Source organism: Phragmites australis, chromosome 1 (genome assembly GCF_958298935.1).
Source record: "Phragmites australis chromosome 1, lpPhrAust1.1, whole genome shotgun sequence".
Classification (NCBI taxonomy): Eukaryota; Viridiplantae; Streptophyta; class Magnoliopsida; order Poales; family Poaceae; genus Phragmites; species Phragmites australis.
The window spans coordinates 33,058,671-33,130,759 of record NC_084921.1 but is presented as its reverse complement, the minus strand read 5'-3'; the positions used below and the strand labels follow the sequence as shown (position 1 = coordinate 33,130,759).

The window sequence follows — 72,089 nt, the reverse complement described above, 5'->3', positions numbered from 1 at the left end:
CTTGTGACTAATGTAAGAGGACCCAAACAAATTTGGGTACATAAAGCAAAAGCATAATTTATTTTGTAGGCATACTCCTTCGATGGATCAAGTTGGGTGCTTGATAGCAGATGCACCAATCATATGACTGGAGAGAAGAGTATGTTTTCATCGTTTGAAGAAAATGAAGGATCACATGAGAACATTGTATTTGGAGATGATGGAAAAAAAGAGGTAACTGATCTAGGTAAAATTGCTATCTCCAATGATCATTCTATCTCAAACGTCTTGTTGGTTAAATTCTTAGCTATAATTTATTGTCTGTATCACAACTTTGTAAAATAGGCTACAATTGTCTTTTTACTAATGTAGGTGTGACCATCTCTAGAAGGGAAGACTCCTCAATAGCTTTCACCGATCATTTGAAGGGTAAACTTTATTTTATTGATTTTTTAACGGATGAAGTGAGGCCTAAAACTTGTTTGGTTGCTAAGACTAGCATGGGTTGACTATGGCATCGCAGATTAGCCCATGTTGGTATGAGGAATTTGTCTAAACTTCTATAGGGGGACACATCATAGGACTAATAAATGTTTATTTTGAGAAAGATAAAATTTGTAGTGTATGTCAAGCAAGAAAACAAGCTGGAGCTCCTCACCCCGCCAAGAATGTGATAATGACCATAAGGCCATCGGAACTTCTTCATATGGATTTATTTGAACCAATCGCCTACATAAGCATTGACGGTAACAAGTATGACTTAGTTATTGTTGACGATTTTTCTTGTTTCACTTGGGTGTTCTTTTTGCATGATAAGAGTAAAACATAAGCTATATTCAAGAAATTTGTGAGAAGATCCCAAAATAAATTTGATGTGAAGTGACAGCGGAAGTAAATTTAAGAATACACAAGTTGAAGAGTTTTTGATAAAGAAGGAACCAAGCATGAATTCTTGACATACTACTTCTCTCAACAAAATAGGGTTGTCAAGAGGAAGAATAAGACTCTCATAGAGTCGGCAAGAACCATACTTGAGGAGTACAAGATATCGGATCAATTTTGGGCGGAGGCCATCAACACCGTTTGTCATCCCGTCAACTTGTTATATCTCTACAAGATCTTGAAAAAAGACTTCCTATGAGCTTCTAACTGGTAACAAACCAAATTTATCTTACTTTAGAGTTTTTGGTAGTAAGTGCTTTATTATAAATAAGAAATCCGAAAATTCTAAATTTTCACCAAAGGTTGAAGAAGGCTTATTACTTGGATATGGATCAAATGCCTATTCATACAATGTTTTCAACAAAACCACTGGTTGTATTGATCACACGTGATGTGACATTTGTTGAAACTAATGGATCTCAAGTGGAGCAAGTTGATCTAAATGTTATAGGTAACGAAGAACCTCCTTGTGAAGCAATCAAAAAGCTAGCCATTGGTGAAGTAGGGCCCAAGGAAGATGAATATCGAAAAGAGGCTGAAGAAAATTGTGAAATATCCTCAGCTGTGGCAAAGTGCGGAGGTTCCACAAGAATATGTGGAGGCTTTGAACAAAGCTGCGGAGAATCCGCTAAAATGTACGGAGAGTCTGTACATTACCAAAAGGGTGGGAAGACAAATGTAAATATACAAGATCGATGTCAAGATCATGTTCATGATGACTCCAACAACTTCTTTGATGATGAAGAGAGAGACGTTCAAGCTCAATCTCAAGTGCCACATCTAAGAGTTCACTAAAGTATCCAAAGAGATCACCCTGTTGACAATATTCTTGGTGATATAAAGAAGGGGATAACTACTCGTTCAAGAATTGCAAATTTTTGTGAATTACTCATTTATTTCTTTTTTGGAACCTTTGAAGGTACAAGATGCAATTGAAGATCTGGATTGGGTGATGGCCATGCACGAATAATTAAACAACTTCAAAAGAAATGAACTATGGACCCTAGTGGAAAGACCTAAGCAAAATATTATAGGAACCAAGTAGGTCTTTCGCAATAAGCAAGATCAGAACGAGATCATGACAAGGAACAAGGTATGGTTGGTTGCTCAAGGCTTCACATAAATAGAAGGTTTGAATTTTGGTGAGACTTATGCTCCCGTAGTTAGGCTTGAGTCAATTTGTATATTACCTGTCTATGTTACTCACCATGATTTCAAGCTATACCGAATGGATGTGAAGAGCACTTTTCTAAATGGGCCAACCTCCGAATTGATTTATATGGAGTAACCACCCAGATTTAAAGATCCCAAGTATCCTAACCATGTATACAAACACTATAAGATGCTCTATAGACTTAAACAAGCACCTAAAGCATGGTATGAATATCTTAGGGATTTTTTTCATCAAAAGGGCTTTGAAATAGGCAAAACCGATTCCACTCTCTTCACTAAGAATGTTGATAATAATTCATTTGTTTGCCAAATATATGTCGATACCATTATATTTTATTCTACTAATAAAAAGTTCTGAAAAGAATTTAGTAGGATTATGACAAAGAGGTTTGAGATGTTAATGATGGGGGGATTGAAGTTCTTCCTAGGATTTCAAATCAAACAACTCAAGGAAGGAGCATTCATATGTCAAACCAAGTACATCAAGAATATGCTCAAGAAATTTGACATGGAGAATGCCAAGCTAATCAAGACTCCCATGCAAATACATGGACATCTCAATCTCAATGAAGAAGGCAAGGCTGTGGATCAAAAGTTACATCGCTCTATGATTGGATATTTACTTTACCTTTGTGCATCTAGGCCCGATATAATTCTTAGTGTGCATGTGTGAAAGATTTCAAGCCACTCCAAAAGAATGTCATTGAATGGCCATTAAGAGAATTCTTAGATATTTGGTTCATACCCCTTACCTTGGCTTATGGTATCCTAAAAGTTCAATCTTTCACCTTATCAGCTATTTGGATTCCGATTATGCCAGTTGCAAAGTGGATACGAAGAGTACCTCAGGGACTTGCCAATTCTTAGGTAGGCTCTTGGTCTCTTGGTCCTCAAAGAAACAAATTTCTATAGCCCTATCCACTGCCGATGCTGAGTATATTGTAGCGGGTGCTTGTTGTGCTCAACTACTTTGGATGAAGCAAACCTTGAGAGACTATGGCTATAACATGACCACTTTTGTGTGACAATGAGAGTGCCATAAAAATAGCTAACAATCCCGTGAAACACTCTAAAACCAAACATATAGATATATGACACCATTTCTTGAGAGACCACTCAACCAAAGGGGATATCGATATTCGCCATGTGAGAACAAAAAATAACTAGCCGATATCCTCACAAAGCCACTAGACGAGGTTTTGTGAATTGAGAAGTGAACTAAATATCCTAGATTCTCACAACATGACTTGACTTATTGCATACAATTGATTGTTGTAGATTTCTAACTTTTTAGATAGGAGTTTTCTAAAAGATGGGCTTATAGTTGTGTGTTTTTAATAAAAAGTTGGATCTTTGATATTTGATCACGTCATGTCACTTGTGGTTATAGTTTTGATTGGTTGATTGCTGGCTAATCACAAGTGATATGATCTCTCATGTGGTTATAGTTCATTTTCTCCTCGTACTCTATCTCGAATCTATCTTTTCCCTCCTGTTGGACGAAGTGCGGAGAATCCGCAAAATTTTGTGAAGAGTTCGCATATTGGCGGAGACTCTGCATAATTCTATGGAGATTTCACAGTTTGATAGTTTTTCACTCCTTTTAACCTACCCGTTGGGTTATAACTTCTCTCTAACATTCATTCAGTCTTTTACACCGGGACCCCTCTCTCTCTTGAGCCCTCACCATCTCCCAAGTTCTTTCACTCAAATCTCAATCTCCAGTGATTTAGAGGCCCAATCTTTGGAGTGCAGATTCTCTATGAAGTTCAACGAATCAACATCAAGTTCACCTCTCTTCTCTCTCTCTCAAGGTACAAAACAAGTTTTTGCCCGATCTCTTCATTAAATGCCCTAGAACGATATCCCTTTGGTAAATATCCTCCTTATGTGTCTTTGATTCCATATCTCTAGTGGCATTTACATCCCTTGGCAAAATCTTTTGAAATCACGATTTAGGTTTGGTCTGTGATCTGCGGAGACATATTTGCGGAGACTCCGCACATTTGCAGATGGTCCACAAATTTTTGCGGAGACTCCGCAATCTGCAGAACAAAGTCTAAACCATGATATAATTTTTTAATCTTGTTCCAACCTCTTCCATAGCTAATGCGGCCTCTTTATCTTTCAATGGTGATGAAGCATCTAGATCCAAGGAATCCAACAACACAAGCACGCACCAAGCACCGCCATGATCCTCGAGCTCAACATTATGGACATCCTCTCTTCGATGAGTCGTATGAATACGTTGTCACTTTTGGGGAAGGAGAATAGTTAGGTGAAGGCGGTAGCTGTCGCACAACAAGGGGTTGTGTCAAAATTGCTGCCAGAAAGCAGGTGGTGAAGCGAGGTGGAAGAAGTAGCAGTCAAGGTATTCACATTGAAGAGCCTCATGATGGTGGTGATGTTGTTGTTGCTGCTACTAGAAAAGCCAGGGGTCATAAAACACAAGCTGAAAGGGATGAAGATCGGTTAGGCAAGCGGATTGATCCAAGGAAGTGTCCTCACACTCCTTCACATATTGATCTCAACTTTGGAAGAGGTCAAATGACTTACAATAAATTTTCTAAGATGCATTCTTCTCAAGTCAATCAACCCTATGATCCTCGCCTACCAAAGAGCTACAAGAATCAAGGATTAGTGGTCAAGAAAGAGAGGAAAAATGATCCCTACTTGTGGCCTAGAGACAAGTCTTTGGATGGACGGTTTTGGTGTCAATTTCATTTTGATTTCTGTCTATCCATCATTCACCGAAGCAAGATCAAGTCCATTATCCCTATGCAATACATAGATTGGAAATACATGGAAGACGCCAATGATCAAAATTTTGATGAAGTCATCAATGCTTGCACTGAGAAAGGAATGAAAGATGTCATGGGGTTCAAGTATAATTGGAACGAAGAAATCAATGCTCAATTCCATGCCTCATTCTTTTTCAACGCCCGCAAGAACGAGGTTCATTGGACAACACTTGAAATTCACTATTGCATACTACATGAATTTTTTGCGTCTTATTGCTCTTGGATCACAAGATCATGAATATGGTACAATTTTTGTTGAGAAGAAGATTAAGGAATATTAATTGGATGAAATTTATGAGGATCCAAGAATGGCCGATAGCTCCACTCATGGTTTGAAGCCGTATTATCACTATCTAAATCTTCTGTTTCACCAGACCATAAATCCAAAGAAGGAAGATGAGATTAAGCTCCATGGCATGTTGAGAAACATTCTTCTTATAGCGGCACCAGGTGGAAGACCCTTCACTGTTGGTGATTTCATTTGGGTCAAACTTTGTGACGCCATGGATGATGCTAGAAAGAGCTTTCCATATACTCTGTATATCATGTATGTCATTAAGAAGGTTACAACTATTTCATTTCCAAAGGGTTGCATTCACGAGTCCTACAGTGTGAAAAATAAGGCATCCTCTAGGTTATCTCGTGGTGGAAGCTCATCCTGTGTAGCCCTACCTCTATCTCGTGCACCCTCCTCTTCACAGTCTCGTGGTGGTGGCTCTCGTGATCGTGGCAAGTACATCAAAAATATGCTTCGCTCATTCTTCACTATGTGCAAGTACAATGTCACGGAAGTAAATGAGCTAAGAAGAGAAGTAAAAGAAATCAAAGGGCATTTAATGCTTCCCACTTCCCCTCATCAAGAAGTGCCTGATTTTGGAGATCCGTTTGCCTAGTGGGAGGCAGCAGATCGAGAAGAAGAAGAGGATGAGGTTCCTCCTCTAGCTCCCCGCTTTCGCTGTACTCGCTCTGCTTATGGTGAGATAGAAGAAGAGAAAGCGAACAAGAGGGTGAGTATCAAGAAGATGACGATGATGATGCTGACGACAGGATGAGGACGAGTAGATGTTGATCTTCATAATCTTTCCTTTTCTCCCTTTTTAGTGCTTGATGCCAAAGGGGGAGTGAAAGCTTATCTTTCATGTACTCATTTTGTAATAACTCTTTCTATCTTTTGTATGTGGTGGTGGACATGAACTTGTATGATTGTGATGTGCTTAAACTACTAATTCTTGTTGGTACTAAGTTTTATTATGCTAGTGTGAGATCATGTGTTCTTGTGTTGTAATGTATTTTTTAGTTTATAATCTGTCAGGTGCAGAGAGTCTACAAAAATGTCCAGAGAAACCACATTTTTACGGAGTGTCCGTACATTTTTCCGGAGGGTCCGCACTTGGACAGAAATCTAGGTTATTATTGTGCTTATCATGTCATACGCATCATGTTCATTCATGATCTTACACACCTGCTATTTTTATACTTCACGGATGCTATGATATAGGGGGAGTCTCCACACTATCCTAAAATTGTGCAATTGGCATTTAAGGTCAAAAAATTTGCAGTTCATTCAAATGCACATTTTTAGGGGGAGCTCTGTATATCATAAGGATTTAAAAGTTTTAATTTTATACATCTTTTGTAAGCTTTAATTGAGTTGTCATCAATCACCAAAAAGGGGAAGATTGAAAGTGTATCTAGGTCCGTAAGTGGGTTTTGTTGATAATGACAAAACAATAAAGAACTAATGAGTTTATGAAGTATGGACATGTGTAATTCGATCAAGTGAGAACTTGACGCATGGTGATCCCCCCAAAAAGGAAAAATGAAAAAGGAAAGCGATACATGTATCTTATAGTTTTAAATTTATTTATCTTTTGAAATTGAGTTTAGTATACCGTACTATTAAAGGGGATACATAATTTACTTGTTTGTGTAGAAACAATGCTCAAAAGATCTAACAAACCTATGAGAGACACATCGATCAGAACACTTGCACCTAGGTTAGCCCTAATCTTTTTAAAATGTGCAAATACGGAGTGTCCATATTTTTGCGGATAGTCTACACTTTAACGGAGTTTGTGTTAACTAAGGGTGTGTGGAAGGTCCATACTTTTACGGAGTTTCTGTATTTTTGTGGAGAGTCTGTATTTTTATAGGTGTAATAGCTAGTTTTTGAGTGTGGAGTATTTATACCCTACATCCTCTCTCTCTAAAACAGCACCCAACTCATTCATTTCGACCTAACTCGAGACAAGCAGCTCAAGAGCATTCAAAGCTCTCCTCTCCACTTCCCTTTATGATTCTAGGTGAAATCTTGCGTAGGATTGAGTGAGAGCAAGGAGTAGTGCTAGTAAGATTCAAATCCATCTTTTGAGCACTCGTTTTCTTCATCAAGCTAGTGATTTCGTGTTTGTTACTCTTGGTGGTTTGTCCACCTAGATGGCTAGACATCGCCCGTTAAGCTCCCAATCTTGTGGTGAGCCCTAGGACGTTTGTATCACCCCTGCAAATTTGAGTAAGCAACGCTAGCTCGATCTTTGTGGTCGCTTGGGTGAGGAAAGGGTTGAAAGAAATCTGACTCTTTGTGAGCACCTTAATGGAGACGTAGGCACTTCTTTGTGGAGTGGACGAACTTCGGTGAACAAATCCTTGTGTCTCATTTGTCAATCTCTTGTGATTTGCTACATATTCTTGTTCCTATTGATTTTTAGGGTTTCGACCCGATCTATCTCTTTATGAGGTTAGAGCTATAGGTACTTTGAGAAATTGGTTGGAACACATCCTCTGGTGCTTGTTAATTCATGGATTTGATCAACGTTGTTGTTGCATAGGCATCGATTTGAGTATCCGCAGATTTCTGCAGAACCTCCGTATATATGCGGAGGTTTCGAAAAAATCTGCAGAGAGTCCGCTGCATTTAGTTTGTAAAATTTTCAGGTTCCGCCTATTCACCCCTCTCTAGGCGACATCAGATCCTTTTCGCTATGGTCTGTAAATTATATCTTATGAGCTTAGCTCTCCTCAACGAGATAATTTCTGGATTAACTGAAGCGATGTACAGATTGGACTTGGATTTATTTGGCCATTAGGTGGTGATGCTAGGCAAAGAGCCTGCAATGTATGTCCGGTTAGAGTTGCAACTTGTTTTGTCAAAATATTCAATGGTCAATAACATTACATGGCATTGCGATATTGCACTAAGAGAAACACACCCTAAAGTTCACAGTCTAACCCAACTATACACAATTGCTACCTTAGGCCACTGAGAAAGGTGGAATTCTTGGAGGAAGCAGACGGCCAGCATCATCACCATGGGTCCAAATGCATAAAACAAAAAATGCCAAAGGAATGTTTTATCCTTACATATATATACATCACACATATTTAGCAAATCTCCGTACACACATAATAGGAAAGTCTGATCCTTACACCTTACACATTGTCCAGGTATGAGCCTTAACCTAAAATACATTGTTATAAGCAAAAGAACTTGTCAGTAATGAAGCTTGTTTAACATCCAAGAACCCATCCTTCTAGTTGATTAAATACACAAATTCACCCTCTGCCTCATCAACCATTACAAATAGAAATTCACTGAGACAGACACACCTTTCAATCACAAATTGTACAATAATTAACATCCCCATGATGCAAAGTTTGAGTATTTCCACGCCAGTGTGTAACTATGCAACAACAATTATGAATTAGTAAGCACAATGTGTAAATGCGCAACAACAATGTGTAACTACGCATTAAGCACAAAATAGAGCAGGACGAACATACCTCAATCTCCTGCTTTTTGGATATGCTCGTGCGGACGGAGGAGGGGGCACCGGCTTGGAGGACGGGTGGATAGAAGAGGACGGGCGGCTGACCGGAGGATGGGAGGGCAGCCATGGTCGGAGGAGGTGATGCCGACTCGGAGGATGGGTGGACAGAGGTGGCCACCTTGCGCCGTCGCTGCAGCGAGATGGTGAGATATGTTCGACTAGAGGGTTATAGGTCAAGAAATGGTGACTGCAAACAACGGTGGATCATTTGCACAATTGCACAATTGAAGCTTCAATTCGGATCCTTTACTTACTCGGGAGCATATCCGGTGCAATTGTGCAAATGATCCACCGGCAAACGCACATACAAGTTTTTTTTTAAAAAAACTAGAAAATTGCAAATCTATAGATAATGCAATGTTCAACATTCACAAAAAATTTCAGGTTCAAATTCTATCTGGTTTGAGAGATTAAAAATTACAAATTTCATGTGCATTTGAACTTGAGGACAACTTTTTGTTTGGTAGTGGAAATGCACTTGAAATTTGTCATTTTTATCTCTCAAACTAGGTAGAGCTTGCACTTGAAATTTTGTGACTATAGCTGTGAAAAATTTCAAAATTTCTGAGAACTTATACATAGGGTTTCAAGGGAATTTGCACCATTTGCAGTATTTGGTGCATTTGCACTAGATATACACCACTACTACTTTCTTTCTAGTGCTTGAGAAATCACAATGAAATTAAACCGATTGTATGATAACGTGAGAAATCTTGAGAGAACACAAAAATGAGGGTCGGGCCTAACGCAAAACTGGACCGTGTCATGAGCAGGGTTTCAAAAATCGAACTTGGATCGAAAACCGATCCCAATGGTTTCGTCGGTTTTTGTGAATACCACAGGAAAATCAATGAAAACCGGTAAAATTTGGAAATTTTTTTTGCCAAATTTTGATTTTTTTTGAACTTGGTTGGTTTACCGAACGGTTTCTCGATGCGAGCCAGAACGAATCGACTAAAACCTTGAATACCAAGCGGTTTTCATCGTTTTGTGAACCCTGGTCATGAGCAGGATAGCTTGCATCTTTCCACTTCGTGACAAATCCGTCCATCAGTACAAATGTTGGTCACCAAATGGTTTCCCTATGCTTTCTTTCTCAAACTGCTATTTCTTCAGGATTGGTATATATCAATATTCTGGCAAGCTCTCAGCAGCAACTCATCCACTCTTTTGAAACATCTCTCTCCGCTCATTTCATAACCACCCGTCAAAATTTATTTAAAATAAACCATGCATGTTATTTAGTGAGGCAAAAGGAGGCGGAAATCGAGGGCCATGGTGGGGGTGCTCGGGAACTTACCATCCCCTTCAACAAGAGAAAAGAGTATTGTAGTAGTGGCGTCGGCGTCGGCAACGTTAGGGAGAACCGTCGACCGACCAAGTGGAGCAAAACCTGGATCACGTACCATACGTCAAGGTAGGGCTGCGCCATGTCTGTTGTCTGTCTATTCTCCGACAACCCCCATGCCACGACCTTGCATGACATGAGACGGTCGAGAGACGGTGATGACACACCGTAGTGTCGGGTCAGCTTAGATCAGCTAGCCAAAGTGCATGCTCTTGTGTCACAACACACCTACCCTGCCATGGTCGTGCCGACCATTCAGGTGTGGCGGGTGTCGTCGACAACCAATGGTGGACGCAGTGAAGTCATAGAGAGGGACTGATTTCTTATTCCTCCTTCACATCATCTCCATTTTCTTCTCCTTCTTTTGTAAAAGATGGAGAGGGATCTACAAGGGATACAAGGGAGTGACAGCTGGTAGGGAAGATCAACTACTGTTGATGGCTACAACATATTAGCTAGCTAGGTTGCTTTTCGCAAGATGACATCCATTTAGTAGCACATATACACATGCAGATGCTACAGATAGTTGTGAGCGCTCTCAAACCATATCCTTGTAGTGATGCGTCCCATTAATTGAGTAATTATGAGGTTGCTTGAATTGGTTACAAAGATGCATGCTTCCTGGCTTAGGGTCTGTTTGTTTACAAGACATGGATTGCGAGACATCTTTCTTGCCAATGTTTTTCTCCATAAACCTGGAAAATCGGCAAGAAGTTTGGAGCATGATTAGGTGGCTACCATAGTGTTTTTGGAAAATATTAGCAAAGCTGCATGCTTAAGCATGGCGATGCCATGGAACATCGCATCTTCCATGGCACCATAAGAGCACTACATATGTTACTCCTTGAATTTGGTACTAAGAATAGTTATTGTCATACCCAGTTTTAACAGATAAAACCAGATATAGCTTATGTGTGCTCAGGATGTTTAACACATATAAAGACATCACAGGTGAAATAGCAAAAGCAATAAATTTTATAGAATAAATTTTTAACTCTTACAAAATTTTTAGATATCTGCAACGGAACAGAAGCACTGGTACCCAACAACACCACATGCAACCGACAGAGGTCATAAGCTCGTCTTAATAGTCTTTAACATTTTCACTCACTGAGCAGCACCACACATGTCGGATGGCATAGAAAAAATAGCAAGTATGAGCACATGCCGCGCTCAATAAGTGTACATGAGAATAATGATATGCATGCTTCTATCAAGGACAAGCTAACATGTGATATATTTATGTAAATGCGAATAAAGTAAATTCTAATGTAATTAAAAAGCATTAAGTAGTAGTTAAGTGAGTGTAACCCAAATGACCCAATAGCTATCACTTAAGGCTCCCAGCATGTAAACCATAACCATTTCATATCACCAGACCGTATCCATAACCATAACTCAAACCAACTAATCAGGTGAGTATCCAAGTCTCTTATGACCATGAGCATGGCTGATATATTAGATTTTATACTCTGCAGAGGTTGTCCAATTTTTCCCACAAGTCAGTGAATTCCATGTTACCATGTTTGCGAGACACTTAACACACGTCAGTGGTGTGCCACCAAGAAATCATTGTATGATATTTACCACTAATCAGAGTATAATCCAGTGTGCATCTACCCACTAGGTTTCGCCACTAGGGATTATAGAATTTCCTTCCAACCCAAAAGCCTCCTTTTGTGCTGACCCGATACACACTTGATAGAAATCTAACTAGTTTGCCACGTCTTACCCATACCAGCCTTGTTGGTTAGTATGGTACTTCTTGGGTTGTCGCTCCATGAACCGATCCTTACTTAGGTTATTTGAGCAAATACTAAACCAACAACATAACCATGATCACTATCACAACACCACTATGCTCAAGGCTTAAGGTTCCATGTTTCTACCTCATGTTCATTATCAAAGTTGCATATGTTCTTTAATCATGTATAAGACACTTTTCAACATCCTGATAGCAAGGCTAAGCAATTCTACCTAAAAGACTCATATACATATCACCTAGGTTTCAAGGAATGTAAAAGAAAAACTAGATGAACCCTAACGTAGGTGATTGCCCGTCAAATTGACACTGCATACAATTTGTAAAACAAAACATTTAAAAATATAGGTTCAAGATGATCAAGAAGTACATTTGCCTTTTACCCAACGTTACTCAGTGTTGATGAAACTTTGGTCTTGAAGTCCCTCGAACTGTTCCAGAACGATATCGACTAATCGTGGGAACTACTGACAAACAACACAATAAAAACACTTAGAACAACATACCAAGTATCATCAAGATACTTTAAAAAGATTATGGTTGGATAGTTATGATTTTAGAAACATTTAGATGCAAAAATTGTCTAAATAAGAGTTAAGGTGAACGAGAACGGACTTTCGGAAGATGGATTAGACTGAAAAGGACAGACTGGTTTACTGGAGTTATCTTCCTATGAAAAAAGACTTTATTATGTAATCATTATGTTAGGCTTGACAATGTCATTATGCAAGGTTCAAGAAGTATAGGGCTGACTAGACTTTGCTAACTAGGCTAAGGATGATGATGTGGTGCTGATTTGGCATGCTATGCAAGTATCGACTTGGGTTAAAGAAGAGGTACGCTAAGGTCTAGTCTCAACCACCTATGATCAAATGGCTGGGGGTTGCATCTCTAGGTTAAGGATACTACCGATAAGTCTATATAGCGGCAGCGACTCGAGTTTCGTCAAAGACAACGATCAGGCGCGTGGCCACTGACATCGACATTGGGTTTTGGTGGCATTTCAATGAAAAGAGAGAAGCATGGTGTAAACATGGAAAGGTTAACTCAAAGGCATGGTTGGTTTTGGAAGGGGTTGTTCGAGGTAGAAGCAAAACAGCGACGACTGCTGCTAGGTTTGGTGGTGACCACGAACAGATGCAGTAACAAAGATGCTTGCGTTCCTATAGATTAGCTATGAATTTTGAGGAATTGCCTAAATAGAGATGTTCCTATTTTTCAAAAACACAATGTTGTAGCACGGGTTTGGGCAGATCATCCCCTGAGAGGAAGAACAATCAATAGAGATGAGACGGATGATGGCTGCGATATGCTGCGGTGGGCAACCATGTTCCGGTCGTGTCGCTGTTCAAACAGTGAAGAAATTCTAGGGTCGCATAGAAGACTCCATGGGACACGCCATGACGCTAATGGCACATCAATACGGTTTCTGGATTGATAGGGAACACGAATGCAAATCTGGTGCGCGAGCAGAACACGTCCAAACTAGGGCAGCGAGCACGGTGATCATGTTCTCGGGGGCGTCAATGCTCTAATAGCTGATCTGGTTGGTGCAAGCATGGAAAACATCCTGGAGCACATGCTGGACAAAGTGTATGGTGATTCAACCTATGGTCAGCTGGGAACGTCGATGCCAATCAGGGATGGCATAGCTATTCACGACGACGATGACCGTGGCCTATATATCGGGCTTTGGTCTTGACTAGGGCATGGTTAGGGACTAATTATGACGTTAAACAGGAGTAAGGGAGGAGAAGGAGGGGTCCTCACCTTACTTCGATGGTCAAGGAAGGGGATTCACGGAGACGACGACGACGTAGTGCATCACGGGTGGTGGCAGCGGCATCGGCAAATGGCAGCGCACTAGCAGGGCAGCAGCAGCAGCTAGAGCTTGGGGGCATGGAATAGGGGTAGTAGAGGGCGTGTAACTTCTATTTATAGGTCTAGGGGTGGCTGGTTGAGGTGGAGTCCAAGCCGGACATGACTCGGGTTCGAGTTTGAGTCGGTTACGGTTTCCTTTTTCGTAGCCCTCTATTCCGATGTTGATATCTCCACCGTCGGGACTCCGAATTAGATGTTTCTTGACTCTATCTTATAGTAATAAAAAAGATCTACAACTTTGGTTCATTGGAACTTTTGAAAATGCCATATTATTTTCCAAAAATGCATTACAAGATAAATTGTTTGAACTCAGACTTATTTGCGCATCACTGATTTAGGGGGCCATAACTCCTAGCTCCATTATCCAAAAGGGAACTTCCATAGGTTTAAATTGAAGCTCTTGACGAGACCTACAACTTTAGTATTGTTAAGATTTGTGTTTGAGGCTGTCTTAAACTCCAAAACTGTGTGGGATGAAGAGGTTATCTAGGATTCCGTGAATATTTATAGATTTTGTGGATCCTTTTTGTTGAGCCTCCTAGAAGACTTGAACAAGAGTTTGGACTTGAGCAAGATTGAGTCCAAAGACAATTTTGGTATATCTAGGGTTTTAGAAAAGAAATTTTTGCAGAGAAAGTTTGAATTGAACTAGAGAAGAATTTGATATGATTAATGATTGAATAGATGATGAATTCAAGAATTTTGAATTTCAACCATTAAGATCCTTAACTTATTCACTATTGAGTTTTGCAAAAAACCTTTTCAAAACCTTTTTCACTCAAAACACCAAAGAGAAAGAAAGAGAAAAAGAACTCTAATGCATTTACCTAGCTCCTAACAAAACTCAACATGCAACGCACACAAAATAATAACCTGTATTGATTGATTGATTAAGAAAATAGGTTTTAAACCTATTATACTGGTGAAGCTATTCAATAATCTTGGAAAATTTTAAAAATTGCAAGTTCTAAAAATCAGGGTGTTACAGTTATCTGGTATCACCCTTATCTTAGCATCTTCTACTTTATCCTAAGGTAATTTAAACTATTTAATTTTGTTACTAAAATAAAGTTTACCACCAGTAGCAAATCTTAGCATTGATACCATGCGTTATAGCCTTAGCACATATGCCTACATCTCTTAGCACATGTGCTAATTCATTTGTCTCTCCCTCGTTAGATTTACAGTGCTCTAACGGTCATGAGCCCACCCTTGTTAGATTTACAGTGCAAAACATCACATCATACGGTACCACCCTTGTTAGTTTTTCTTATGCATAATGTGCTCCCCCTCCCAATCAACTTTTAGCCCTGACTCTAGAAAAACAAATCCTGGACTTGGCCTGTGGAACTCACTACTCTATTAGAAAGTAGAATGACCATGACCACCTTCGAGTTCTCTATATGCAAAGAGCCTGAACGGTGATAGAACTATCAAAAGCTACCCAACGACGAGTGAGCCTGAGATCACCCTTTTTGTTTAATGGGTTGATATTAATTAAATATTTTTTAAAAGATTTTTGCAAAGATTTTACATATAAGATTCACTCATAGCATAGGTGGAAGATCCATCCAATTTCAGATGGGTAAGCTTATACCCTAGATAGGTAAAAAAGAAATTCATGGAGAGGAAAGTTTTGTCACCGGAATAATAGGTTTGCTAGCTTGGAGAAGCAAATCGGCATGAACAGCTCCCGTATACCATCCTTGTCAATATCATGTGGAAGAGGACTCAAATGACCTTGTGAGTCGATTTCGATCAAGATGTCAACTTTTACTATCTTTATTTTCTTACTTGACTTATCCCTCCCTTGCTTATTGACCCGAGGGATCCCTTGGTGACGACTATTGCAAGTAATTGTAGAGAGACAAAGAAGTAGAGAATAGAGAGTGATTGCTTGTATTGATTCATGGGGGTGTTTACATATTTATACATGTTGAAAAGACATGATAAAATGACATGTCTATTGGGGAGACATCCATTCCCAATAGACACAACTCATGGTAGTTGATAGCTAATTAATCACATGACTAACACCTAAAAGGAGTCTATTCATAACACTCACCCTTGATAAACTATTCTAGTTGAAAACTTCTGTTGAAAACTCCTCTAAAACCCTGTGAAAAAATATGAGGAGAAAATAATATATTGATATGCCATTAAAACCCCTTTAAAACTCAATGGAAAAATATAAGGAGAAAATGACATGACATATATTGGTCATTGCTTCATTGAATCTCATATGAGAAACCTAGATATAAAAAATTCATTGGTGAACTTAGAGAACAATAATTATGATCTATGCACCATATTAAAACCTCCGAAAACCTCTTGGAAAAAGAAGGGGAAAAGGTAGATATTGCCTCATTAAAAACTCATATGAGAAAACGTTGAAAGAGAAAACCCATAAGCGAGTTTAGAGAACAATAGGTATGATTTGTGGATCAAATATGTCTTTAAGATCTCCTTTAAAAACCTTGGCGGGGAAAATAGGAAATATGACATATATTCTTGTGTAAATATTTCCTCATTAAAACATTTTATGAGAAATTTCGTGAGTAAAACTTATATAGGAAAAAGAGTACAATATAATGTATGAACATGTTAAAATTCAAGACGAGACTCCCCTGTTCCTTGCAAATCTTGAAGTCGTCGCATACCAATACCATGAATATATTTTGGAATGTCAAAGTTGGTAATGATTTTATGAACAAATCTGTGAGGTTATCGCAAGATTTAATTTGCAAGGTGTATCTCTCCCCACATTATTGTAACTCATGAGGATAAAACAATTTAGGAGCAATATACTTAGTGATATTACTCTTTATATAACATGTTTGCATATGAGAAACACAAGTAGCATTATCTTTGTAGATAATGGTTGATGATTCAATGGAACTAACACCACATGACCATTGTATGTGGTTGATCATTCTGCGAAGCCATACACTTATATGTGATGTTTCAGAGGGATAGGTAGAAGTAGCAACTAGAATCTGTTTTGATGACTCTTATGAGAAGGCTATATCACTATGAAATCAGTCAGTGATTTAGCGTTATGTGGATTAGTTGTATAGCCAGTATCTGGATATCCAACTATGGTCATATTTTGATTTTTTCTGATAGAAAAATCTAGATCTTTGGTGCCCTAAAAATATTTGTGGATATCCTCTTTGAGTCCCACCTAATAGTGTTGTTAGAGCTGTGCTATTTATCTGCAAATTCAATATCAGGCATGTTACGATTTGCAAGATACATGAGCGCTTTGATAGCACTAGGATATAGAATTTTAAGTTCAATATCTTTTCATCATCAATCCAAGGTATGAATGGATCTTGATTCATATTTAGGGATTGAATGACTATATCATTTGGATATTGGTGGACTGATGGATAAATATTCTTGAAGCAATATGCTCAAGTTGTAGACTTAAGCGAAATTTGGTTTTAATCAAATCATTCATCTCAAATTATGTCATAGGATGATTACATACTTTGTCGTGTGTGGTTTGAAGATGATACAAACTCCAATTGGAATTTCATTATGAACATACATATGCAATCGTGGTAGTTGGAGTAACCCTTTTGTGAAAGAAACTCATTTAGTCAGTTATACCACAATCAACTTAACTGTTTGAAGTCATAGAGTGACATAAGCTTTACACAATATATATTGTTGTTTGTATTTAGATTCAAAATGCAAAGTCCATTAGGGACTTATATGTTCAAATCTATCCAATTTATTTGATCTACCAATAATATTGATTATGAGAACATAATTTTCACACATACAATGGAGTATGTAGCATCGCAATTGATACTGGGTCCCTGCGTAAACCGTTGTACTACAAGCTTCACTATTTCACCACCTTATAGAATAAAAATCAATTTTGCTTCTGTTGGGAAGATATTGCGTTGTTGAGCGAAAGTAATTCTCCTTAATTACCACCTTTGGTTTGACTAAATTGAGTGCTGAAGCACTCTTCCTAGCACTTTTGGTCTGTATACAATTGAAGGTGTACGACCATTTTGAGACATATATATCGACAATTTGTAGCCTTTGGTATTGATTGATTCTATGAAATCAATATAGTTTGTGAAAATATTATCATGTTTAACTTCGTGTATTTCACAAAACAATGAAGTTATGGTGTTCCCATGACCCAGGACCTGAATTTATGTATACATTTGTGATGGTTATTTGGATGCTGAACATCCATATGTATTTGGATAGTAAATATCTATAAGATGTCTATCAACTTGATGTTAATTTGCATTTACTGTCTTGGAGGATGTTCTCCCCCTATTTCTCAGAATGCTTGCAAGAAGTTGTATCCCTTGTGACCATACTTCTCTCCCTTTTATTATGGTTTGGGATTTGTATGATTTTGTTAGGTACATTCACTCTTTCTAGCACATTAATAACAGGAATCAGATTTGATGACACCTTGATGACGAGTAAACGCATCTAGCAGATTATTTGCAATATGTTGGAAATATAAGATGTTCTGAATAAGGGTTTAGATCTTTGACACGTGGATATGAGGACTGAATGTGAACATGTATGAAATTATTTTATGATTTCTAGCATTCTTTGTGGTATTAATATCCTCCTGATGCCAGGAATTGTCCTCATAATGTTATGAGTATATGGGCAATGAATATGTCCCCTTGGGGGACTCAAGGTATTATATGATTGACGGATAATTATACTTCATATAGATCCCTAATACCCTTTGATGTATGTTGTACGATGGTGATATCAGTACGTGCAAAACGTAACCGTTTCGCAGATGAGAAGTACTTGGCTGAGGTCAAATTTTCACGTATTAACTACAACGGGGGAGCCGTGTGATTGTAGTTGTTGATGGAAAGATTTGGCATTTGGCTATTGCAGCAATGACTGGCTTAATGGGTGACCAGATGAACAGTAATTTCAGATCAGTGAATAGTGATTTTAGACCAGTGAACAAGATCAGTAGTCATGGCCATTGATGGTTTGTTCCTGCAATTGTTCTCCGGACAGATGGAAGAGTTGGTCGAATTTAAGAAGGCCGAACTACATTAAAGCTTATTTGGGTAGATATATGGGAGTTTTACGTGTTCAAATATGAAATATATGTTTGTTATAGAAAGTTTGGAGATCAGGTAGGCGTAGTCAAATCATATCTGTAAGTCTTATTCGGTTTGAATTAAGAGTACCGATCTCTTACGGCTAAGACCTGCTGCCCTTTAAATATGAGAGGGTCATGACCGATTGAGGACATCAACAAATCGATCAAACACAATTTATAATATCTTTTGTTGTTTGCCTAGCTCTTGTAGTCACGTTCTTTCTCCTATCTATATTGCTTCCTGTTCTTGATCTCGACGACCAAGGACAAGCCGCCAGTCACCCACACTCCGACGGGGTCCCTCCCAAGTGTGGGTGACGACAAAGGTCCGACAACGCAGCGCCACGACCAGGGCATCCTGGGTGCTGCTCATCGGATATTGCACATGAGGTGCTCTATGTCTTTGGTGTGACAACTTTTTGCGTCAATAGTAGTTAAAGGAATTTGAATTAATTATGCAGCATGTAAGGCCGTATGCTGCTAACAATATGTTAGCAAATTGCAATTCTTTGGATGGTCATGCAAACGAATTGATTCTCTTGATAAGATATTCAGCTAGATCATTATGAATGTGCACATAGGGTACTTAATGCAATAGTCACCAAAACCAAACAATAATTGAATGTACGTTAAGAAATAGTATTATCCATGTGAATAGAGTTAATCATGCGTCCAGAATTATTTGCTCTATTTTTAATTAATTGAGCAATGAGTTTGGCAAAAGTGTGGTGCCTTATGGATAAGGACACATGTGGGACTATTCTGTAGATGCATCATTCGGCATTATTGAGTACCTAGATGGTCTATAAAATTGTTGAATAGGGCCACATGTAAGTTCTTGAATGCATTTAAGAAAACAGTTGGCGCATTATGAATTTTAAGGTAAGAGGGTGTTAAAATTTAATTTGCTATGAAACACGCAGTGCACACAAATATGAAGATTCTGGAAAATGATACTGTGACCAATAGAATTGTTAATAATTTTTCTTGTCATCTCTAAGGTAGAGTGATCAAGGCAATCATGTCATGTCTTGATGTGATCAAGATAGAAAAAATATTTTGTACGCAATATGTGGTACGTGATTTGATGTATATATAATACAACCCAGATGGTATATAGAGAGACTTGCCGTATCCGTTATTTTTTGTTAAGGAGAAATTCCTCTTTGTTTTTATCATGGTTTTCAATATGAAACTATTGTGATGGATATCTCTATAACTTAGTAGGGTACGAGTTGAATCGGGATTCAATAGTGCATCATCGATTATGGTTTGAGTATCCATATGGAGAGTGATCATGGCACGACCAATGCCAACAATCATAGCATTGCATCCAGCGATTGTCATAATATTTCCTTTAATCTTTTTAAGAGTTTGAAAATATTTGGTTTCCCTAATTATAGAGTTAGTGGTACAACTATCCACTAAGCAGATTTTCTCTTCCATCGGATTGAATCTAATAGAAATCTATATATATAAATAAAAAACTTAATATAAAATTATTTTCAGATATATAGAATACATACAAACTTTATGTAGTATCATAGTGTTGATACAATATTGTAGTACAATATTTAACGGGACATAGATAACATGATACCTAAGAAATTGGGAGACTAGTTAAGATCTCCAAACCTGTCGTGCAAAACAAATTTGACAAACATGTTTTCTGTGCTCATGGGATCTTCTGATTGCAGAAGAGTCTAGTTGTTACTTGGTTCTTGTATAACATGTTGTGAACAACTAGCATTCTTGGTGGATTCAATTTGAAGATTGAAGTGTGCTTCCAAATTGTAAATGCAGATCAACTATATATCTTGGGTTGCGGTATTTCTAAGTGGAGTGATTGTAGCATCCACACTTGCGATAAATATTAGATTTGTCAAGTTTGAAAATTCCTTTACGTTGATCCGGTGCATATGGCTTCTACTTATTGTTGCGTTTACGTTTACCATTGAAGTTCTTTAGATGGCGTCTAAGAGAGCCATCAAACTTGTTGTTATTTTGGACATTAGCATGTATTTTAGGTAAATGAGCAGCGCCAATTGGACGCTGATGATAAGTCCTTAGTTGTTCATCATGCTTTTCGGCCTAAAGTAATGCATGTATTAAGTCAGAATATGCTTGGTATTCTTTGGCAAAAAGCAATTTTGAGCATATTATATGAACACCATGATTGTATTCCCCAACAAACTTAAAGGCTTATAGTCGGAGATGTGTTCATTCATGAAAAACAATTTTGCCTTATGTTGTTCATATCTAGATCTAGTCATAGAGTGCTCGGATTCACTTTCATCAGATACTCAGATTTGAGATCCGAATGGATATGATACCTTGTTATGTATAAAGCTTAATATTTTACTTGATCCGTTAGCAGTGGATCTCCCTCTTGGGGAGGTTGAAGTGTTGCTACTATTTCTTGGGACTCAAGACTGACCTTAACGTCCATTGCCTATGTTGGGTAATTATGACAGTCAAGCGCGAGTTCATCGAACTCTTTGCCGGTCATTGTATCCTATATGGATTTGACCATAGATTTAATTAATTTAGTGTTGGTAAATTAAAAATCATCATGGTAATATTGTAACAATGATGCAAAATTTTGTAAATTCAAGTTGAGACTTGAATTACATAGTGTAGACCTCAAATTATGTAACTAACATGTTGAAGATAATTACCAAATGCGCTGTAGACCTTACAGTAGTAGGAGGCATAATCTAATAATTGTCAGTAGATGTCTGTGTTCCTATTACCTTGTGTTATACTAAATAGAATATTTGGAACAACACGTTGAAGGTAATCATTAAGTCAAGATGACAAAATATAGACGTCACAGTAACAGTGGATAATCTACAAATATGTAGTAGATGTCATAGTTCCATTACCTTGTATTTCACAAATATTAAATTAAGGTAATCACTTAAAATTTTGCATGAAAATCCGATTTGAATGAAACATTTTGTGCTTTTATGAAGCAATTTTGGGCTTAAATCAAAATATGAGTGCGAAGAGTAATCAATTGCAATATAAAAGTAAATTGAAGAATTTAAAGTATGGAAAGTTAAAGACATGTTGTTGTGAATGCAATGACGCAAATACATTGAACATGTTACAAATTTAGCACTTATTGGGTTTAGAAATGCTTATTCATAAAAGTACATAAATTGGTGCAATTATAAATAACTACATGGGCTATAATATAAATAATACAAATAATACTATTTATATGATCTATTTATTAGGACCCAAGAGGGCTAAATGGAAATAGCCAGCCCAATGTGTTAGTTTTCAGGCGAAAATGAATCTAGGTTGAAGCCCATTTACTATTTAGCCCAAGACAGTAGCAGAATGGCTTTTCTTTTTTTTTTTGTGCAGGCTAAACCTGGGGCGTAGCCTAGGTGTCCTTTTGGCCCAAGGCCCAACTAGGTGCACTTCTCCCCATGCCGTATAATAGGGTGGTTCAGCATTTAGGGTTTGCCCAAACCGTCCGCTCCTAGTGCAGCCGTTGCACGCTGCGCCACCATGGAGTGCTTGGGCGCTGACGCGCCATCACGTGAAGGCCGCTAGGCAGGAGTAGGAGTGGTCGTTGCGCGTAGGGCTGCCACTGCCAGGATGGAGGTTGTTCGGGGGCCGCAGCCAAATGTCACGTGGAGCAGCTGCGTCCACCGGGATGGAGGCCGTGCCGCAGTGGTGAGCGGTTCCGATGCGGGCGCGTCGTCGCGCCGTGATGTGGGCCACCACCGAAGAGCCACCGTCTACCGAAGTGTGATGCTATTTGCAGGCACATCACTGCGTCGTGATGAGGGCCGCCTTTGCCTTTGATGTTGCGGCTGCTAGAAAGTCATCCCGGAGCTATCGCACTGTGCAGCCGAGGTTGTGTCGCGGTCATGGCGTGCAGTGCCAAAGCAGGCGCGTCGCCATGCCGCTTTGAGCGTCGCTCCCATAGATGAGGCGACCGCCGAAGACCGTCATGAAGATGCACTAGATCCGCATCGTCGTGGTGTGTGACACTGTTTGCGGGTGCATCACCATGTTGCAATGAGGCCCGCCACAGGATGTCGTCGCCTACCGAAGAACCGCCGACTGCAATCAGGATGGAGGCTGCGCTATGATGTGCGATGCTGATGCGGGTGTGTCACCGTGCCGCGAGGAGTGCCGTCGCTGGATGTCACCAGTCGCGGGGGTAGGCGGCGAAGGCACGCGTTGAGGCGCATATCGTTTGTTGAAGTTGCACGTGGAAGCGCGTGGTGGTCACAGAAGGGCGCGTGGTGGTCACAGAAGGGCGCACGGATGCCCAAATGGTTGCCGTCGGAGAAGCGCGCGGTGGCGCTCGTGGTGGCCATGGGAGTGCGCGTGGATACCTGCGTGGTAGCTGTCGGTGGAGCGCGTGGTGGCACTCATGGTGGCCGCAGAATTGCGTGCGAAGGTCCGCGTGGTAGCCATCAGAGGTGTGTGCAGAGGTCCATGTGGTGGCCTTCGTCAAGTCCTTCCATTGGGGATGGATGCCATCAACACTGCCTCGTGCATCAGAGAAGACATAATGCTTCTGTTCTTACCATGATAGATCGGTTGATGCTCACAGAGGATGGCCACGACAACAATGAAGTTCAGCTGCCGCCATCGTCTTGATACTTCTAGGAGATCGAGGTCTACGTGTCTCTGACGTTGCTTCTTGTCCAGCCAATTTACGGTAGAACTAAGTGTCTGATAATGTATTATAAGTAATTGTAGAGAGATAAAGAAGTAGATAATAGAGTGATTGCTTGTATTGATTCATAGGGAGGGGTGTTTACATATTTATAATTGCTAGAAAGATATATAGAAGAACATATCGATCATATAAAAGAACATAATTAATAGATATTATTTCTAATAATTAACATCTAATCGATCATATGAGTAACGCTTAAAAAGTGTCTACTCGTAACAACTGCCACTAGAATGAGGTATGCCCACCGAAACATGAGGCAGCGACGTGTCACAAACACTACACGGACTGAAGCCTGTTGCGACCGTGTCCAAGAACGGCGGGAAAACGGAGCGTCAACAGGGCGGGCTGAACCGGACCTCGAAGGAAAGATAGCCCAAACTGAGCAAAATTGGCAATGGCAGGACCGGACAAGACACGCAAACACCATCGAACATGAACCTGGAGTGTACTCGGAGGATCCAAACGAATCAAACAGCGCACAAAACCGTTGGATTTCCGAGCAAATGAAACGTCGGAGGACAAGTGCAAGATGAGATCAGATTGGTTATTTTTGTCCGCTGGGGAGGAATGTCTCCCTACGGACAACTTCCGTCCCTTCTCTCTGTGTAGATATACAATGACAGACAACTAATCAATTAAGTCTCTATTTTGAACTCTCTGCCGTCCAAACTCTTTTCTACTTACAACAGGCAGGGAGAGGGAGTCCTTCCTTTTGACTTTTCTTAGTCTCATCTGGCCTGGTCACCCCCAAGAGCATAGCTGGACAGAATGGCAGGACTCTGCGCTACGCTACGCTGTGCTGTGCGCCTGTGCCATTGCGTGTACAGGGGTAGCAATGAATGGGACGGGCACCTACCCCATTCAAAGGGGCCGGCTCCTCTGCCACCGCCAGGCAGGCTAGTCCCAGGGAGGACTTGGCGCTGGGCCCCAAATCATTACCAGCCCACGGGTAGGGGATCCCAGATCTGATCGCCGCCACAAAAGAGAAAAAAAAAATACTACTCCAGGGAACTGGTCTGGTTGTAGTTGTACTGTGGTTTTCACTCTATGGTTATGGCCTTTGGCCTCCTCCGTTACCACGATGCAGAGAGTGAGAGACAGAGAGAGATAAGAGAGCAAGATGCAACGGGAAGTCTCTCCTTTCTCTCACTCCCAAGCACGTTGGGAGACTTGACACGTGTTATGATTATTGGAGTTGTCCTATGAAATAATTCCTAATAATTTTTAAAGGTTCATACTGTGTAGAGATGGTACATATTAAGCTTAATATCTATTAGTACTATATTACTAATAAAGGTAAATTTGAGAAGTTTTCTCCCTATATATATATATATATATATATAAAGATCCTTACCTTATTAGGTATACAAATAATATAGATTGCTAATTGAGAGTAGCTTCAAAATTAAGAAAGTTCTCATTATATGGATCTATATAAGAGTTAGGGTTTTGTCTCTTTCTCTTTTTGTTACATTGTCACTGTAGTCTACTCCATCCCGACATTAGTATGTATCAGCAGCCGAGATAGCAGTTCTCTGAAAACCTCACTCTTGAGATTCTGTACCGAGAGAGGGCGAATAAGATTTTTGAGAAACGCTCCACACGACTGCTAAAGTTCTTCACCACAGCTCATCTTTCTGGTCGCTTGGCGCTGCCCGCTGTCATCGTCAACAAATTCGATACGTTATTAGTAGGATCGTCATGCCATCAACACGGTACAACCAGCATCTTCAACAACCTCCATAACGCAGGATCAATATATAAGAACTATGTTACTCGTACTTTATTTTCTACGGTTACTAATTTCGAGTATAGTAGGTATAGGCATATATAGTTCTTTCATACACATGACTAGATAATGCTCTGGTAATATCAACATGTTAGTTTATCAGTTTACGCTCATGAATTATTTATAGATTAAATTAAACCTAAAAGTGCCAAATTTTTCAACAATCCAAAAACCTTATAGTAGGCACTTAGGTTTATCAATAGCTGGATTGGTCGATACACTGAGGCCAGACAAGTTTTCTGGTGTGCACATTAAGAGATGGCAGTCAAGATTAATCTATGGTTGATAGCTATGAATGTCTATTGGGTGGCTAATAGCAAGCCGGAAGGAATACTTACTGCTGAGCCAAAAAAGGTGTTCACAGATGCCAGTACACTCTTTGTAGAATGCATTCTTAGCGTTCTTTGTAACCATCTTTGTGATGTGTACATGCACATACAAAACGTGAAGGAACTGTAGGATACACTGAATACTAAATTCGGTGCACCAGATATAGGAAGTGAACTGTATATCATGGAGCAGTATCATAACTATAAAATGGATGAAAATCGCTCTATAGTTGAGCAGGCTCATGAGGTTCAGTGCATCGTGAAGGAACTTGAACCTCTCAATATCAATGAACCTGATAAGTTTGTGGCTAGAGACATCGTTGCCAAGTTACCTCCTCCGTGAAGAAACTTTGACACTGTTCCAAAGCACAAGAGACAAGAGATTACTGTTGAGAGTTTGATCGCATCTCTTAATGTTGAGGAGAAAACTCGAGCTAAGAATGTGAGTCTAAAAAAAGACGAGAGATAGACTAGCGCCAATATGGTGTAAAAGCCCTTCCATAATAAGAATAAGAGGAAAAATAATAAACCAAACAAAACTACCACCTTCAAGAAGAAGATGATGAACACAGCAAAACTGTCTTGCTTTGTGTGCGGTGAGATTGGACATTTCGCCAAGGATTATTCAGACCGCAAGGGAAGAAAGACTCGACAAAAGTAGAACTCAAAGAATGCTAATGTGGTGACTATTAGCGAAGCTAGAAACAGAGCTGCAGGGTATGAAAATTTACCTTCAGTATTTTCAGTATTTCAGTCTACTAATTGGTGGATTGATACATGGGCCAATGTTCATATATGTGTTGATATCTCAATGTTCTCTTCTTATCAGGTCGCTTATGATTCTTTTGTCCTAATGGTGAATGGGTCAAATACTTCTATTCGTGGCGTTGGTACGGTAGATCTGAAGTTTACTTCGGAAAAAATCGTGCAACTGAGGAACGTGTAGCATGTCCCTACAATGAACAAAAATCTAGTTAGCGGCTACATTCTCTGTAGAGACGGGTTTAAGGCGGTGTTCGAGTCCAATAAAATAGTAGACTTAAAGCACAGATAATTTATTGGTAAAGACTATGAGTACATAGGCTTGTTTCGTTTTTCCCTTTGTGATTTCAGTAATAAGTCTGTGAACCATATTTTATGGCAATGCTAATGATAATACTAGTGTTTAGTATTCGCAGTTATGTCATTTGAATTTTGGTTCCATGATTCGACTTTTCAGTATGAGTTTAATTTTAATTTTTTCATGCTCAAATGTTCTAAGTACCATAGTTATGTGCAATCAAAACAACCTCGTAAGCCCCATAAGACAATCTAGGAGAGAAATTTAGTACCTCTAAAACTCATACATTGAGATCTGTGTGAAATGAATAGTGTGTTGATGAAAGGTGAAAAAAGATATTTCATGACTTTGATTGATGATGCGACTAGATATTGCTATGTTTATTTGTTGAAAACAAAAGATGAGGCTCTAGATCACTTTAAAATCTATAAGGCAAAAATTGAGAATCAACTAGAGAGAAAGATTAAAAGAATTAGGTCGGATCGTGTGGAGAGTATTTCTCTAGTGATTTTGACTTATTCTGTGAGAACCATGTGATTATTTATGAGAGAACACCTCCCTATTCACCCTAATCAAATGGGGTTACCGAAAGAAAGAACCGTCACTGACTTCGTTAATGTCATGTTAGACACTAAGGGATTATCTAATGTATGATGGAAAGATGCTTTGTTGACTTCATGTCATGTCAGTTCCTCTCAAGGATAAGTAGAAAACTCCATATGAAGAATGGAAAGAGAGAAAACCATCACTTTCTTATTTGCGCACTTAGGGATGCTTGACAAAAGTCAATATACCAATAACTAAAAAGTGCAAGCTCGTACCTAAAACAGTGGATTATGTCTTTCTAGGATATATTCATCGGAGTATTACATATAGGTTTTTAGTGGTTAAATCGGAGGTACCTGACGTGCATGTCGATACAATGATGGAATCTCATGATGCAATATTTCTTGATCACATATTTCCTATAAAAGATTTAAATAGCATGTCTAGACTATCTTCTGAGATAATTTTTGAAACTACTCCACCTCTTGAGTTTACTGAACAAACACATGCACGAGATCCTGAGGAGGATGAGAGTGATGCACAAGATCGGCACCACATCATCATCCTTAACTTAGTCTTTTGATGATGATTTCACTATGTATATTGTGGATGACACTCTCAAGTCTATTTAGAAGCGTTTGCATCTTCAGATGCAGACTACTGGAAGGAGGCTGTTCGGAGTGAAATAGATTCCATCCTCCCAAACGAGACTTGAGAGGTCACAGAACGATCATATAGTTGCAAACTTGTAGGTTACAAGTGGGTGTTCAAGAAGAAACTTAGGCCCGATGGTACTATTGAAAAGTATAAAGCTTGACTTATAGCCAAGGGTTATACCTAAAAGGAAGGTGAAAACTTCTTTGACACTTATTCACCTGTTGCGAGATTGACTACTATCCAAGTGCTATTTTCCTTAGTTGCCTCACATGATCTTATCGTTTATCAAATGGATATTAAGATAGATTCTCTTAATGAAGAGTTGGATGAGAAAATTTATATGGAACAACTTGATGGGTTTGTAGTAAAAGGTCAAGAAGGTATGGTGTGTAAGTTGTTGAAATCGTTGTGTGGTCTTAAACAAGCTACTAAGCAATGGCATGAGAAGTTCGACAAAGCTTTAACATCTGCAGATTTTTTCGGTCAATGAGATAGATAAATGTGTGTATTATCGTCATAGTGGGGGGTGAGAGAGTTATATTATGCTATTATGCTTGTATATTGATGACATACTAATATTTATGACAAACCTTGATGTGGTTAATTAGATCAAAATTTTCTTATCTTAAAGCTTTGATATGAAAGATCTGGGTAAGGCTGATATAATCTTAAATATCAAATTAATCAAAGTAGAGAGTAGGATTACTCCTATACAATCTTATTATGTTAAGAAGGCCTTGAGACACTTTAGCTATCAGGACAGCAAGCCTTCTCCAACACCTTATGATCCTAATGTGACACTTCAAAAGAATAAGAAAAGTGACAAGAACCAACTGAGATACTCTCAGATTATTGAGTCACTCATGTACTTAGCTAGTGCTACAAGGCCTAACATCTTATTTGCTATGAGCAAATTAAGTCGGTTTACTTCTAATCTAGGCGATGAACATTGGCGTGCGCTTGAGCGAGTCATGCGCTATTTGCTTAGTACTATAAGTTATGGTCTTTACTATTCTGGATACCTATCAGTATTGGAAGGTTATAGTGATTCAAACTGGATATCTGATGCTGATGAGATTTATGTCATAAGTGGATATGTATTCACTCTAGGTGGTGTTGCTGTCTCATGGAGGTCTTGCAAACAGACCCTCTTGACAAGATCAACTATGGAAGCAGAACTCATTGTATTAGATATAACCACTGTTGAGGCAGAATGGATACGTGAGTTGTTGATGGACTTACCTGTGGTTGAGAAACCGGTACCGATTATCTTTATGAAATGTGATAATCAGACGGTTATTATCGAAGTAAACAGTTCTAAAGATAATAACAGATCCTTAAGGCATGTAAAGAGACGATTAAAGTCTGTTAAGAAATTTAGAAACTCCAAAATGATAAGCTTAGATTATATCCAAACAGCTAAGAACCTGGCAGATCCCTTTACAAAGAGACTATCACAGAATGCGATAAATAATGCATCGAAGGAGATTGATATGAGAGCCATATGAGTTATACCATAATGGTAACCCAACCTATATGATCGAAGATCCTGTAAATTAGGATATAAGAAGAACAAGCTATTAGTCTAACTGAAGGACAGCGACTTTGTTGTTTGACTCACTCGAGTGAAAATATAATACTCTCACAGATCTATTAGATATTGTCTCAATGTGTTCTATTGACTTTAAGTAGCGAAGATATTGACCTATAGTACATTTTTTAAAGAACATACCTATATAAGTTTGACTGTTGGTCACAGTCTATGATATTTGGGTGATCTCTAGTAAACTCATAAAGAGACCATGAAGTAGGACTTATATGCTCCATCCGTTGGGTAGCCTACTAGCAGCCAAGTATCAGTTATCAAACTTGTTTGCACAAAACTTGCAATTCAAGACATAATCTATTGTTCAAGTTGTGAATGAGTGCAACTTGATGTTCTAGGTGAATATTCAACTTAACAGTCTCTACTGAAACATTGGTATATCAAACAATAGTGAAAAACTGACAATTCTCTATAAGACTTTAAGATTTGGTGAGAGATTGTTAGAATTATTTGAACTGACCCATAAAATAATTCCTAATAAATCTTAAAGATCCATATTATGGAGAGATGACCCATATTGAGACTCACCCTCTATTAGTATATTAGTACTATATTGCTAATAGGGGTAGAGGTAGAGTTTTCTCACTATATATACAAGGATCCCATCTCATTAGATACATAAATAATATAGATTGTTAATGAAGAATAGCCCTAAAATTAAAAATACTCTCATTACGTAAGTCTATATAAGAGTTATAATTTTATCTCTTTCTATTGTGCTGCTGTTGTAATCTACTTCATCCCGACGTTGACAACTGAAAGAGTACGTCTTCAAAACACTCGCTCTTAAGATCTTGCACTAAAAAAAAGAATAAAGTTTTTAAAAAACACTCTGTACGACTACTTAAGTTTTTCACCACAACTCATCTTCATTATCACTTAGTCGTTACCGTTGTCATCATCAACAAATTCAACACATTATCAGCAAAATCAATCGTACTATTAACACAGTACAACCAACATCTTCAACAACCTTTACAGCACAGGCCTAGTGTGCAAAAACTATATTACTTGTATTTTATTTCATACAATTTTTAATTTCAAATATAGTAGATCTAAATATATATATAGTACTTTTATATATATGATTAGATTAGACTTTGATAAGATAAATATACTAGTTTATCAATTTATGCTCATAAATTATTTATGAATTAAATTAAACCTCAGAGTGCTAATCCAACAACACGCATTGTTTGATCATCTGTTTTCTCTACTGCCAGTTGCCACACAACCAAACCACAGGCAGCACTGGTCACCAATGTTGCTGTTGATGCCATCTTTTTCTCTCCCAAGAACTCCGATTTTTTCCACATGCCAGCTAGCTAATAAAATCGAAGCCATAAACACAACACGCAAACCTGATGAAACAACAGTTGTGCCTACAAATCCTGCTAAGTGAGATTTACCCATGCACCTGTGCAATAATCCTAGCTAGAGCAGACACTGGCAAATGCGGGAAAAGGATATCATCACCACCATCATCACAATAAGATCAAGAACAAGAACAAAGAGCAGAGAATATAATGATTAACAGGGTAAAAACGAACAGAAAAACGAATGAATGTTGGAATGTTTTATTCATAGAAATGGTAGCATATGGTATCAGGCACCACAAACCAGCAGAAGCAGCAGCAAAACGATATCGTCATCGATTGAACACCAACCCTTCCCTCTCCACCCTCTCTGCGTCATCAGTTAACCACTCTCTTTAAAGACCCTAATGAAATGAAGATCACAGCTAGCCCTGTACCTTACCCCAACCACCAAAATCTGCTACCACCATTTCTCGTCTTTTCTCCAGGGAACCAATCTTCCAATGGATTTCTCATGTTTTGCTATAAGGTATGTACATGTAACGAAAATCACACCCCTCTCTCTACCTCCCTCCCCTCTCTCTCCTCCCTAAAAGATGTATGCTAAATCTAGACAACATTACGAACAAACACTCCCCTTTCTTGAGAAGCAGGGTGCTGGCCTATGGACTACTATGAAGTAAATCAAAATGGAGTATCAAATGCAAGAGGTGAAAAGAGCCCAAAAGATGAAAGTATTGAATGAGGTTGGCATATGAACGGGAAAAGGTGAAAAAAAAGACAGATGGGGGAATGGGGGCGAATATGGGAGGAGGCTCTTCCACATACCAATCTTAGCTCATTATGCTCATGCTCAACGAGGAATGATTATGCAGCTGGTGGAATGCTTTGGAGGTTGATAATGTTGCAAGTTTGACGGGAAAGGGGAGCTCTACTATTCATCAACGAAATTGGGAAATTGGGGTGCTGGTACTCTAAACTTCTCAAGAACTGGATACAGCATAGTGCCTCACTGAGTAGCGCAATACATGCAAGCTAGGGCAGATCATCTCCTTTGCTCTCACCCCGGCTTTGTAGATCTTAAATGTCGGGACTATCCGCACATTCTCTGCCTTTGCTACCATAGGGCTGTCGTCGACATTAACCTGTTCATTTGAACACAGGAGAATCCTTGTTAGTCATTTGGAACAGCTTGCTGATTGTAACTGGTTAACAGAGTTCTTGGAGAGAGACATATTGACTAATTGAGTAGCTTACCTTTAGAAAATTCACTGAGGGGCATTCAGTGCAAAGGATGTCCACCGAAGGTGTCATTTGTGTGCATTGCTGATTCATTGCCGACATGAAGTAGACAACAGATATCCCTGAAGAAACAGGGGTGGCAAATCTCGCTAAGATCATCTTGTATATTGAATACGACAATCGAAAAGCATTGTAGGCAAGGCAAAGCAGATAATTCTGACATACTACAAACAAAGTCAACTTATTATAATTTTTGAACCAGTGAATTTATCAACTGATAAGAGAATTAGTGAATTACAATAGAGATAGGTAGCAGAGACCGACTCACCTGGTGAACTTATGGCAGCACAGAGTTGCTCTACATTGGTTACTATCTCTACCTCTCCTCCAAACTTCATATTTGATACATCCTCACCACGAGTTGCCTTCAAGGCAATTTGGGCATGGAATAGAGCTTCCGCAACCTCCTTATCACTTGGAAGCTCTTTCCGAAGCACCTCATAGTCCCGCACACAATCAGCCCAACGCTCAAGCTAAATAAAAGTATACAGGGTCAATGTAACAGTAAGTGAAAAGTGCCAAAAACATCCCTATGCATGCCCATTGCTTACCTTAGCATAGGACGCAGCTCGCCTTAATAAAGCCTTTGTATAATTTGGCTGTATTCTTAGTGCCTCATTACAGTCATCAACAGCTTTGTCCCACCGTTCTAGCTTCGACCAGCAAGCCGCTCGATTGCAGTGGAGCACTGAATTTGACGGATCATACTTGAGCCCTTCGCCATAGGCTATAGACGCATCAGAAAACTTGGCGGCCTTAAAGAGGTCATTTCCTTGTGCTCGAGCTCCTGCAACTAGTCTCACATTATTCAGAATCATCCCAACTTCTGCATTCCCTGGATCAAGATCTCTAGCCTTCTCAGCTGCAGCAACAGCAGTATCGAACCTGCAGAAACCAATCATAACTTTTAATGCTAACAGGCTTTAACCCAGTATTGTGGGAAATTGAGTATTATATCAAGTTTAGATAATCACACCTTCCCAGTGCCATGTCAACCTGAGCTCGGACAATATGTACGTATGACTCAGCGAGCATGCCTGAGAGTTTTTCTGCCGTCAAAGATGACGGAGCACTCTCCAATTTCAGCAGGCATGCAAGAGTTGAGTGAGCCTCCTCCAGCTTGTGAAGCTGGAGAAGTGCTTCTGACCTCAAGGCAAGAAGCTGCATGGAAAGCACGGCATCAGTATGAATTCCACAATGAAAAAACAATATAGCAACATTTTCAAAATTCCATCAAAAACATAAGCTGTGAGGAAGTCATTACCAACTGAGAGGAGTCAGCACCAGCTGCAATGGCAGCATCAGCTTCCCTCAACGCGCTTTTCCAATCCCCAATTTTCCTTGCATCTGTGCATCTTCCCAGATGCATCTCCACCTCCTGCAGCTTCTGCCACTCAGCAGGGTCGGACTGCTGAAGATGACCCGCCTGGGTGAAGTGCCTCCGTGCCTTGTAAATCATCCCCAACCTGCAACAATGCAAGCCTCACGGCATCTCAGAAACAATCCAAAGAATTATAGCATGCAGTCTGTCTGTCTGAATATTGAATGACTAATTCCAGGAGAGAGCCAGGACAATTTACAGTTTAAACAAAATTAAGAACAGAAATTCAGGATGCATCAGCATTGTGTGGTCTAAATCTAATGAACCTAATGAAATCGCCACTAAGCAACCTTACAGAGTACAGCTAAGCAACCACCCCTTCCACCAGCATTGTGTGATGGGAACCACTTTAACGCCAATGTTACCCCATGGCCAACAACCAAAGTAAGACAAGGTTGTAGCTTTCCTCACATACAGGTCAATCAACAAAATAACTGGGCTCCTGGTGCTGCCAAAAAGATCAATTTTTTTCATCCTTTGGGACGAATAAAATGAATATTCACAGTGAAGATCAAGTGTAGCACATCAAGCATTAGCAATCCCAGATCAAAATCCGACCGCCTAAATGGAAAGGAAAAACGAAAGGCGCAACACTCATGTTGCTTTCCCCCTGCTCTCGCTCACAGGGAAAGCCAACCAAGAAAGCAACAGCAACATGCAAATGAAACCATGAACTCTCGAGATAAATATCGAAGCAGGGACTAGGGATCTATGATGCATCAGCTTGGAATCTAGTACAGGTTGCAGCGCAATGGTAGGGGCATGAGGGCAAAGAGAGGAGCCCAGGAAGCTCACCGGAGGCAGACGCCAGCGACGCGGCTGTGGGCGCGGCCGCTGCCCGGGTCGAGCCGGACGGCCTCCTCGCATTCGCGGAGCGCGGCGGCGAGCCGCCCGAGTCCTATGAGCGCGGCGGCTCGGTTGCCGCGGCACGCGGCGCTCTCGGGGCACAGCGCCATGGCGCGGTCGTAGTGGCGCAGCGCCTCCGCGAACTTGCCCTTCTTGTAGCACTCGTTCCCCAAGCGGGTCACGTCCTGGAGGCTCCCGCTGCTCCCGGGGGAGCTTGCCGGTGACCTCGAGGAGTGCCCGAGGAACGACGAGGCGTCAATGCTGCTCCTGGCCGGGGCCATGCCGGCGCCGCGCATGATGCTCCCGTGGCCATAGTGGCCGGTGCCGGATCCGAGCACGTCCGGGCGGGAGCGCGGCGGGGGCGGAGCGGCCGCTGGCCCCGGGACGCGCCCGGACAGGCAGATGTTCCCGGCGGGGAGCGCATTCAGCATCGGCGAGCTCGCCGTGCTCCCACGGTCCCCGCCGCCGCCGCCGCCGCCGCCGCCGCTCCCCCCGCTGCTTCCGCCAGAGAATATCAACGGCCCAGATCCGCACCGTCGGTGCCCGTGCCCCGGCAGCCGCGGCGGGTTGCTCTCCGCCACCAGCTCGCCGGAATGGCTCCTTCCGCCCGCCATCCCAGCATTCGACGGCGCAGGCGACTTGGCCGACCCGGAGGACGACGACGAGGACGTCGCCACGCTCGCCCGCGGCTGCAGCGGCGACACCGGCGAGCCAAGATCCGCGAAGACGTTCGCCTTGGCGTCCGGCTTGTCCCTTACCCCGTCGTCGTGCAGCGCCAGCGCCGCCGCGCGGAGGCGTATCCGGTCGGCCTCCGACATCGCTGGATCTTCCCCGCGCCGCCTCAGCAATGGCGCTACCTACACCCCTGAACTCCCACAACTCCTCGTCGTCCCCTCGCCAAGCAAGCAGGCATAGAACCACACACACAAGAACAGCTTGCTCTTGTGCACTACTGCTCCCACCACACAGCAAGAACCCTAAGCAATAAATCGCGAAGCAAAAGCGAGTGCGGATTCCTCGTGAGGTGGATGGGATAGAGGAAAGATATCCTCACAGGAGGAGAGAAGCAAGGAAGAAGGGGGAGAAGGGGGAGGGAGGTGAAGAAATAGGGGAAGGGAGGGGCGACCTCGAGAGGCTGCTGGTGTTCCGGGGGCAAAGTGCAAAAGAGCACTCTTTTTCTTGTGGGTTTTTGTTTCTAGTGTCTTGGAGTTTTAGGGTTTTTCTGTTTCCCCTCTACATTTTTTGCGGGTTTTTTTTTTATATAGTGGGGTTCTCTTTTCTCTCTTGGTTCACGATGATCACATTGGTGATGGAGTATAAGAAATAGATAAGCTCTCTCTTGCATTTTATTCTGATTATTTAGTGATTTTATTAGAAGGTTGTTGTTGTGATTGATATTATTAAAATGTTAGCATTTCGTATCAGCTATCTATATCTTTTTAATTTGTGTATTCGTTCACGTCACTATCTTAACAAACTTCCGACTGTGTTTGAACGTATTTATTTTGATGTTGTCGTTCACACCAGGAAATCACACATAGATCATCGACTCATGCAGCCGCCGGTTCTAGATATACCATAAATACATTTTATATCTATAAAAATTAGTTAGCACTTTACGTTATTTTATTGGCATCTCACACGGATTCCAAGTCTTTTATTTTATGAGATAACTATAATCTTTTTGGCGATTATGTTTTAATACGTGCCTCCACCGTCTCTAGTTCTCTACTTGATATCATGGTGTCTGCATGAGCTAGAAAAATGTTCAAACCACGTCAAGAAGCTCACGTCAAACTTTTGAAATTTTGTATCAAATGATATAAAGATAAGCGTTCACACATATGCACAGCTCACAGTAGACATCTATGGTCAGCAAAAATGTACTCATCAAACTTTTGAACTTTGTATATGAAGAGATATTGATGTCTTTCCAGATGTATGCACAACTCGTTATTATGCGCATTGTCTAAGCCGCTAAATGTCATGACATCTTCGAGAATAAGCAAGAATGAATTCATCTTTTATTGCAAAGGATAGATAATTTACTCGTCTTGGTTTCGCATCCTTCAGTCCTCTAACTCTATCTCTAGTGATAACTTCACATCTCCATGAGTGAGCGGAACATTTTAATTACATAAAAAATTCTCACCATGTAGATTTGCACTGGTACATTGTATCATACCACAATAAAAAATTGCCTTTTACATTTCACTAATTGTAAGTTGTATTTTTTTTTTCAAAACAGAAATGTAACCTGCTAAATGGAATACACGGATTTGCATTTTTTTTTTCAGAAATCAAAACTAAGTGCGTCCATTTTTTGCTTGATAGGTAGTTGGGTACTATCGCAGTTTTTCTAGGGTGATATTCCAGTCCTCGAGGCAGCAAAATTTAAGAGTGAGAGAGGAGGGTTGTGGAGCTGAATTCCGAAGCGTCCTGACCTCTCTCACGCAAGCTTGCCCAAAAACAAAGAGAGGGAGAGAAATAGAGGTGTTACAAATCAAAGTGATCAAAGCTATCTAGTTGTATTCTTTAAGTAATAGCTACGTGTTTAGCAGATATGTCTCTCAAACGGACACGAACGTAGCTGCTCATCGTGTATAAATATCTACATCTATCAACGAGAAAACCAACGGTTAAATCATTGTTGTCTCTCTACTTTACATTACAATCTTAGTTGTAATACATTATCAGACACGCGCTCTACCAAGTTTGATCAAGAACAGAAGAAAGAAGAAGATCCATTGGATGGTGAGAAGCAATGGCAAGAAGGAACTTATCTTCGATTGCCGCTGCTCTTCTTCACGATTTGCACCATGGACACCGTTGCCATCCGCGCTGCACCATTGTCGTGGTCTTCCGTTCGCCTAAGGACATAGCTGTCGTAGGCGCCACTTCCACCATGACAGAGGACGACATGGCTATCGCTTCCTCCTTGGTCACGGACACCATGGACGCTACTTCAACAACAATCGTGGATGCTTCTTCTAGGGACATCATCGATGTGGTCCTCGCCCCATCTATCATCCTCGTGTCAGCGCGAACAACACTGGACCAAGCCGCACACCGACCACAGCAGACGACGGCACTGCCATCTACCCTCAGACGCCTTTGTGCGCCCTTGGCTGGTATCCCACCATGGCCCCCGCGTTGTTCACCTGGAGCCCGACCGTATGCACGGCCGAACCAACACCTCCACTGGTGGCCGTCACTGCGCCGAGGCTCCCATCCTCAATGTCGCTGAATGTTGCGTCTCCACCAATCGGGCTAAGCCGCCCTGGGTGCATCGCCTCCACGGTGGTGCGCCTGCACAACCACAAGCACCTTCGACTCCATGGCGATACCTCCGGACGGCAACGAAGTGGCGGCCTCCCTCCCTTCTCCAACACGGGCCATGCCTCCTCTATGCCGGAACCTCCTACGCGATGCGACCAGCCTCGGCCTAGACCATCCCGTCACCGATGTGGACTTTGGCCTCGATGCTAGCCCACGCCTCCCCACCGGTGGCACGGTGACCTCCTTCACCGTGACTGGAGCGCGAATCCAGCCAGGCGGAGGCCACTTCGGTGCACTCGACCTCCATCCTCGGTACGATAGCGGCCTGCTGTGGTGTGCCACCCTTCTTCACCGAGTCAACAGCAGTGACACCCTCCTCTGCTTCCCCGAAGGTCTCTGCCTCCACGCCTCTGGCTCTGGCTCTTCGGCTCCGGTGCACGGTGACTAAGGCGATCAAACGTGTTGATCGCCCAAATCGGCAACAGTGCCTGGTATGTGAGAGGGGGCGAATGGAACCATAACCACTGCCTCATCCCTTTTATACGGTGCGGGGGAGGGGGCGCACTCGCCTGGGCCTTGGGCCGGAAGGCCACCTGGGCTGAGGCCCATGTTTGCTTGGCTCACACACCCCCACCTGTTGAGTTGGGCTGGAAAAGGCCATAAGGGCTTCGGCCGAGGTTGTTTTTAGCCTGATTCAATCACATGAGGCTGACTATTTTGCATTTAACCCTTTGGGTTTTTAATAAATTCGCATAATAGTCCAAAAATAGTACTGCTTAGTATAATTTTTATAAAAGCCTATGCATATTATTTATAATTGTACTATTTATGTACTTTTGTAAATACACAATTCCAGGCTCTATGAGAACTGGATCTGAGTCATGTTCTATGTGTATGTGTCCCCGCATTCCCAATAATATATACTTGCATTTGAAAATTATTATTTCTTGTAACATTGGGCCCAAAGGCTGAATGGGCCTTAACCCAAGCTATCTCGGTCCAAAGGCCAGGATCCACTGTTTCTGGTTGTTTTTAAATAAACTTCTTGGGTTTCATCAAAATAACTATCCAATCCATTAAATAAAATTACTAGTATTGTACTTTTCTGTTTTAAGTCCTAGACTTTAACATTATACTTTCTATTATAACTTTACATTCCAGACAATGTTTTTCTGGAAAATTCAATGTGTTTGTTTTATTCAATCCCTATAACATACAATTATATTAACGACCATGTTAATTTTGCAATTGAGATTATTTTCTTACAGAATTACATATTAATTCACCTTAATTAAGCCCAAAGAGTTATTATGCCCCAAAGTGCTTAATTCAAGTAGAATTAAAATGCAAAATCAAGTTAAGTGATTACCTCAATTTAATATTTGTGAAACGCAAGGTAATGGAACTATAGAATCTACTGTATATTTACAGATTATCCACCATTACTGCGAGGTCTATATTTTATCATCTTAACTTAATAATTACCTTCAATGTGTTCTTCCAAATATTCTACTTAGCATAACATAAGGTAATAGGAACACATGTATCTACTGGCAAATATCAGATTATACCTCCTACTACTGCAAGATCTACATCATATTTGTTTATTATCTTCAACGTGTTAGCTACATAATTTGAGGTCTACATTATGTACTTCAAGTCTCAACTTGACTTTACAAAATTTGCATCACTATTACAACGTTACCATAATTATTTTTAATTTACCTAAAGTAAATTAATCAAGTCTATGGTTTAAATCCATGTAGATCAAGATGACCGATAAAGAGTTTGATGAATTCGCAATTGACGGTGGTCACAATTATCCAACATGGGCTATGGCCGTCAAGATCAGCCTTGCATCCTGCGAAATAGTAGCGGTACTCCGACCACCTCAAGAGGGAGACTCACCGCTAACAGATAAGTTAGAATATGGAGCTTTATACTTAATAAGGCACAATATCTATCAAGATATCAAATCTGAGTATCTGATGGAAGAAAATCCGAGCACTCTATGGCTAGCTCTCAAAACAAGATATGAATAGCAGAAGACAGTCATTCTACCTGATGCAAGTCATGAATGGACACATCTCTGACTCCAAGATTTTAAATCCATCAGAGATTAGAGCAACTCCAATCAGCTCCCTACTCCCCTCCCTATCCTAAATTTTAGCAAAAATGACCAAAAAATCTCTCCAACCAGTTCCCTATCCAACTCTCTATTTTTGTAGGGTCCCTATTTACCATCTCTTGCTCCCCACATCTAGCAGATGGGAGATGTTCCCTATCCACCTGATGCTGCTCTTGCACAGGTGAGGAGATGAGAGGGGGTGTCGGTGTATTGGGTAAAGGGGTACCCTTGCAAACGGGCCCCGTGAGGTATATAACGGCTAGATGTGTATATTTTCTAAATCTGGTCGATCGTACGAGCAGGATATGGTTCCCACGACCAGTACGAGGCATACGCAACCAGTTTCCCAACACCTTCACATAAACCCACTACCGACCTCACCTGGTCGCAGGGCCGGATCTGACATAACATGTCTAATCGCATTTATTGAGATCTACTCAAGTGTTTTTCTTCCCCAGGCTTCAACTCTAGTGGGTGAAGTCATAGACGGTGTAGAGGGGCCTTGTCCCATCTCGTAGCATTAAATGCTACAGAGTGGGACTTTTGCATGTCAACACGGCGCCGCACAATGGACGGGATGTTGTCACCAGGCCGATCAAGCAAGTGGTCGGGAATGGTCCTCCGTAATGATGGCTTGAGTTAGATATTAGAATGAGCAGGGTCTTCTGTTTGGACACACACGTAAGTTCTCCTCCTCTATACTATATAAAGGGATGATAACCCCGTTTGTAAAGAGGGAGATCAAGTCTGGCAGCCAGCTAGAACGACCTCTGTAACCTATTGGGATCCTCCATAACATAACATATAGAACGATGGCTATTATCATCCGAGAGGCATGAACCTGTATAACTCCCTATGTCCCTGAGTCCATTGTACGCACGCACATTGATTCTTGAAACGCCGTTCACGCACCCACTGTCTAGCATACCCCAAAATCATTGTCAGGCACTAACCCCCAACATTTGCCGCGCCAGGTAGGGGACACGTTTTTGTTGTTTCATCAAGTTTGAAAACTTGATGAGGTTACCCGTGGCTAGATCCACGACAACCGCTGAGTTCCGTTCTAAGGACCCCGGCCTTCGCGAGGTCTTCGTCATGGGTACCACCTAGATGAACCCGGTGTGCTCCAGGCATGGGATACCGAGACGGAGTTCGGTAGCTCCGAGACCCAACGCGACATTTGCATGGCAGAACATGCAGCATGGAGCACTAAAGGCCCTCATGTCCCAAGCACCGGTGGCGAACCCCCGGCTATACGCCCAAAGGAAAATCAGTCCTGTGCCAGATAGGCAGGTGCTTCAGGATAGCCCCCGCATCTCTAGCGTCGTCCCGAGGAGCCCCTGCACAGGGTGCAGTCTACGGCGGCGTCATCACCTAGGCCATTGCACCTCACAAGCGTCGGGGGCTCCCCCCTCGCGACTTATCACCACTTCGCACCCAACGTCTCAACTACAAGACCATGACGCCGACACGGAACCTACAGACCCTACGAGTGCTCCTTAGCCACCCACTAGTACTTATACCGGAGGGCTCACCTGTGGCACCGTGGCTGCGTGATCTCACCCTCCTGGCTGAGACCGTCGGACGCAAGACTGCGTCAACATACACCGCACCCATAGCAAAGGCCGGTGAGGGTCACGGTTGCCAAGGGTCATGGTAGGGCCCACGGTGGAATAAGTCACGTGCTTCCTCAACCACAAGGGGTACTCGTGGACACCACCACGTCGGAACAACCAACCTTCCGACCTGCACGACTCTCTGCACTAACGTGACCTCCATGGGGTGATCCAGAGCCAGGTGGCCACTAAAGAGCAGGAGGATCAGGCTAGGTGGGAGCAGAAAGGGGGCAATTAGACCTAGCGCACGCCTTCCTCCCGTAGGGAGGCATCGGATGACTCCACCCCGTCACCGGGACCCTGAGACCACCGTCTCTCCCCACGGGTGCGTGCCACCGCCTAACAATGAGTGGCTCCCCGTTACGGGACATGGTGCAATGCCATATCCACCCGGTTACGGGAGGTGCGCTGTCAGGACAAGTTCTGGCTGGTCCTAGCCGAGAAGAATGACGGCTTGACCAACCCAGAGGAGTTCCTGCAAATCTACACCACCATAGTGCAGGGTGTGGGAGGTCATGGGAAGGTCATGGCCAACTACTTCCCTCCTGTCGTGACTGGTTCCACCTGGTCCTGGCTGATGAACCCCCCACAGGTCGGTTCACTCCTGGGAGGACCTGTGCGACCAGTTCATCGTCAACTTCTAGGGGACCTACGCCTGACCAGGTTCGAGGATGACCTATATCAGGTCTGGCAGCGACAAGGAGAGTGGCTGTGAGACTTCATATGGCGTTTCACCGAACGTCGGAACACCATTCCAATGATTACGGGAGAATCTATGATCATAATGTTCAAGCGGGGGGTCAAAGACCAAGAAAATCATCGAGAAGCTGGCCACCCAGGTAATCCAAAGCACAACTGAGCTCTTCGAGCTCGCAGACAAGTGCGGCGTAGGCTGCCGAGGCCCGAGAGTGGCAGATTGACACCAGGCCGCAACCTGCTTCCGACCAGCCCGCCTCTTCTAAAGGTGTCAGCCGAAAGGACAAGAAGAGCTAGCGTAAAGCCGGACCTCCCAAGGTATTGGAGGTCGAGCAAACCGGCCTAACATGTCGGCACTTCGAGAAGAAAGACGGGAAAAAGGGCCAAGGCAACTACACGATCCACCGTACAGACGCCCACGACCTAACCGAGTGCAAGGTCATTCGAGGCATCATCGATAAGGAGCTTAGGGAGCGCAAGCACAAGCACAACAAGGATGATAAGGACGGGGCTGCCCTCGACCAGTCAGCACTGGGATACTAGCAGGCCGATCACATGGTCCACCACATCTTCGAAGGTTCCGCGACATATTCCTCTAACAGGGAATACAAGTCGATGATCCGGGAGGTGTGGGTGGGCGACCACATCGGATCCGAGCCATGAAGTGGTCGGAGGTCCGGCTCACTTTCAGCCAGGCCGACCACCCCGGGTGCATCAGACACCCTGGTCGCTACCCCATCGTGGTCGAACCCACGGTGCAAAACATACGACTGGGCCGAGTATTCATCGACAGGGAGAGCTCGATCAACCTCCTCTTCGTCGACGCGCTGGGCACCCTACAGATTCCAAGGAGCTTGTTGAGGCCATCTCCACCCTTCTTCGGGATCACCCCGGGCTCTTCAGCTAAGCCTCAGGGCAAATCGAGCTGCCCATTACCTTCGGCTCGCGGGACAACTTCAGAACCGAAAGGGTGCTATTCGATGTGGGTGACTTCGGGACCGCGTATAACGCGATCCTCAGACGACCATCAATGGCCCAGTTCATGGCCATTTCCCACTATACATACCAAGCGATCAAAATCCCTGGGCCAGCAGGGGTCATCACCATTGTTGGCAACACCAAAATGGCCAAGCACTGCGACAAGAGGAGCCTCGACATGGACGAGCTGACACCTGGATCACAACCTGTGACTTGTGATCCTATTGGGCGACCAATAAAGGTCCATGTCATCGCCAGCCCAGACGATCGGCTCAAGGCAGTGAGCCTGGACGACACCGACCCGACCAAGACGGTCCAGATACGGGTCGCATTGGACCCCAAATAGGGACTCACGCTCATCACCTTCCTTCAGGCAAATGTGGAGTCCGTCTGATATGCCTAGAGTCCCCAGGGATGTGATCGAGCAAAAGTTATCTATGCGACTAGACACGTGACCAGTAAAGCAAAAAACGCATCAATTCACAGCCGACTGGAAGGAAGCGCTTCGTCAGGAGATCGACAAGCTCCTAGAAGCAGGCTTCATCCGGGAGGTGCAGTACCCAAAATGGCTGGCTAACCCAGTCATGGTCTGAAAGCATAATGGCAAGTGAAGAATATGTATCGACTTCACCGACCTTAACAAGGCGTTCCCAAAGGACATTTTCCTTCTACCCCGAATCGACCAGGTAGTTGATTCAACGACCGGCAGTGATCTGTTATGTTTCGTAGATGCTCGATCGGGGTACTATTAGATTAGTATGTTTAGTAAAGATGAGGAAAAGACGGCTTTTGTTACACCATTTGGGGGGTCTTTTGCTATGTAAAAATGTCTTTTGGCTTAAAAAGCGCTGGTGCCACTTACCAACGGTGTATTCAACTCATTCTTCGACCACCGCTCGGAAGAAACATTGAGGCATACGTGGATAGTGTGGTCGTCAAAAGCAGGACCAAGATAGACCTGGTCGTAGACCTTCAAGAAACGTTCACAATCTTTGGAAGTACCACATGAAGCTGAACCCGAAGAAGTGTACATTCAGGGTTCTGTCAGGAAAGTTGCTCGTCGTGTCTCATTGAGGGATAAAGGCGAATCCTAAAAAGATCAGGGCAAATGACTAGATGAGATCTCCGACCAGGTTAAAACAGGTTCAAAAACTAACAGGATGTATTGCTGCTTTGAGCAGGTTCATTTTAAGGTTAGGGGAGAAGGGACTGTCACTCTTCAAACTCCTAAAGAAAAACGATCACTTCTAGTGGACACCGGAGGCAGAGGCGGCATTCCAAGAGCTCAAAAGGTACCTCTCCTCTCCCTCCCGTACTGACCGCGCCTCGACCCAACGAGGAGCTTTTGCTCTATGTTGCCTCAACACCACAGGTCGTGAGCGCAGTCCTGGTCGTCGAGTGGGTAGGTCTCCATCGACCAGTATATTATGTCAGTGAGGTCCTGCATGATGCGAAGGCTCGATACCCACAGGCTCAGAAACTGCTATACGCCATCCTAATAGCTTCTCACAAGCTCATACACTACTTTCAGGCTCACAGAATTAAGGTGATTTCCTTGTTCCCAATTAGGGAAATTCTCTATAATAGAGATGCGATAGGAAGAACAACAAAGTGGGTAGTAGAACTCGAGGGATTCGATCTCTAATTCATCCCCCGAACGTCTATCAAGTCCCAGACGTTGGCCGATTTTGTAGCCGACAGGTCATCTTTCGAGCCCGAGCCTATACAGCGACCAGAGGTAGACGAACACTAGACCATCCACTTTGACAGGTCGTTCACACTAAAGGGAGTCAGGGCTTGAGTGGTTTGAACCTCACCTATTGGAGACATCCTCAGGTAGTAGTTCAATTATATTTTCCAGCCACTAATAACACTTTTGAATATGAGGGCTTCTTGTCCGGAATGCTAGCAGCCTCCACACTTGGAATTAAACGACTATTGGTGATAGGGGACTCGCTACTAGTCGTGAACCAGATGCAAAAGGAGTTTCAGTGCTCTGACCCAACCTCGACGAAGTGAGAAGACTGGATCAACGCTTCGTCAACTTTGAGGTCATGTACGTCCCTCGCAAGGATAACTTCCTAGCCAATGAGCTGGCTCGTCTAGCTTCTTCTCGTGAACTTGTCCTGGTCAGAGTCTTTGAAGAAAGACTTTCACGACCATCCACCGAGGGAGCAACAGCCTTTTACTGAAATGCATCACTCAGAAAGAGGGGAGCACAATGCTCTCTGATATCCATGGAGGCATATGTGGTAACCACGCTTCATACCGTACCCTGGTTGAAAAAGCATCCCAGCAAAGATTCTATTGGTCCACTGCCCTACAGGATGCTTACGAGCTGGTGAAATGGTGCGAGTCGTGTCAGTATCATGGCTGAAATACCAACCTACCAGCCGAGACACTGCAAATTATACCACTCTCTTGGCCTTTCACTGTCTGAGGGCTCGACATCGTGGGACCATTCCCTAAAGCCCTATGCAATTTTGAGTTCCTATTCGCGGCAATCGACAAATTCACTAAGTGGATTGAGGCCGAGCCCGTTAGGAAGATCACCGACATAGCTATGATTAAGTTCATACGAGAGTTGGTAGTGCGGTTTAGCAATCCAAACAGCATAATAACAGACAACAGAACTCAGTTCGCTAGTAGTGCTTTATGAGACTATTACGAAGAGACCGGGACCAAAGTTTGCTATGTGTATGTGGTTCACCCCCAAAGCAACAGACAGGTTGAAAGGGAGAATGAGATGATACTACAAGGGATCAAAACTCGGGTCTTCAACCGGCTTAAAAGCTATTCGAGATGCTAGGTGGATAAACTCCCCACAGTACTCTGGTCATTACGAACGACCCTTAGCCGGGTCACAGCTGAAACCCCTTTTCTTCCTAGTTTTTGGGGGCGAAGCAATGCTCCCCTATGAAATCGCCCTTCAGTCGCCCTGAGTCAGTAATTACTCGGATAATGACCAGGTGGCATGATAGGAGGATGACATAAACCTGATTGAAGAGTTACGCGATCATGCTCTAATTCGAGCCGCCCGTTATCAGCAGAGCCTCAGACGCTACCATGACTGAAAGGTGCAGAAGTGAACACTGATCGTAGGCGACCTTGTCCTTAGGCAAATTCAAAATAAGGCCGATCAGAATAAACTCTTCCCCAAATAGGAGGGACCCTACAAAGTGATTGCCATCACTCAACCTAGCGCGATCAAGTTAGCCATGGAGGACTGCTGTGAATTACATAACTCCTGGAACATCGCCTTGTTACGCAGTTTTTTTGTGTAGGGTCGCTCGAAGACGGGCTTGTATTTCTATTTTGTAGGACCTTCCAGATAAGCGTGGAATGCAGATTTTAAGTTCTTAAATTCAACAAGAAAACCCAGACTCTCTATTTTGCAGAACTTCACAACCAAGCCACATGCTCCTAACATATTGATTCTCCGACCATAGCATGCGACCACGCTCGATGGCCACTACGAAACTTAGTGACCAAGATGCCAAATGACCAGGATGCCAGAGACAACGAACACCAGGCCACAAGTCCTCGCTAGGGCCGAGCGCTACTCGGCCTCGACGGACTTGTCAAGCCCTGTCTTGTTCCACGCACCAAGCACCTGACTAGAGAGCGAATAGAACAAGAACATGTGTTTAACCCCCACACTTTTTCATTCATGAAAAGGTTAGGTTACAGGCCGACTAGTTGCATCCGATAGGACTAACTATCCAATTACATGTCTGCCTTATCCTCCCCAACTCAAGCGGCTAGTGCAAAGTTGATAGAAAGAGTCTGTTGAACTCTCACCTCAGTCAAGGAACCTCTTGTACTCCTCCTTGGGGTAGCAGCTCACCACTCCAGGGATCGGACGACGACTGGCATAAGATCCAGGGAAGGTGTGGCCAACGCAAAGACCCTGTTGGGGCTATTGACTGGCACCGGGGCGCCCTGCAGACCTCTCTTCCGCTTGATCTCTGATTCTTCCTCTTCATCAATCTCCTTCTGTAGAAGGTCCCAATCGATCCCCTCCTTGTCATCAGAGATATCGATGACCTCGACCGAGGGATCCATCCAGGTGGGAGATCGAGACGAACCGGAGGGGGGCGACCTTCTTTGGAAGGGTGTGAGCTCGATGGTCACCGGCTTCAACCTCATGAGCATACCCGCGGCAACCACCACCTCCGATGATGAGGGAGGGGAATAGGCCATGGCCTCCGGGCCTCCAGACACTATGAGGCCGAATGTAGGACGGGATGGAGGCAAATGAATTCTAGGCACTAAAAGCTTGAGGGTGAGAAGGAAGGCGAGGGGGTGGTTCAAAAGGCCATTAAGCACTCCTCCTTTTTAAACCACAGCGACACCCCAACCAGCACGACCTTCAAAACTGCTCAAAACCTGAGGGGGCGCATAGAAGGAACCAGGAGTCCTTCAGATCTAGTGGCAATCAATGTCTCTCTTTCTCTTATACTCTCTTCTTTCCCTCTCGGGACATTTAAACCTCCCCACATGACGCGAAGTTCAGAGTTGCTCTCTGAGGACCGACAGCGTCAATGACCTTTCTCTAGGCAGAATACATCCGCCCGGTGCCCAAGTGGTGTGACTAGGTCAGGCCGCTGCCACGAGGAAGATCGGGGGCTACTGTTGGTGTATTGTGTAAAGGGGTACCCTAGCAAACGGGTCCCGCGAGGGATATAATGGCCAGAGACGTATATTTCCTAAAACTGGTCGATCGCGCGACTAGGGTATGGTTCCCAAGACCAGTACGAGGCATACGCGACCAGTCTCCCTGCACCTTCACATAAACCCGTGATCGGCCTCACCTGGTCGCAGGGCCGGACCTAACACAACCTGTCCAATCACATTTATTGAGATTCACTCAAGTGTTTTCCTTCCCCAGGCGCCAACTCCAGTGGGCGAAGTCATGGATGGCGCAGAGGGGCCTTGTCTCGTCTCGTAGCATTAAATGCTACGGAGTGGGACTTTTGCAGGTCAACATGGCGCTGCACGACAGATGGGACATTGTTAGTAGGCCAATCAGTCAAGTGGCCGGGGAAGGTCCTCCTTAATGATGACTTGGGTTAGATATTAGGATGAGCAGGGTCTTCTGTTCGGACCCACATATAAGTTCTCCTCCTCCCTACTATATAAAGCGATGAGGACCTCGCTTGTAAAAAGAGAGAGATCAAGTCTGGCAGCCAGCTAGAACGACTTTTGTAACCAATTGAGATCCTCCATAACACAACACACAGGACATAGGGCTATTATCCTCTGGGAGAACTGAACCTGTATAACTCCCTACGTCCCTGAGTCCATTGTACGCACGCACATCAATTCTTGAAATGCTGTTCACGCACCCACTGTCCAGCATACCCTGAAATTATTGTTAGAGACTAACCCTCGACAGGGGGGAGAGAGAGAATGTGAGGACTGACACGTTGTAAGAACAGTTGCCTCACAAGCACACGCATTGTAAGAATTTGTAAGAGCTGTTGCCACACAAGCACACGTGTTATAAGAGTAGTTACCACACAAGCACACACGTTGTAAGAGAAGTTACCACACAAGCACACACGTTGTGAGAATTTGTAAGAACAATTACCATACAAGTATTCGCATTGTAAGAGCAATTACCACATAAGCACACGCGTTGTAAGAATTTGTAAGAGTAGTTACCACACAAGCATACACGTTGTAAGAGTGGTTGAAAATATAGTCATCGAAAATAACATTGTTTAAATATGAAATAGTTATTTATTAGTTACAAGATATTAGTAAAATAGAGGTGAGTGGATTATAGGGAGGCAAATTTAGGGAATAGGTTGGAGCGCACTGGAAAGTAAGGAAGGAAATCTGGATAGGGAACTCTCTATTCAAGGAAATATGGAACCAAAAATAGGGAATGGGTTGGAGTTTTTCTTACAATCATGCTCTTTATAAAATATATTCCAAGTTGCATTTCTGCAAAAAAGAACCTACTAATGCGGAGAAGATAGAGAAAACTTTATCTACTATAATTCCTACTGATAGGATCTTACAGTAACAATACTGTGCAAGTGAATACCAAGTTTATTCTGACTTAATACATGTATTAATTTAGGCCAAAAAGCATGATGAACTCCTTCTAAAGAATCATCATCAACGTCCAATCAACGCTGCTCCTTTACCTGAAGTACATGCTAATGTTCAGAATAACAACAAGTTTGATGCCTCTTTTAGACGCCAACCAACGAACTTTAAAGGTCAATGCGGACGCAAAAGAAAGCAGAGGCCATGTGCGCTAGAGCAGGGGAAAGGTATTTCTAAACCCAAACTTGACAAATCTAATATTTATTGCAAGTTTGGATGCTACAAGCACTCAACTAAGAAATGCAACACCCTGAGAAATTTAGTTAATATGTATTTACAATCCATGTGACATAACCGACCTACTCAAGGGCAAAGATATGAAGCACACTTCAATCTTTAATTGGACAATAGCAAGGAGTTTAGTTGTTCACAATAAGTTCTACAAGAACTAAGTAATAACCAGACTCTCCAGCAGCTAGAAGACCCTTTGAGCATGGAGAACATGATCGTCAAAAAGCTTTGAAGGACATGTTTGGATACTTTAATTAGTCGCCCAACTCCTTAGATATTAACTTATCTACGTCTATCAATTGTTGTAATAAATACGTTATCATCATTATATATTGTATATCACAATATTATATCAGTACTTATGATACTAAATAAAGTTTGTATACATTTTATATATCTGATAAAGAATTTCATATTAAATTCTTCATTTCTATATATAGATTTCTACGGGAGTCAATCCGATAGAGAAGGAAATGTGTATAATGGACAGTTGCACCACAAATTCTACACTTAGAAAAATAAAATATTTTCAAACTCTTACCAAGAGTCAAGGAAATATTTTGACAATCGCTAAATGCAATACAGTGATTGTTGGCTCCAATCGTGCCATAATTCCTCTCGATATGGGTACTTAAGTCATAATCAATGATACTCTATTGTATCCCGATTCAACTTGTACCTTACTAAGTTATAGAGATATCCATCAGAATAGTTTTCATATTGAAACATATGATGATAACAAAGAGCAATATCTCTTCTCAATCAAAACAACATATATTTCACACTTCCCAATACACCATCTAGATTATACTATACATATATCAAACTCGTACCACATATTGCGTACGAAATATTTTTTCTATTTTTATGAAATCAAGACTTGGCATGATTACCTTGGTCATCTACTCAGAGATGATAAGAAAAATTATTAATAATTCTATTGGTCACGGCATTAATTCCCAAAATCTTTAGATTTGTATGCACCACATGTGTTATAAGAAATTTAATTTTAAGGTCATCTTACCTTAAAATTCATAATGTGCCACCTAGTTTCTTGAACACATTAAAGAACATATATGTGGCTCTATTCAGCAATTTTATGAACCATCTAGGCACTCTATAATATTGATATGATGCATCTCCAAAATAGTTTCACATGTGTTCCTTATACATAAAGTACCACATTTATGCCAAACTCATTGCCCCATTTATCAAAATTAGAGCAAATAATGCTAGATGCAGGATCAAATCCATTTACATGGAATAGTTTGGTTTTGGGCACTACAACATTAAGTATCTTATATCCATACTCATAATGGTATAGTTGAATCTCTCGTCAAGAGAATCAAATCATTTGCATGACCAACTATTGAATTGCAATTTGCCAACATCTTGTTGGTGACATGTGGCTTTATACACCGTATCATTAAGTCAAATTAATCCAATTACAATCATACAGCTCTCTCTGTTGCAGTTAGTACGTGAAAATTTAGCCTCAACTAAGTATTTATCATCTGTGAATCAGTTACGTTCTGCACGTACTAATATACCACCCTACAATATTCGTCAAAGGGTATTGGGGATCCATATAAGGTATAATTATCCGTGAATCATATAATACCTCGAGTCCCTCACAATGGACATATTCATTGCTCGTATGCACATAACATTTTGAAAACAATTCCATGCATTAGGGAGAGATTAATACCATAAAGAATCAAGGAATCAAAAGAGAATGTCACACACATTCATATTCAATCCTCATATGCATGTACCAGAGATCTGAACTCTTATTCAGAATATCTTGTATTTACAATATATTGCAAATAATCTGCCAGATACGTTTACTCGTCATAAAGGTGTCATGAAATCCGATTCCCGCTATTAATATGCCAGAAAGAGTAGAGGTACCTAACAAAACTACTTAACCCCCAAACCAAAATAAGAGGGGGAGAAGTATGGTCACAAGGGATACAACTTCTTGCAAGCATTCTCGAAAACAGGAGGAGAACATCCTCCAAGACAGTAAATACAAATTAATATCATGTTGATAGATATCTTATAGATATTCACTATTCAAATGGCTATGGATGTTTAGCATCCAAATACGCAGCACAAATATGTACACAAATTCAGGCGCTAGGTCATTAGAACATCCTAACTCCATTGTTTTGGAAAATATATGGAGTTAAACAGTATAATATTTTCACAAACTATATTGATTCCATAGAATCAATCAATACATAGACTACAAATTGTTGACATATATTTCTCATCAAAATTACCATACAGCTTCAACTAGATCCAGACCAGAAGTCCTAGGTAGAGTGTTTCAACACTCAAATTTGGTCAAACTAAATGTGGTAATTAAGGAGAATTGCTTTTGCTCAACAACACAATGTCTTCCTTAAAGAACAAAATGGATTTTTATTCAATAAGGTGGTGAAATAGCGAGGCTTATAGTACAAGAATTCACACAAAGATCCATCATCAATTACAATGCTACATACCCCATGGTATATGTGGAAACTATGTTCTCATATTTGATATCATTGGCAGATTAAAGAATTGGATAGATTTGGACATATAAGTCCTTAATGGACTTCGTATTCTGAATCTAAATATAAATTGCAATATATATTATGTACAACTTAAGTCACTACATGACTTTAAGCAGTTATGTTGGTTGTGGTACAACTAGCTAAATGAGTTCCTTCCATAGAACGGTTACTCCAACTATGATGATTGCATGTGTGTGTTTATAATGAAATCCCAAATAGATTTTGTATCATCTTCAAACCACACACAACAAAATATGTAATAATCTTAAGACGTAATTTGAAATGAATGATTTAAGTAAAACCAAATTTCACTTAAGTCTACAACTTAAGCATATTCCTTAAGGAATATTTATCCACCAGTCCACCAATATTCAAATGATATTTGACAATCATATCCATCAAAACACTTATGGTCATTCAATCCCTAAATATCCATCAAAACACTTATGGTCATTCAATCCCTAAATATGAATCAAGATACATTCATACATTGGGTTGACAATGAAAAGATATTGAACCTAAAGTTATATATCTTAGTGTCATTAAAACGCTCATATATCTTACCAATCGCAACATGCCTAATATTACATTTGCAGATAACTTGCTAGCTCAAACAGCACAGCTCCAATAACACCATTAGGCGGGAGTCAAAGAGGATATTCATAGATATTTTTATGACATCAAAAATCTAGGTTTATTCTATCAAAAAAAAATCTAGATATGACCAACTTTGACATTCCAAAAATATGTTCATAGTATTAGTATACGACGACTTCAAGATTTTCAAGGTTCAGGGGGAATCTCCTCCTGAATTTTAACATGTTCATACATCATATTGTACTAATTTTTCTTATGAGTTTTACTTACAAGGTTTCTCATCAAGGTTTTAATGAGGCAATATTTATTCATGAATATATGTTATATTTCATATTTTTGCTATTGAGGTTTTTAAAGAAGGTATCAAGGACATATTTGATTCATAGATCATACATATTATTCTCTAAACTCACTTATGGGTTTTCCCTTTTAAGGTTTTCTTATATGAGTTTACAATAAGGCGATAATCAACATATGATATATTACTTTTCTTCTTATTTTTTCATTAGGTTTTAAAAGAGTTTTAACATCATATCACCATATTATTACTATCACTCTCCTCATATTTGTCCCACATGGTTTATGAAGTTCTCAAGATGATATATATACATGCAACGACATTGATCAAGGGAGAGTGTTACGAACCAAAGTGATCAACACCCTGCAGTTACTTATGCCCTTTGAGCAATAGACACCTGTTCGGGAAGAATACCTCTCGAACGGATACGAACACAACTGTTCACCATATATAAATACCTATATCTATCAATAGGAAAATTAATTGTTGAATCATTATTGTCTCTCTACTCTGCATTGCAATCTTAGTTGTAATAAGACACTTACCAATTTACCATGGATTTCCAGCAGAGACCTAGATGACTATACTACCCCAACAACACACAAGTTCCATCTTCATTTTTTGCGGCTGTACACAAGGAGTGCTCACACACACCAACATTTTTATATGTCATCAATTTAACGCAACAGGAATGGAAATGCACTCCTTTGCTAACAACGGTAATATATATGCATGTTCATATAAATTAGATATACAGATAACACATATAAAGATGGCACTGAAGTGAAGTATCAAATTCGTTCGGTGGAAGTGCTTTTAAATTTTATAGTGTTTGAGTAACTGTTTTTATTTTAACACAAGTTGACCGAGATATTAATGGGTTCAACAAGTTTCAGAGAAACAACAGATGTATAGTAACAGAATTCTCGTAAAATCAATTTGATTTCTAAAATTAACCATGGGTTTTTTCACAACCACTTTCCTGCATGAGCTTGAAAAATTATCGTAACTACTGTAAACTAATTCTTATTGCACCGGTAATCACTGAACTTTTAGTCCTTATTTTTCTTTTGTAAACAGTAGCGTCTACAACATCACAATGTCCATATGCTGGAGTTCATTTCCATGAGCCTGCCCTAGATGGCCTCACGTTTCAGGCACGAAAAATTTCCTTTGTCTACCTACCACTGGTACCCAGATAAGGAGCCAAAAATGAGCAGGGAAAAGTGGAAAATGGCGGCAGCGTCTATCTCTCTCTAGGCTAGAGTGAGAAACTGGAGTAGGGGATGGCCGGAGGGCAGAACGGTAAACTGACGTCCCCACAAGACAGGGGCAGCTGGACATGTGTGGCGCAGGCGTGTCAGCTGGCGCACTCGGAGAACCCTAAGCGCCCACCTCAACGCTGCCAGCTAAGCATCGCGAGGCGTGGCCGCTAGCTCCGACCGTGACGTCATCTCCACGGGGATTCCCGCGGAATATTCCTGCCCTGCCACGTGGCGCACCGACACCGCATTAAGCTGCCTTTTAGTGGGTGTTTATGCTGTGGTTAAGTTAAGCTCAAGGTTGTCAAATTCGCGATCTCCAGTTTCTATGTATTTCAAAGACTTTTTTTTTCATTTGGAACCAGTTTTAATTAACAAATACCTATCTTATTCTTCAATAGAATCAATTTTTATTCCCTCTCATTTGGACAAGCCTATAATAGCAATTTTACCAACCATACCTTTACAAGACATTTATGCTGTGAAGTAAAAATAAATAAATAATCAAAATAACTTTTATTTTCTCAAAGGACATAACAAAACACTAAAATCTTTCATGATGTGAGAAGTTCATGATTGTACCATAATTCTACTACCATGCTACACAATTCTATCATGATCCTACTATGATATATTTGATAGAACTCTAGTTAAGAATCTAGAGCTCTGCCAGGAGGGCGCTTGAGTAGAGGGCGGAGGGGAGGGGAAGGAGGGCAATTGGGCGACGTGCGAACGACCAAGCGGCAGACAAGTGACCAAGGGGGAGGGGCGAACGACCGAGGGGGTATTACCCCAGTTACAATGGTGAGTAATTTTTTCTAACTCCACGGACCAGGCTTTTGTGTAGCATCTTTGTACCTGCTCCAAAATTTTGTACTGCAAAGAGACCAACTCCACGGATCAGACTGTCCCAAGAAAATGTAGGGCTACCCTGTTTAGCAGGGTTTCACCCAGATTCAACGTGAATCCTCGATCTGGAACTCTGTCAAACACCCCGTATATATGACTCTTGATATGACTTGAGCTGCATTGGTGTGAGCGGGATTGCATCTTACGACTAGGGTTGCTATTTTAACAACATTGGTTCTACTATTAGGGTGTCTTAATAAGTGTCCTTCTGGGTTTTGGGGTGTCAGGGGAATGGTACTACGTGGGTCCTAATTCGTTGACTTCGATCACAATGGTCAAATCCCAAAAACCGAAATAGAGAGGCTAACGTTAAGGTAGGGATAATTCTCTTTATACTCTGCAGGAGTTAGGCTCGAGAAGATGTAGTGAGATCCAAAAAATAAAGCTCGGAGGTGAAGCCCGAGCTCAAAGAGTGCAGCGAAGTTATGAAGCCATATGGGTGTGACGAAGCCCGAAGCTCGAAGGAGTTCAGCTAAGTCCTAAAGTTGAAGAGGTTCGACGAGCCCGAAGGACAAAGGGTTTAGTGAAACTCTAAGGCCAAAGGAAGACAGCGCGAGGACTTTCGGTGTCAAAGCAAAGATGAACTCACAAATTAGCTAGAATCCAGTAATGAATGGCTGAAGCGAGATTGCTAGTAACCTGAAACGAAGGGTCCATGCGGGTCCTCTCAAGACACATGTTGAGATTTGGTTGCTTAGGGTAATGTAGATAGATAATGACCGTAATATTCCTAAAATATTTCAAAATTATAGTATCAACCAAAATATTCCAATAGATAAGGGGTAAGGATGTAATGATAATGAGAGTGATTGATGTATACATATGGATACCTCTACTCACCTAATATAAAATGAGAGATAAACGATTATTACATCAATAATTATTACATTACAATATTCATTATGTTACGATCACAATCACAACAAAAAGATTTCTTCGGTTTTCAAGCTTGATGGAGTAGTCCGAAAGTCTAGTTTTGCTAAGACTTGATCATCTAAAGTGGTGTTTACTTTGGAGCGGAGGTACCACATAAGACAATATACAGTATTATGTATGCAATTGAATAATACTGCTTTGCTCCTAAAATTTATATGGATTTAGATCCAAGTCCCTAAACAAGCCATTAATTATCATCAGTATCAAATTTAACAGAAAGCCTAGAAACCTCCTTTCAAGCTTCGATGAAACCCTTCTAGAACTTAAGGAGTTTTTTTTAGCATAAAGCATGTTTGAATCTACTGTCATGTGTTCCAATGGGCTTAATGGTTGACTTGATGCCCTCCCCTCCTTAATTGATGGCAGATGGCGTGCACGCTCTTGTGCGTCAACAGTGCTGCGAAGTACGAACCTGTCTGCATGCTTTGAAAAGTCAGCACCTACGCATACATAGCGATTAGGGGTGTAAGTTTCGGATTTTTTAGTCATTCAGTCAATTCCATTTAATTAAACTAAAGATTTATCTTTACCTAATTAATTTTTAAAAATGAACTAATTAGTGATCTAAATAGCAATCCCTAATAGCATCCATGGGCCAAGCAAAAGCACGGATATTACTTGTATTAATCCGGTTTGGTTTCTTTGGCTAATTAAGCAAGTGCTCGTAGATATGCAGGGACATCCCCCTACATATTGAAACGTTTTTGAACAACATCACTTGATTGAACGGTCAAATGGTCAAGAGTAAACTTTGACAAGTGAGTCACTTACTTGAATTTGCATACATACATAATACAAGAATGTTAAAAATGGATGTGACTATATCTAATGAACGTCCGTTGATTTCCTTAGCAACGAGAATCCAACTTGCTCTGAACACGTATAGCCTAAAGCTTCTAAATCGACGTTTAAAAAAATAGAAAATAGTACGTCATTGACGCGTCGTATAGTCCGTCGCCGAGCTTTTCTTCTACCTTGTGCAGTAGCAATCACAAACCGGTAAGCAATAATGTTGATTCAGAACATATAACATAATCCACGAAAACACAAATTTGAAAATGCTTCAAACGATTTAAGTAACTAAAAGAAAATTTAAGAAACTCATACATCACCAAGATGTGCAAGCGCTTACCTAGTTGTATTTGGCGAGACACTCATATTGGCAGGGAGTCTCTGTCTTGATTTGACCCTGAAATCAAGACTTGAGAAATGTTGTTTGAACTAAAGGCATTGAAAAACATCTGACGATTGTATTCGACATTAGCAGACTGTAGTAACGTAGCCGGACTAACTGAGAGGTAAAATGAAAGTATCTTTTGTCTCACTCCTAAGCAAAGAGAATGTATAATAGTTAAGTGAAAAATATATCAGATAAGAAACTCTAATGGTACCAAAGTGAACAAATCATTAAAATGATTACCTCCTATGGCCTCTTTTACAGGTGAAGGGAATTAAGGTAGCAGTGGCCCTTCCGAGTTACTTGGAAGGGTTCACTCCTGTAATCGATCGATTGTCCCCCTAGCAAGATCAATGGTGATGGTTCTATATATGTAGTGATCGATGCATAGAAAATACTAATGTCAGCAAGCTAGGTGGAAAACACCGGTGATGGTTCTATACATGTAAATTGCACGTGGAGATGGATAGTGAACATCTTCAAACCAATCCATTAAAAAAACAGAAATAGTGACGTATTGTGTTGAGCTATAGTAAAATAGGTGATCATAGAGGTTCTATTCTATAATCCCCAAAAGGTGGCACATATGTATTTACTAGGTAGGTTGGCGCGCTTTGCTGTGCCTGTCTCAAATAAATATTATGTTGAGCTACAGTAGCAGATGGTTTAGGAGCGTGCTGATTTTTCCACTGTTTGAATATGTTATATCTGAGGGGAATGTTGATTTTCTCTGGACTCATATATGTAATATACATATATAAATATATAAATATAAATATATATTTGTATATATTTGTATGTATATACATTTAGATATAGATACATAGTATATTGATGGATAGTAGCTACAACAGTAATATGAACCTTAAAAAAAATTGTGTTTTTTTTAGTTTTAGTTTTTTTCCTTTGCATTTTTATATTGTTATGTTGAGCTACAGTAGCAAGTGCTCTAGGAGCGTGTCGATTTTTCTACCGTTAGTATATGTTATCGGAGGGGGTACGTTGGTTTCCTCTGGACTTATGTATGTAATATACATATATAAATATATAAATTTAAATATATATTTGTGTACATTTGTATGTATATACATTTATATATATATACATAATATATTGGTGGACAATAGCTACAAAAGTAATATGAACATAAAAAAAATTATGCTTTTTTTTAGTTTTAGTTTTTTTTGGAATTTTAGATCGTTTCAATCGATTTATCAATATATTTTTTATATTTTTTAGAAATTTCTGAAAATAAAAATTATATAATATATATATGTACACATACGTATACATATACATACCTATACACATATATATACATATACTCATATATATACACGTATAAATGGTGGGACCCACCTGCTACTGCAGCTGCAGTAGCCCGGGGGGCTGGGCGCTCGTGAATCCTGCCACCGTTAGTATATAGTATTGATATGTGAGGTTATTGGTGTGGTCATGGATTCGAGCCTGAACATTTGAGGTTCTGCATTCTATACATGTTCGAGTTGCTAAGAACTAGTCTAGACTGATCTAGGATCTGATCTATACTAGTTTAGGATCTGATCTAAACTAGTTGAGACTAGTCTAATTGGTCTTAAAACTAGTCTAGATTGGTCTAGAATCTAATCTAAACTGGTCTAGATTGGTCTAATTAGTCTAGTAACTGGTCTATCTAGTTTAGGACTGGTCTAGGACCTAGTCTAAACTGGCATAGCAACTGGTCTAGACTGATCTAAGATTTGATCTAAACTGGTTTAGACTGGTCTAACTGATCTTGAAACTGGTATAGACTAGTCAAAATTAGGCTAGTCTAGTCTAGTCTAGACTGGTCTTAAAACTGGTCTAGAGTGGTCGAAACTGGTTTAAAAACTGGTCTAATTGATCTTAAAACTAGTCTAGACTAATCAAAACTGATCTAAAAACTAATCTAACTGATTAAAAAATGGTCTAAAGTGAACAAGACTGGTTTAAGATCTGATTTAAAGTGGTCTAGACTCATTTAGAGGTGATCTAGATGGATCTAACTGGTGTAAACCAGTCTATATGGCCAGGAGTTATTTGGATGTATCTTTCCTGATCACTACAGTTCTGAGGTTCAAATCGATGCAAGCAACTCCAGGTTCAGTCAAAGGAGAGCACAAGTCACCATCATTTGCCACTGTTTTTTAAAAAGACAAATAGAAAAATAAAAATAGAAAGGCCCTCATGTGCTTCCACTTGAATAGACTTTGTTGTGTTGGGTTGCTCAGTTGTGGCTTCTGCAGTCACTACTATAGAATCAGGTTAATTTATATATTAGTCTATCACTATTGATTTTTTATGGACCGACAATGATAGGGCATCACTATCGGTTCATAAGTCGCACGAGAAGAATCAACTATCGTGGCTTATGAACCGATAGTGATAAGGGGATCACTGTCGGCCAATGGCTTAAGCCGACAGTGATTCCAGCCGCCTCATCACTACCGGCTTAAGCCATCGACCGACAGTGATAGTTGAACATCACTGTCGGCTGGTGGGACGAACCGGCAGTGATGTGTACAGTATAAACAACACCGTCCCTAGCGACCTTCGTTGCTGTCACAGATGCATCACCTCTTCTGAGCTCTTTCCGTCTAATTTCATTGCTCGGTGAGTTTTACAGTGTCATACCCAATCTTTTACGCGCACTAGTTCGATCGTAGGCCGTCGTCAGTCTAGTGCTCCACCGATCGCCACCGCAAGCTCGCCCACCTCGCCGACGAACTTTGGACCATGAGCAGCCTCTGCCCAAGCCGAATGCACGATGAGCTTCACCATAGTCCAAGGAACCTCACCGCTCCCTTCTCTTTCACTCTCTCCCTCTGCAACGTGCCACCACCATCGGCCTAGCTCCACCGCCTACCATGGTCGCCACCGGCTGTGCTTGCCGCCGTACATGCCACCGTCGACCCCTCAAACGATTTCACCATAGTCCGTTGAACATTTTTGGAAACCCCTCCCCAGCCAAGCTCCGCCACTGGCAACCAGTCAAAGTCAGAAAATCCAAAAAATACCAAAAGGAATATAATTTTGGATTTAAAAACAGCAACCATGTAATTTGGTTAATTAAGTGGGCAAATGAACTCTAATTCATGTGATTCTACTGCATTTATAACCTCATGCACTACATCTCTACCGTATTTCATGTCATTTGGATCACATCTCATGACATTTCATTCATTCCATTTCGATGCACTTTATCGCTCTTTAGAAAATTTCATGCACTACATCTCTATATGTATATCATGCATGTAAGGGTTGAATAATAAAGAAAATTTCTATAGATGGCACCAACAAAAACTCATCAGACCTGCCTAACAAGGAGGAGCACCATATGGTTCTTCAAGAAAAAAAGAAAGATTGTCGAAGTGGAGAATGTCGTTGACGAGGACGACTACAATCAATTCGACGCGCTATCTCCTTTCAAAGAGGATATCGACCTAGGTCTCATGGAAGATACCAACGGACCTCCATATATATGCTATGATCATAATGAAGGACAAATCGTCAAGACAAAGTATCTAAATTGTATTAATTACTATGTATGAAATTATTTCGATGCAATTATACATCACTTATGTTATGGAAGCTTCAATTTGTAGTTTATGGTGGAAGATGTCTTTATTATTGAGCATATTGATTTTTTAATTTTTAATAAATTAGCAATAGCACAAGCACTATTGCTATGTATTACTCTTTTTGATTTTTAATGAATTAGCAATAGCATTAGCATATTGCTATTTGCATATTACATGATTTACATTAGCTATAATTATGAGCATATTTATTTTTAATTTTTAATGATTTAAACTATTTATTGATAAAATTAAGATATATAGCAAGCCCCAATATAGAAACTTATGTATGACCATATTTATTTTAATTTTTTATTGAATTAGAAAATTGAATAAATTTTTTGTATTAGGATTTTAGGTTAACAGAATGTTAATAAACATAGATAGTAAAAAATTAATTCGAAAACACTTGAGTTACATATCGGTTTAATTATTCGATCTTACTTGGGGCAAGTCGTGGGTTCAAGTCTCGACGGGTACGTGCGCAGCTAAAATAAATTTTTGCACCCCGGACCTACAATAAAAGGGATTTCACTGCCGGTGAATATATTCGATGGGCAATGAAAGTTGTTTCACTGCTGGTGGACTTCTTAGGCTGGCAGTGAAATATGTTTCACTGTCGGTTATTCTACTGAGCCGGCAGTGAAGATCCCCTTTCACTGCTGATCTTCATCTTGAGCCAGCAGTGAAAGTCCTCCCCTAAAAAAGTGTTCGACGCTTGCGCCCTCTGACACTTAGAAAATCCCTCCCCTTCCTAGCATGTGCCCTCCGCCGAATTGCCTCCCAACGCCGAGGAGCCCACGCTGTCGTCCATCGCCACCGTCGTCGAGCTTCCTGACGTCGAGGAGCCCGTGCTACCGTGCACTGCGCCCTCGTCCACCGTCGCGTTGCCGAGGACCACCACCCTGATGCCGAGGAGCCCGTCACCTCCACCCCGACAAGCATCGCAATGCCGACGAGCCCGCGCTGCCATGCCTTGTGCCCTCGTCCACCGCTGTCATCACCGTGGACAACCACCCTTACATCAAGATAGTCCTCCTAGCTACCCCTCCATCTCCTTCTCCCCTCTGATTTCTAGGGCTTCAGCGCAAGTTCGTACTGATTTATGGTCGGCTGCTTGTGTGTTTAAGAATAGATGCTTGTGTGCTGGTCCTTTTGTGTGTTAAAACGATAAGAACAGATGCTGCTTGTGGTTCTTTTATGTGTTCAAATGATAAGAAAAGATATGCTACATCGGTCCTTTTGTGTGTTCAAATGATAAGAACAGATGCTGCTTGTGGTCTTTTTGTGTGTTCAAATGATAAGAACAGATATGTTGCCCCGATCCTTTTGTGTGTTCAAATGATAAGAACATATGCTACCTCTGTCCTTTTGTGTGTTCAAATGATGCTTATGAGTATTTTCCTCTCTTCTGTTCTGGACAGTACTGGTACATATTCCCTTTGCTCGATGATGAATTGATACATTAAGACTAGATAATTTACTGAGTACAATAGTTTAGACCTGTGATTCTCTAGTTGTCTGATATTTGTTGTAGCCCCTGGTGAGACTTGTTGATGGTCCTTGTTGGTCTGTACTTATATACCGAGACATATTTATTGTGTTGTCTCTACAGTGGGGTACCTATTATAATATGATCCCTGGATGGTATGCTACTGTAGGTTTTGAGATTGATTAGCATATCAGATTCTGGATAACAAAGTTGATTCATCCGTTTTGTTCTGTCATTACTTGTTTGAATCCTGATGTACAGTCTCTATTTCTGTCTTGGTAGGAAATTGCTTGTCCTTTTCATAATCTGTGCTCTCTAATTTGGTACAGCAGTACTGTCCATGATGATATTGTGTGATTTTTGATAATTCTGTCCAGGTTCTAATAACTAGATGAGAACTTAGTAAATTGTCCAGTTGTTGATGTACTCAATAGAACAATTAGGGGGCAAGACCTTGATTGTCCTGTTGCCAATTGTTATTCATTTCTTGGGAGCACTTTTATGCACCTACTGTCCAGTTCTTGCTATACACTAAGGTCGTATTTCTTTTTTTTTACCCTTGTTATGTGTTCTATTAAAAATTGCAATATTTTCGTACTTGTTTTTGTTTTTGCAAATGATGAAATTAGAGACCATGCATATGAATGCAAAGCTCGACTGTGATGGTTATTACACAAGTCCAAATAGGAAGCTGTTGTGACATACAACAATTAAGACATCCAAGCCGAGCTAAAATTGGCTACCTTTGAAAATAAGGAGAAATTTGATTTCACGTGTAAAGATGCCGTAATCTTAGTTCTTGTTGTAATCATTATTTTGCTATATAATATGACGTGACTTGTAAGATCAATGTGTCACTTGTCAGTACCTTTGTGTATATTTGTGCCTATTTTGCTACGTAAGATGTGACTTATTTTTGTTAAATGTAGTCATAATGTACTCAATTACAATATTGTATGTGTATGCATTCTATCTATCCACTCCTTAATGGTTATCTCTCTTTCGACAGCCTCTTTTGTCGGCTTTATCTCTATCTCCCTCCTTTCTTAGCTCTCTATATGTAGAATACTCAACCGTTCGTCGTCATTGTATGCAGAACTTTCAGAAAGGGATGGCACCACCAACCACCGATTTGGCCCAGGTGCCAGAAGGAGTTGTAGTGCCACCGTCAAACATTGAAGAAGGTAGCTCAAGCCACTACCTCAATCTGGACCATACAGACTCCTATGGAGGTAATGAGGTAATTCATAAGTAGAAGAATGCATCTGCTTGGCACATTATCGTATAAGTTCTTAATATTTTTTCTCTTATGCGCAAATGTATGATGCTCTTGAGGGTCACGACAATGAGCAATCCCAGGAGCTGCGTCGTACCCAAGGTCCCTCGAAGATGCCTACGGGATGATTTGTGATCACAGATGTCTCACCAGCAGGAGAGCCAACTGCACCAGAGAGAGTTCTCGGGTCATACAACTTAGTCTATAGAATAGCTATTAAGGATCACGTGCCCATCAGCTACAGATTTTAGACTAGCAAACGAAGTGATCCGCACGTGGTTCTTGATTCAATCAAGAACGACATCCTATGGTCATATTAGAGATGTTCGAGTTCTCTGCGAGATAGATATGGACGTAGTTAAGCGTAAGGTGATAAGGATTATGGGTCTTTCATTTAAGAATTGGAAGGTCACACTAAATAGAACCTATGTATAAAAAGATACAACAATAGATTTCAGCAAATGATTGCAACTGGAAGATCATTGGCAAGCCTTTGCAGAGTATAAGTTATCGGAAGAAGCATAGAGATTGGGTGAGGTGAACAAAGAAAACTCGAAGAAGAACCTCTACACTCACAAAGTCCGCAGTCATGGGTACGTGAGGAAAGAATGGTAGTGACAACAATAGCTAGATGAACTGTGAGAGAGAGGTGTGAGGCCTGAGACGAAGGGCTGGAGCGAACGATCGACGCACTTCCTTCTTGGAAGGGGTGCTTCTTACTCGTATGATGGAAGCTTATGCTTTACGACCTCCAAAGCCCAGGAAGTGACGCAAACTGTTGCAAACTTGCGGAAGCCCACGAACAGTCTGCACATGGCTCTTTCAAGCCAGGCAGGGATAGGGATGAGCTCACCTTGGCATTAGAAAACAAGGAGTACGGTGGTCGCACACGAGGAGTTGAGGTGATTGGTTGGAAATATGGATTCTCGGGTGACGTCGATAGTTTCAAGAGTCGAAAGAGATCCCAAGTATAGAGAGATGCAGGACGAGAGACACAACAAGCTAGGATGATGGAAATGCTTGAACAAGCGCTACAAAAGGAGAGGAAATATACAGAGGAAAAGATATCACAAGCAGTACAGCAAGCTCTCATGCATCAACGAGGCGCCATTATGAGCGAATAGAAATGACCGACAGCATCTCCTAATGTTGTGTGCTTGAGCTCCGGTGGTCGTCGGAGTAGTTGTGTGTCCACGGGAGTTCTGGGAGCTAACCCCATCACTTATCCCATGGGCCTCATCACAGCATGGACACCATGTGAACTACACATTGGTGCTAGAAACATTGACATCAAGGTGGCTTTCAGCGTGGCTTATCCCCTCGGGTCCCATGAACATTTTCACGGACGTCCGATATCAGAGGGCTATGCCATGGTCGAAGTAAATGAGGTAGTTGACCAGTACCGTCATGTTGAGGTGACCTCGGAGAGGAGGGGGTGACCACTATAGGAGAGAACGAGCATGCATTCATCGCATGGGAGAAGACCTACATAGTGTTTCCACCAAGGAACCATACCGAGAACCTTTACTCTCCACGACACCCTAGGCCGTCGTTGCCTCGAAGATCTCCCTCTCCTCAGCCATCTCCTAGAAGAAGTTCACCTCCCCAGCCATGGCCTCGAAGAAGCCATGGTAGAAGTGCACGCGCTGTCAGTGCACCTGGTCCGGAGAATCCTGTTGTGGCCTTCAACCAGCTTTCGGAGTTGGTACCGTCGAATGATTCTTCAACAGAATGACCTTCCAACGATGATGCGAAGGATGAGCAAGAAGCAGCTGCCCGTAAGCGTGCCCAGGAGGAGGAGGGTGAGAGGCTGGCCCGTCAGCTGTGCGCTGTGGAGGAGCAAGAAGAACGATCCCATAAGCATGCCTAGGAGAAGGAGGACAAGAGGCTGGCCCATAAATGTGTTGTGGATGAGCATGAGAAGGTGGCCCGTCAGTGCGCTGTGGAGGAGGCCGAAGGCTCAAACAGTAGTGGCGTTCAGGAGTCCGACTTCGATGTCTTTAACACGTTGGTGAGCCTGAAGCATAGGCGACACTACGGTCGATCAGGCGTGGTCGGGTCCTCTGCTACACCACCATCGCCCCCGGTGTCGTCGGACATACACACGCCATCAGCTGTCTACGCGGAGACGTGATCCTCATCTTTGACACGCCGAAGGCTCAAACTGTAGTGGCATTCAGGCGTCCGACTTCGACATCTTTGACACGCCGGCGAGCCTGGAGCATAGGAGACACTACGGTTGATCAAGCGTGGTTGGGTCCTCTGCTACATCACCATCGACCCCCCGGCGTCCCCAGACATACGCACGCCATCAACCATCTATGTGGAGACACGGTCCTCATCGTGGGAGAGGTAAAGGGATACTGGATTAGCTCAAATCGACCAACTTTTTAGGGGTGACCTATGAGAACTATCATGTATATATATGTTTGTTAATACCTAGCACTTTCATTGTATGATATGAATTACTATGTATTAATAAAGGTGCCTTTATTATTGATTCATATTAAATATATGTCTCATTGTATACATGTGTTAAGAGGGAGAGAGACGAAGAGATCGAGGAGAGAGAGGGAGGACAGAGAGAGGGAGGACAGGGAAGAGAGGGGAGGGAGGCCCGAGAGGCAAAATACTGCCAGCCGAAGGCTCCAGCAGACAGTGAAAACATCTTTCACTGCTGGTCCTCCGTGCCAGTAGTAATAGTCTCCGATTATCACTGTTCGTTACTTACTCCGGCTCCAAAACCGACAGTGAATGAGGTTTTAGAGCTAGCAGTGATAAGAGATACTGCAATAGTGAGTGTTACTTCTTGTAGGTGCAGTGCCATCTCATCTCATCCTTTTATATTCACAGTTTCTCTGCAAATAGGCCTCTCTTTGATCCGGAGTCATTTGTCGCGTTGAGAAGAATTCATTGGCTAAATTATGTAAGAAGGAAATAATGTTATATTGTATTTTATTATCAGTTTCTCCGTAGAGATGCACTCTGTATGAGTTTCAAATAGCACACAAAGGTATCAAATGGCACTAAACAGAGATAAGCAATGATGTAAAGCAAAAAATAAGTCCAAAAATATATAATGTTGTATGTACAGCATCATGATAATAATACTATATGCAACATATATAAAAACTAGTATGGAAATGTTGTCCGGCCACCAATCGCGGATCCCAGAATATCTACAATAAATTAGATAGGTAGCTAAGCTAATCTAGTTCCCTATACACGAGTTTGTTATCATTCTACTGCAAATGATGAATACCTTGAGCAGGTAGAAATAAAAAGAATTTTGCTAAAAAGGAAAATGAACTATTGGGCCAAATTCCCATACTGTAAAAAAGGTTTTTTTTCTGATACATCGGAGGTTTTGTGTGCAGAGGCCGCCAGGTTGAAGTTGAATGTCGCGCAGAATATCTAAAAATAGTTTCACAGTTTATGATTTTTATTATTTTTGTATAAACTAATCAAGTTTAAAAGGCTTAAACAAGGTTAACTAAGAATCAGTGCTAAACGTGCATTTCATGATTGATCTCTAATTTTTTGGTACAGAGCATGACAAACTAAGATTAACAAAATTAGTTTCACATTTTTTTAGTATTTCATAATTTCATTATAGAATTAACAAATTATAGCCTAATTAATGAAATAAAGATAATTCAGTGTACATTTCATTGGTGCAAGTTTTTTTTTATCATGTAGACACCAGTAATACAAACTCGACAAAATTAGTTTCGTATTTTTCTGAGCTCTAATAATTTTTCTATGAATTTTACAAGTTTTCAGCCGAATTTAATAATAGAATAATTATTGTTTTCTACATTTCTTAATTATTTCCTAAATCCATTAATCCCTAAATACCTTTTTTATGCTCAGATCAACCTAGCCCTTCACTGGTCTGTGGGTCCAGGACCCATTGGACCGGGTCAAAATCGCTTCCCTCGGTCAAAATCAATAGGAGGGGATCGACGTTGACTGGATTTTGACCGGTCGTCAGCGACCAACGGCGGCAAGCCTCGGCCGAAGAATGGTACCAATAGGCCCAGCGCGCGACGGGGAACCCATTTGAGGGGTCGGTGGCGACATGCACAACGGCGAGCTCAGCTCGCTAATGGCGGACGGTGGCGTGCAGGTCGACGACGATGGTGTGCTACGGAGGGAGAGAGAGGAAAAAGAAGAGGTTGTGAGGTTCCCTAGGCCGAAGAGGATAGAAGTCTTTCAAAATCACTCCTGGTGAAGCTCATTGTGGTCTCGCCTCAGGCAGTGGTGGCTTGTAGCGGCAGGTCGGTGTGGAGGTTGGCGTAGAGGCGCGGGCGAGCAGCTAGGAGGAACGAGGAGGTGTGGCTGCGGGAGCTCAGGTCAGCTTCGACTCAGGAGGAGGTGGAGAAGGTTCTGGCGCCACTCCTCATTTAGATCAGGGGCAGACGGCAAGGAGGACGGCGATCTCAGGTTGACAGTGCTAAGCTGCTGCTGCGGCCTGCGGCGTGCGAGGGAAAACTCCAAAACACGAAGAATCACAAAGTGCTGGTGAAATGGCGCGTTTAGATGTTCGATACGTATCCAATGGCTCATGTTGTTTTTGCTACCGTAGATATGCTCGCCGGCCTGAAACGCGATGGCATTCAGAGCTGTGAGACTCTTACTAGAAAAAATTCAACTTCTTGTTACTTTGTCCAGGTGTCCGCGGAGCAGTTTGATACGGATATCTACAAATTGGATATAGTGGTTGAAAAAAAAACCTCACAAAAGTGTGACTTCCGAAAAAGATAAAAGAAATAGTAATAGCATAATGAAGGTTGATCCGTTCCAACTTTCTAAGAAAATATTGGAGCAGTACAATAATATTCTTCCTAGGACGTGCATTTTAAATATATAGCTCCTAGCCTTGCTTCCATTCCACTTTCTTTCCTTCGAAGGAATCCATCAACAAGCAAGGCCTCTACAGTTGCCTTCTCTTTCATGGTTTTGATCCCTTCAACAAGCACAACCGGACCACCCTATGGCCAGGTCAAGCCTCTCCATGGATCAGCGGCGGGCCTACCGAGGGTAAGGGTGTACCCATGTACACTTATTTTTTTTTAAAAAACTTAAGTATACATCATATTTTTTAATTTCGCCTTCACCCTTTTCTTCAGAGATTATTGAACAAAATTTCTAACTAGCTATATGTACACATTGTTAAAATATTACGCCCGCCACTGGCATGGATGCCTGCATAGACTGGTCACTGACTAACAACCATTGGATCCTAATTAAAAAGCCTCCCCAAGCTATGTAAAGATATAGTAGCAGCAGCAGTGGCAGGGTGTCAAGTGATCTGTCAGGGCCCAGCAGGGTGATAGTGTCATGGTGATGGGGACATGGCCGAAACAAATGCCATTAGGGCATGCATGCAGCTGAAGATGTAGCAGAAGAATCTCACACGCATCTGAGAAATGCTTAATTATCCTGTGGCACCATGCATGCCATGCAGATATATTGCTGATTGAGAGTTGTGATCAGCTTAACCCTGATTAAGGATGAGGGAGGCCTACTTTGCATACTAAATGCATGCATCCAGATCCAGAACATTATGCGCCCCTTTCTTTAATCTGTGGCATTCTGATGAGGCACATGCTGCAGCTGGTTGCAAGTTCATCTCCAGTTGTTTTGCCAGAAAAACGCAGCATTAGAGAAAAAGATATTGTTGGCATGGGATTTGGCAACCCATGCAATACGAATCCATCCTAGATAACTATTGTTTTTCGCAACGACACACGACTTGTTTACGAGCAAACAAGCAAAGAATTTCGATCGGTAACCTTGAGGATTGCCGTTCGGACGATTTACAAGTAAATCAATAAAGTAAATTAACGAAAATCCAAAGTAGCAGCGAAGAACTACCCTAAAGTGCACAAAAGTAAAGTAGAACAAAAGTATATGTAATTCTTGTGATTGACTGAATTGTTGAAATCAACCTCTACCCCTTCAACTATTATAGGGAGGCTTGAACTTTGTCTTATAGAAATAGAACTCTCTATCCTAACACCTATGCAAACACGTCCTATTCGGCCAAAAACATGACAAGAATTCAAACAGATCTACGAATCCACTTCGAAGCGGACTTGGACTGAACGTCGTATGGTCCGATGAGCACAAATTTCTAAGCACCAGAACATCCGGCAAATTCAACTCGGCTAGACCTCGAATTCTTTCCTAATATACACCGGATAGTCCAGTATTGAAAATGAACTCACTGGAGTATTCACCGGACTAATATTTCTAGAGAGCAAACTCTCTGCGAGAAAACCCACTTGTTCACATCGGATAGTCCGGCGTTTGCGAACGAACTCACCGAAGTATTCACCAGACTAAATTTTCCAAAGAGAAAATTCAACTGCAAGATTTGAAATACAAGCACCGGATGATCCAACGTTGACATTGGAACCCTTGCCGGACTAATTCTTGCAGAGAGTAATTTTTCCCTCAAGAAATCAGTCTTAACTCATCGGATGGTCCGTCGTTCACCCGAGTGTATCGCCGGAGCAATTATTCCAGAGAACATGTCATGTTGTAAGAAAAAAATCATTGCGTTCACCAGATGGTCCAATGACCACAAGACACCCCGCCAGACTATTTTTTTCCAGAAAGCATGTTTTCAGCACGAATCAATCCTATAAGCATCGGATAGTTCGGCGACTAAATGGCTCCTTCACCAGACTATCCAGCATTCAAAAAAACCTAGGTCATGCTATTTTTTGCTATCAACATATGTCCTCTATTTCTTTTTGGTAAAGGTTGCGTATCGAAAAATATTTTCATATAGTATAATCATGAATAGCCCATTATCTATTTTGATTACCACTTAGGACGATATAAACAACATACTGGCCATGTGTACATATTCTAAGGGCGATGGTAAGTACATCGGTCATGTATAACTTTGTCTTAAGATGATGGTAAATTACATCGGCCATGTATGCTTACCTCTCTTCTTAAGCATCTTGCCAAACACTTAGATAGTATTTCCCATTGAGAGCTCTAGACAACTTGTCTCCTTGTAAATACTGCAACATATACAAATTTCTAGGTACAATCCCTGCATTCTTAAAAGGACCTTGCCAACTAGGAGACCATTTTTCGAACTTATTATCCCTAGGCCCAATAGGTAAAGTCGTCTTCCAAACTAAATCTCCCACTTCAAATGATTTTTGCCTTCACTATCTTATTATAGGCTTTAGCTACCCTCAGCTTATCTTTTTTAATCTCTCTCAAAGATTTAAGCATTTCATCACTAAGATCATCTATCCTATCTACCATAGCATTATAATAATCCACGGTCGATAAGTCATTTTGTCGTGCCACTCTCAGCGCGCCACTCTCAACAAGCCAAGATTTACCTCAATGGACAAAATGGTTTCTTGTCCGTACACTAACTTATAAGGAGTAACTTTGGTAGGACTATGCTTAGATATGCGATGAGCCCACAATGCATCACTCAAAACCTCATGCCATCTTTTCGGATATTCTTCTATTTTCTTTTTTATGATCTTAATCAAAGTTTTATTGCTTGACTCGGTATGCCCATTGGCCTGAGCATAATATGGTGATGAATTGAGAAGCTTAATTCTAAATGATTCTGCAAATTCACGCACTTGATGAGAAATAAAAGAAGAACCTTGATCGGTAGTTAAAGTTTGTGGGATACCGAATCTATAAATAATATGCTATAAAATAAACTTAATTATCTCCTTATGTGTCATGTTCTTCAATAGAATGGTCTCGGTCCACTTTGTAAAATAATCTATAGCAACCAAGACAAAGCGATAACCTTTACAAAATGAAGGATAAATTTGGTTGATGAAATCTAAAGCCCATCCACAAAACGCTCATGGTTTGATAATAGGATGTAACATAGAAGGAGGAGCTAATTGTATATCACCAAACTTTTGGCATGCTTCACATCCTTTGTAATATCTAGAGCAATCATCAAACATAGTCAGCTAATAAAAACCAGCCATTCTTAACAACCATATCATTTTGTGAGCCGACTGATGTGAACTCTCTTCTTGTTGTTCGGCCAAATAAACACTAGCACAAGCCAACAATGGTCTTTTTAACACAAAGAATATTCCTCTACTTACTCTACAACCGGATGCTTGCTGCGCTAAATCATTTGACCTCATATTCTCTTCTCTAGATATATGAGTAATGGTGAAATCATCCAAATTTGATATGGTATCTAAACATGTATCTAAATAGCTATTTAGTGACTTATCAAAGTATTGAAAAACTTTAAAAATCTGTTGCACTACTAATAATGAATCACCAAATGCTTCTATATGTTTCGCACCTATGGATTCTAAAATTTGCAAACCTAACAAAAGAGCTTCATACTCGGCTTGATTGTTGGTACAAAAGTACTCCAAACGAACCGATGTTTCAAAAACAACATCTCTAGGTGAAACTAAACAATACCAACACCTTGACTTCTCTACAAGCCAAGCCATCAAAATATAGTTTTCACAAACACACACTAATAACACTAATCGATATATCATTATCAATACAATGATCAAGAATAAAATTAGT

At 41.3% G+C, this 72,089-nt stretch overlaps 2 protein-coding genes across 2 annotated transcripts; one reads left to right on the top strand and one right to left on the bottom strand.

Moving 5' to 3' along the window:
* Positions 1-31,027: 31,027 nt before the first annotated feature.
* On the bottom strand, positions 31,028-35,447 carry LOC133915816 (TPR repeat-containing thioredoxin TTL1-like). The gene is made up of 7 exons (XM_062359149.1): positions 34,319-35,447; positions 33,407-33,608; positions 33,119-33,303; positions 32,694-33,027; positions 32,411-32,615; positions 32,098-32,204; positions 31,028-31,985 (listed from the first exon to the last, which is right to left on the bottom strand). The coding sequence occupies exons 1-7, from the start codon at positions 35,185-35,187 to the stop codon at positions 31,824-31,826; spliced, it is 2,064 nt and encodes a 687-aa protein (XP_062215133.1). The 5' UTR covers positions 35,188-35,447; the 3' UTR covers positions 31,028-31,823.
* Positions 35,448-42,747: 7,300 nt separating this feature from the next.
* Positions 42,748-43,412, top strand: LOC133884194 (uncharacterized). Its single transcript, XM_062323541.1, has 2 exons — positions 42,748-43,058; positions 43,109-43,412. The coding sequence occupies exons 1-2, from the start codon at positions 42,748-42,750 to the stop codon at positions 43,410-43,412; spliced, it is 615 nt and encodes a 204-aa protein (XP_062179525.1).
* The last annotated feature ends 28,677 nt before the right edge of the window (positions 43,413-72,089 follow it).

Coding starts and splice junctions, on each gene's coding strand:
- LOC133884194 (XM_062323541.1), top strand. CDS start 42,748: ATGAAGTGGTCGGAGGTCCGGCTCACTTTCAGCCAGGCCGACCACCCC. Junction 43,059..43,108: donor ACAACTTCAGAACCGAAAGG/GTGCTATTCGAT, acceptor CGCGATCCTCAG/ACGACCATCAATGGCCCAGT.
- LOC133915816 (XM_062359149.1), bottom strand. CDS start 35,187: ATGTCGGAGGCCGACCGGATACGCCTCCGCGCGGCGGCGCTGGCGCTG. Junction 32,616..32,693: donor GAGCTGCGTCCTATGCTAAG/GTAAGCAATGGG, acceptor ACTTTTATTTAG/CTTGAGCGTTGGGCTGATTG. Junction 31,986..32,097: donor CCTCAGTGAATTTTCTAAAG/GTAAGCTACTCA, acceptor TCAAATGAACAG/GTTAATGTCGACGACAGCCC.